Genomic DNA, 57,670 nt, shown 5'->3' on the forward strand with positions numbered 1-57,670 from the left:
CCAAATAAACATAGGATTCGGATCTCTATCCAAACGAGCATGTAAGCCAACATATAAGGCACAAAAACCTCAGTTTACATCATCTAGGAAATTTAGTGTTTGCATCTTAGATATAGAATTAAGAGAGAAAAAAGTTCAGACCTTTTCACCATTAATAGATATAAAGATTATTCCTTTTCATATTGTGTTCATAGCATAGTATGAGAGGCTAATCTCCTTTCTCTTGGGAGGGGAGATGAAGCCTTTTTCGTATGTTTTAGTTTAGTTCTTCTTCTATCATGTTTTAGTTTAAATCCATCATTGAGTTTCTTCTTATTCGTCCATTGATCTAACGCTCCTGTGGAGGTTAGAAGGTCTTAGAGTAATTCAGGATTGTGTAGAGCCAAATACCACAAACCCAAGATTCTTTTCTTCTAGTTTCTAGTGTTCTAGTATGACGATTGGATTCTTTATGGCACCTCAATTAGTTGTATGGTTAATGCCACATGTGGATTTTCCATGGCACCTAGAGTTGTATATTGAATGCCACTTAAAGCACAATTTGGTTAGATAGAAGATATCATTGGAGATTGAAGAAGTATTTGATGGAAAGATAGAAAGCACATTGAAAGCCACATATTATCATCATGGTTATGAGCATAAGGTTTGTAGGTATGGTGAGTTTCTATTGGTGATTTATATTAAGCATGATAGGTAGATCTATTAGACTAATTCTATGATTTTGGTGGATTCATCTCTCCCAAGATATTCTCTCTCTTGATTCATATTCATATATTTAATTTAGTTTAGTTTATGCATAATTTACATCTCAAATCAAATCAATTATATATTCATCATTACTTAGCCACATCTTTTACTTGCATCCATTAGAGTAACTTAGATTAGGAATTTCTATTATCATCACTTAGTTATTTAGAGTAGGATTGATACCTTGCTAGCCACTATACTAATCAATATATATTAGGCTAAGTAAGATTTGCAAAAGATACGTAACACAAACAACGACATATAAATAATTACGTATTGTGAGCTTTTTCACACATCCAGCAAGAACACCTCCATCCGGAATTCGCAGCCAACCGCCCCGGGGCCATGCCCACAAAGGGCTCTTTCAAACATGTAGGATTTGGAGCAAGTCCAAACAGTGTTGGAACTTAACTCCGGTGACAACCTTTGTCAGCATATCAGCAGGATTGTCATGGGTTTCCACTTTCTCAAGTGCTACATCACCATCCTCAATGACATCCCGTATAAAGTGATAATAGGCATCAATATGCTTGGTCCGAGCATGATGAACCTGGTTCTTTGCCAAATGAATAGAACCCTGAATATTACAATACAAAGCAACACTGTTCTGCTCAATACCCATATCATCCAGAAGACGTCGAAGCCATAGTGCCTCTTTCACTGCCATATACTCTGCCTCTGTAATAGATAGAGTAACTGTAGCCTGTAGCATAGACCTCCAACTAACTGGTGCACCATGCATTATAAGCACATAACCAGTAGTCGATTGTCGTCTATCTAGATCACCTGCATAATCTGAATCCACATACCCACTGACATAACAAGTGCCTCCACCATAAACTAATCCCACATCCAAGGTACCCTTCAAGTACCTCAATACCTATTTCACTGCTTCCCAATGCTGCTTCCCAGGATTTGCCATATACATGCTTACAACACTAACTGCCTGTGAAATGTCTGGGCGTGTGCACACCATAACATACATCAAATTGCCCACGACACTTGCATAAGGAACATTTGCCATAAGCTTTTGTTTCTCCACTGAACTAGGAGAGAACTTAGAGCTGAAAGCCTAAAATGCCCAACTAAAGGTGTAGAAACCAACTTTGCATTCTCCATACCAAAACAAGAAATTACTTTCTGAAAGTATTTCTTTTGAGATACAACTATCCGTCGCTTCTTCCTATCTTTGTCAATCTCCATGCCCAATATCTTCTTGGCTCCACCTAAGTCTTTCATCTCAAACTCAGAGCTAAGTTGAGATTTCAACTTGTCTATCTCCACCATGCTTTTGGAAGCAATAAGCATGTCATCCACATAAAGCAGGAGATAGATGAAGTCATTACCACGACGCCTACGAAAGTAAACACAACAGTCATACTTACTTCAGGTGTACTCATATTGTATCATGAATGTGTCAAAGCACTTGTACCATTGCCTTGGAGATTACTTTAAACCATACAGTGACCGATTCAACTTGCACACATGATCTTCTTTCTCAGCAACAATAAAACCCTCAGGTTGTCTCATATAAATCTCTTCCTCTAAGTCCCCATGCAAGAAAGCAGTTTTCACTTCAAGTTGCTCTAACTCCAAGTCGAAGTGAGCAACTAAACTCAATAACACACGAATGGAAGTATGTGATAAGTGCTCAAAAAGTGTTATTTAACCCTCAATTATGCCTCTTATTTAGCTATATTAGTGGACTAATAGTGTTTGTAAGTTATGTTTTATGATTCTACAGGTGAAAGAGAGAGTTTTGTGGAATATTAGAGAAAAAGGGGTAAAACGGAGCAATTCAGAGCATTAAGGATCACATGGGAAGCCCGTGGACAATCATGGAGAAGGCCAAGGAATTGGAGCTATTAAAGATGCGACTTGGACCAAGCCTATTTGGAAGCCCAAGGCCAAAGGATTCATTGCTTGGACCAAAGCCCGCAAAAGAGGATAGAAGGATAGAGCAGAAGAGACAAAATAGGCTTACGCATCTGGGACGCATGGATCGAGCGTCAGACGCATTGATCGCGACTGAAACGCATGAATAGTGCGTCCAGACGTATGGATCGACACTGTAGCCAATTTCTTCTCAGTTTTGGAGATGAAGTTGACTCTGAAAAAAATCTATTTGTATTAGGAAACAAATGACAGTTTGGAATGCTTCTAGAGCTCATTGTAACCTCTATAAATAAAGGACCTAAGTACCTCATGTAATTTGCCAATTCACTTATACTCTTGTCTCCAGAACTTGAGGCAGAGAGAGATTAATAATAAAAGATCGGTTTTAACTAGCTGAGTCTTAATAAATTTGTCTTTTTAGTCTTATGTTCTTCAACTCTTCTTCTTCTCGTTCTTCGTGTTCTTTCTTCTATATGGAAGGCTAATCTTCTCCTTCAAGGGAGGAGATGAAGCCAGTGCTTAAGGTTTAATGATTCTTCTAGTTCATGGCTTCAATCAGGTTAGTTCTTTATGTTTTTAGTTATTAGTTCCATTGCCAACACCAGGGGATGGAAGTATAGAATAGGGTTTATGTTTTGTAATATTAATATCATGCTAGTGTTCTTTACTTTTCTTCTAGTAGTATAGTTCTTTAGAGTTAGGGAAGTATTCTTTGTGTTGCCTTAGAAGGGGTAGCTCAGGGAGTGGCTGCCTAGGGGAAGTATTCTTTGTGTTTACCTTAAGTGGTGATTCATTAAATGGCCGCCCTATTAGGAAGTACCCCTTGATGTTGCTCTCGGTAATACATTGAATGGCTACCCGAGCTTACATAAAAGGAAAGAAGATATTAATAGCATAAACATAGGAACAACCTTAAGCAGAGTTAATTGTTAACGATGTTTCGTCCAAGAGGGCATCGGCACTCGCTTGATTGCCTAATTGTAGTCTACTTGTAAGAATAACCATGAAGCAGAAGGTCATAGATTAAAAGTATTGGTGGATTCTAGTCTCTTGAATTCCCTCTCTTATAAATTTTCAATAGTTTAGTTAATTTAGTTTAGTTTAGCATTATAATCTAAAATCTCTACAATCATAGTTTTTAATCCCTTAAATCCCCTTTCCAGTCCTGTCCTTCATATAACATATACTTAAAAGTGGAACGATATCCTACTCATCCTTTACTTATTAAGGGATAATTAGGTTTTGATACGCTTATGTTTTGTTCAACGACCATACACCGTCTACATACACAAAAAGAAGTTTGTCAAATGGCGCCGCTGCCGGGTTAAGTTGTTTATGTTTAACGTTTTCTTTTAAGATTAAAACTTTGGATATTGAGGTAATTTTAGCCGCATCATCTATCCTTTTGAGAAAGAAAGAAGCTTGAAGGACATCTTGAAGACAAGATCTACCATACAGGTTAGTCGAATCTTCATTCTTTTTATTGCTTTCTTAGTATAGTTGCATCGTAGTTTAGTTTTATTGCTTTCTAGTATAATTGCATTTAAGACCTTTTCAACAATTGAAGTTGTAAGCCAACACAGCGAAACATCAAACTCTAGTGTTTCTTGTCTGAATCTTGACAAACAGACTATCGTCTATGGGCAGTGATACTTAAGCAATCCAAGTGATTCACCAAAACCCTAGAAGAGACAGCTTTAGACAACGGGCGAGATACTAGTTGCAAAGCCCAACCCAGTTGAAGGAAAGTAGTTTACATTTTAGTATAATTTAAAATAGTTGCATATTAGTTTAATTGCATTCAAGCATAGTAGGATAGTTTTTCGTTATTTTCGCATAGCATTTTCTAGTGTATGCCCCGACGTCCATATCATCATCTAGTAAGAACACAACAGTGGACAAGGTTTAACAACCGACTCACAAGAATACTAGACGAGATTGATACAATGGTCGCACGCAATGATGGAGGTGTTTTGGACACCAATAATCCTGAAGCTATCCCACCCATGCAAGCACAACAGAGGAAGAAGCTAAGTGATTTCTATTCACCAATCACTGGAGACCCACCAAGCAGTATTATTTTTCCAAAGACAGACGCTAACCAGTTTGAACTTAGGGCATTAGTAATCTCTATGCTTCCAAAGTTCAATGGTTCGCATAATGTTGACCTTTTTATGTTCACATGAACAAATTTCTATCATCCTCGAACTTTCAAGAACCGAGAATATCAAGGATGAGAGTATCAAGTTAATTCTTTTTCCACTCTCACACCGAAGGTAAAAAATCCGAATGGTTAACCGCCCAACCGATCAATTCAATCAACAACTGGGAGAAGTTGAAAACAAAGTTTATGAACAAGTTCTACCCACCCCGTAAGACAGATTCCATACAAAGAAGCCATCGGCAATTTCAAAGGAAAAGTGGATCAAGAATATCATCAAAGCCGGAGAAATTCAATAATCTGCTAGTCTCATGTCCACATCATGGTTATGATAAGAGCAACCGGCTCATTTTTTTCGAGGACTTTCTACTATGAACAAGCGGATGATCTGATCAATGCATCAAGGTAAGTTTACATTATTGGATGGAGAGGAAGCCTACAACTTTCTCGAGAATTTAGCTGAATACACTCAACAATGGAGTATTAGCAACGAGGACGTAGCTAGAGTGGAGGGGGTGCCGAAGCAATTTGGCAACCAAATTCAAGAAGACCCAAATCAAGCAATGCTATCAATTATGGCAAGCCTATCAACAGGACTTGAAACTCTAAACAAGAAGTTTGATCAGCTCTGCATGAATCCTCCAAAAGCAAACAATTTCCAAGCTAAACCTCAGTCAACCAAGCCTTGTTATGCCATTTGTGAGCTATGCATGTTCTGATGAAGGTCACACCACTAAAGAGTGTTCGTACTATCTGGATACTAATGCAGAGACATGTAGTATCAACTCTTTAGGAAGAAATAACCAGTTCAATCAGGGACAGAATTGTTGGAAGCCACAAAATACAAATTAGAGGAATTTTCCTCCAGGATTCCAAAATCAGTCAAATCAGTACCAGGATAACCAGTATCAGTTCCAAAACCGCCAGCAACCATACAGATATCAACAGTCATACCAGAACCAACAATACCAAGCCAACACAAATAGAGAGTTAGTACCAGATCTTATGAGTGGATATATTGCCCATACGCCTCAGTCGAGCAAAGCAATTATTCCACATCTGGAAGAAGCTATCACCACCATTGTCAATGAGCTGAAACAGACAAATCAAAGAACCCAGAAGTTGGAGAATAACTTTAGTGTCATTCAAGGCCAGATAGGGCAAATCGCTGCCGCCTTGACAGAAAGATCGAAAGGAGCATTACCAAGCCAGCTGGAGCCAAATCCGAAAGGAAGAGGTGTCCTACAGGTGGATAACCTTGAGATTACTCATGAATAAGTTAATGATGTCACCACTCTGAGGTCAGGCAAGAAAGTTGATAACAAGATTATCTATGAACCAGGAAAAGATTCTGCGGAGCCTAAGGTAACTTATGTCCCCACCATCCCACCCAGTTCTAACACTCCAAATATATCTAGTGTTGTGCCACCTGTTGAAGAAACTGTTGCAAAAGAAATTGAAGGAACTACTATAGAAGTAAGTAAGAAGAAGCCATCACGAGTGACTCCACCTGTCACTCCACTATCTGTTACTAAGCCAACCGAAGCCGAAAGAAGAGAACCGATATTGAAGAATCCGCCAGCACCGTTTCCTTCGGAACTAGTGAATACCAGGAAGGATGACCAGTATAAGGAGATTTGCGATGTATTTCAGAATTTGCATATTAATATCCCATTTCTGACTGCCATCAAGGAAGTTCCCTCGTATGTCAAGTTCCTGAAAGATCTAGTAAAGAAGAAGACCAACATTCCGAAAGAAGCTTTTCTCACTCAAAGATGTTCATTGTACCTACAGAATCTATCGGTTGTGGCCCGAAAGATCCTGGAAGTCCAACTATTACATGCAGAATCAGAGATTCTTTGGAGGAGCAAGCTTTATTAGATTTGGGCGCCAGTGTGAATCTTCTACCATATTTTGTCTACGAGAAGTTAGGCTTGAAGGATCTTAAATCGACTGATGTTACTTTATAGTTGGCAGATAGATCAGTAATGATACCTAAAGGAATCATTGAAGACATCATAGTCAAGATCGAAGATTTCTATTATCCAGTTGATTTCATAGTACTTGACACAACACCTACATCTGGTAGGCAGATACCAATCATTCTAGGCAGACCATTCTTGGCCACTGCAAATGCACTCATCAACTGTCGAAACGGTAATATGATGTTATCCTTTGGTAATATGAGAGTCGAAACCAATATTTTCCATACGTTACAGCAACCACAGGAGGTGTGTGTTGTGAACGAGGTATGCATGATTGAAGCGTTAGCATAGGATTATCTGACTCATTCATATCCTGCTGATGAGTTGTTGAAAGCTCAGACAGACTCAGACTATGAGGAAATCAATGCAATTTTGGATTCATCACCTATCATGGATGACAGCAAGTTCAAAGAAAAGTTTGAATCGCCTATGCCTGATGGACAATCTAAAGAGCTTAAAAAGGAAGCGCTTAGGCTAGAATTAAAGCCTTTGCCGTCTACACTCAAGTATGTTTTCTTGGGAGATTTGGGAACCTACCCAGTAGTCATTGCATCAGATTTGACTGAGGAGCAGAAATCCAGGTTAGTAGCACTTTTAAAGGAACACAAGTCAGCTATAGGTTGGACAATTGATGATATCAAGGGGATCAGCCCTATGATAGTTCAACATAGGATTCATTTGGAAGAGGATTCCAAGACTTCTAAGCAAGAGGTCGTCAAACTCCTTGACGCCGACATTATCTACCCTATTTCTGATAGTCAATGGGTTAGTCCAGTTCAAGTTGTGCCGAAGAAGTCCGAAACCACAGTAATCGAGAATGAGAACAATGAGTTGATTCCAACCATGATTCAGACTGGATGGAGAGTTTGCATCGATTACAGGAAGTTGAATAGCGCATCGAGGAAAGATCATTTTCCATTGCCTTTCATCAATCAGATGTTAGAAAGATTAGATGGACAAGCTTACTACTGCTTTCTTGATGATTACTCAGGATACTTTCAGATCCATATTCACCCTGAGGACCAAGAGAAGACCACATTCACATGTCCTTTTGAGGATTGTCTGCATCATCTCTCCTTAGTCCTTAAACGTTGTTACGATACCAACTTAGTTCTAAACTGGGAAAAGTGTCACTTCATGGTAAAGGAAGGGATAGTGCTGGGTCACCAAGTTTCAAAGGAAGGAATTCTAGTAGACCGAGCGAAAATGTCTGTAGGAAGTAAGCATGTTGTCGAAAGATCAGTTTTGAGATGGAAACCTAAGTATTCTCCACCTGTTAGTTTATGGGATTTACTCCCTGTTGATCTTCAAATGGATGATTATTTCTATGGCTCATGTATGGTTCGGTAAAAGTCCATTTGCACATAAGAGGAGAGTGTGTAAGCTAGGTTGCTGTAAGAATTGCCATTCTGAAACTTGTCCTGAGTTACAGCCATTAAGAGAAAATTGTTGGTACAAGGTATACTTTTGTCAATCACATGCTAAGAGAGATCAGAAGAATTCCTACAAAGTGGAACCTAGTAGGTGGGAATACTAGTCTTGAGGATCTGACTATAAAGGACTTAAAAGTCTTGAGAATCTGACTTTAAAAGACTCACATTACGTCTTGGGGATCTGACGTAAAAAGACCTAAAAATTTGTTTCTTGAACTAATTCTGATATTCGGCATCAATGGTAATATCCTACCTTTTTCTCAACCATTTCATTTACTTCTTTATACATTGAGGTCAATGCATGCATAAGTAGGGGGAGGGTGTACTTGAGAAATGAATTTTGAAAATTAGTTTTCAAAAACAAAAATATTTTTGTTTTTATATCAGTAGCATGAGAAAAATGAATTTTAATGATAAGTTTGGGATATATGTTCTATACTGCTTAGTGTTGAGTTTGATAGATAGTTAATATTATTGATTTCAATACCGCTTAGACTATTTATTATGCTCGGACATAGTTCTTGTTGATAGAATTCTTTATTAAGGCACCACCATAATATTTGGTCAGTTTTGTGTACTTTTGCTAGAAGAGATATTTAAACCCCTAGTAAACTGGAAGTAGAATTTTTAAACTTAGCCCATAAGACTTGAGCTTTATACCCATTCTTTGGAGAGTTCTTACGAAAAATCCGAGTCTTAGTGACTCAACATCTTTTAGTTCTATATGTCATTGTAATATAGTCTCATTATTTGTTGATTTGGTTAATCACGAAGTGACATCAACTGGGGAGATAGCCATTAGGTCTTGTAGTTTATTCGAAATAGAGTATCATACTGATAAGTCAAGTAGTGAACCCATTCAGCCCTTATCCCACCTAGTAGGACCATCATGTTAAACCCTTTTGAGCCTTACAATAAGTCATTTTCTTTCATAAAACCCTTTACCCTTTACCCTTTACCCAACTCCAGACAAGGAGTATAGCCAAAATATTTATCAGCCATACCCATATGTTTCTGACAATACGAGGGGCACAAAGAGGAAGAAATAGCACAAAAGGAAGATTACAATGAAATACCAGAGAGATACAATGAAGACCATCATTCTGTTCTAAGTGAAAGAAGCTAGTGGAAAACAAGCATATCCAGTACTAATCAAGGATATACCACTGAGCTAAAAAAAAAAAAAAAAAAAAAAAGTTGAACAGAATGGATGGAAAAGCTAAGACAAAGGAAGAATTTTCTCTCGCAATACGAAATTTGAAGAAATCTTCCAAAGAATGAAGGAAAACCCTTAGTGTTTTCAGAAACAACCTTAGAATCCATTTTACCTTTCCTTCATACACCAATACCCAAGCCAAGTTACAACCCATAACTTATCACTACAGTATGGTACAAAGTCTAGAATAGGTGAGAGGATGCTAAAGTGAAGGACCCGACACTTCATATGTGATTGACATTCTTTCCATGAGACTACTTTTATTCAGAAGTCTGTTTTTCAAGGTAGTATGTGGATGTTCGTATGCATTATTCTTTTCCCCACATACATGAGGTAAAATAGTAGACCATCTTCTGAGAGATTCTTTTCTGAGAGTATGACCGGTGAGGATTGAAAGTCGAGATTATCTACCTATGGTAAACTAGGGATTCCGTTTCTTGGATAGGAGAGTATAGGAGATTGACTAAGTACACACATAAGCCTTAATTGAGAATTTTGTCAATTTTTACTATCTCCCATCATAATTTATGAGTCTTTGCAGCAATATAGTCAGCAATGGAGACCGTCTGTTGGAGTAAGCACTAAGTGGGTAAGGAATTTCTCTCTCTGAAAAATACTATCATTCTTGAACATGCTATTGATTGATTTTGTATGTATATCACCTGAAAACCCTCACGAGACTATAACTCGTCCTTTATGGGGAACTTAAAGGTTTAAAGCCTTGTTGCATATGGTAAATGCAATTGCGATGCCTGTAAAATTGAGTTAGGATTTTATTTTTGTTATTAGGATGTGATTTTGATCACTTATCTATTTTTTTATCTTATTTGCTAAGAGACTAGCAAAAGGCTAGTTGGGAGTTGTGATAAGTGCTAAAAAGTGTTATTTAACCCTCGATTATGCCTCTTGTTTAGCCATCTTAGTGGACTAACAGTGTTTGTAAGTCATGTTTTATGATTCTATAGGTTAAAGAGAGAGTTTTGTGGAATATTAGAGAAAAGGGGGTAAAACAGAGCAATTCGGAGCATTAAGGATCACATGGGAAGCCTGTGGACAATTATGGAGAAGGCCAAGGAATTAGAGCTATTAAAGATGCGACTTGGACCTATTTTAAAGCCTATTTGGAAGCCCAAGGCCAAAGGATTAGTTGCTTGGACCAAAGACCGCAAAAGAGGATAGAATGATAGAGCAGAAGAGACAAAATAGGCTTACGCTTCTGGGACGCATGGATCGAGCGTCCAGATGCATTGATCACGTCTGAAATGCATGAATAGTGCATCTAGACGCATGGATCGACACTGTAGCCAATTTCTTCTCAGTTTTGGAGACGAAGTTGGACTCTGAAAGAAGTCTATTTGTATTAGGAAACAAATGACGGTTTGGAATGCTTCTAGAGCTCATTGTAACCTCTATAAATAGAGGACCTAAGTGCCTCATGTAATTTGCCAATTCACTTATACTCTTGTCTCTAGAACTTGAGGCAGAGAGAGATTAATAATAAAAGATCGGTTTTAACTAGCTGAGTCTTAATAAATTTGTCTTTCTAGTATTATGCTCTTCAACTCTTCTTCTTCTCGTTCTTCGTGTTCTTCCTTCTATATGGAAGGATAATCTTCTCCTTCAAGGGAGGAGATGAAGCCAGTGCTTAAGGTTTAATGATTGTTCTGGTTCATGGTGTTCTGCAATCAGGTTAGTTCTTTATGTTTTTAGTTATTAGTTCCATTGCCCACACCAGGGGATGGAAGTATAGAATAGGGTTTATGTTTTGCAATATTAATATCATGCTAGTGTTCTTTATTTTTCTTCTAGTAGTATAGTTCTTTAGAGTTAGGGAAGTATTCTTTGTGTTGCCTTAGAAGGGGTAGCTCAGGGAGTGGCTGCCTAGGGGAAGTATTCTTTGTGTTTGCCTTAAGTGGTGATTCATTGAATAGCCACCCTATTAGGAAGTACTCCTTGATGTTGCTCTCAGTAATACATTGAATGGCTGCCCGAGCTTACATAAAAGGAAAGAAGATATTAATAGCATAAACATAGGAACAACCTTAAGTAGAGTTAATTGTTAACGATGTTTCGTCCAAGAGGGCATCGACACTCGCTCGATTACCTAATTGTAGTCTACTTGTAAGAACAACCATGAAGCAGAAGGTCATAGATTAAAAGTATTTGTGGATTCTAATCTCTTGAATTCCCTCTCTTATAAATTCTCAATAGTTTAGTTAATTTAGTTTAGTTTAGCATTAGAATCTAAAATCTCTACAATCATAGTTTTTAATCCCTTAAACCCCCTTTCCAGTCCTGTCCTTCACATAACATACACTTAAAAGTGGAACGATATCCTACTCATCCTTTACTTATTGAGGGATAATTAGGTTTTGATACGTTTCTATTTTGTTCAGCTACCATACACCATCTACATACACAAAAAGAAGTTTGTCAGTATGTTCGACCACCGGGGAAAATACCTCATTGTAGTCGACTCCTTCCTTCTCTGAGAAACCCTTTGCTACCACTCTTGCATGCTTGTACCCAGTATTGTCAAACTCAGGAAGGACCTATTTCTTTCTGAACACTCATTTATTGCCGATAGTCCTTTTTCCCTTTGGTAATAAAAGTAGGGCACATATGTGATTTTTATCAAGATATTACATCTATTATTGCATAGCAACCAACTAATCTCTGTAATGAACATCTCTAACAGCTTCCTTGAAGCTATCTGGCTCATCATCTTTGATATTCAGTGTATAGGCCACTAAATCCACCTGACCATAGTTTTTCACCGACTTCTCGTGCCCATACTTGTGCACTTTTTTAACTTGTCTCTTTGGCCTAGGGTCAGCCACTACAAGTTGGGATGCTCATGCTCTTCTTCCTGTTGTTGCGTGGTGCCATGATCTGGTACCTTATCATGAACCAACCAGTCATCTGCTGCATCAGAAAACTCAAGCTCAGTAGCTTGAACTTCTATAGACTCACCATTCTACCTAGCTTTTTCCGGCTTATTGAAAGATAACATGAAAGTTTCATTAAAGGTAACATCTATGTTGACCAGGAACTTGTGGTCTTCTAGACACCACAATCTGTATCCCTTTACCCTATTTGCGAAACCTAAGAATATGGCTTTCTTAGCTCTAGGGTCTAGCTTGCTCTCCCTCACATGGTAGTAAGCAGTCGATCCAAACACTCGCAAAATACTATAATCAACTGGGTTATCTGACCACACCTAGCTCATAAGGTGTCTTGCAATTTATAGTTGGAACTGGTGACCTATTGTACAGGTAACAAGCCATGGACACTAGATATGCCCAATACTCTTTGTCTAGACTGGCATTAGACAACAAACATCTCACTCTTTCAAGCAAGGTTCTATTCATCCTCTCTACCATTCAATTCTGCTGAGGCGTGCCCCTGACTGTCCAGTGTCTAGTAATTCCCTGTTGTGCACAAAACTCTTGGAAAGGCCCATAGGTATACTCAGTACCATTGTCAGACCTTAGTGTCTTGACCTTCCTATTTGTGCGATTCTCAACCCTTGGCTTCCACTTTTTAAATGTCTCAAACACTTTATCCTTCGTTTTCATCATATACACCCACACATAGCGAGTATGATCATCAATGAATGAAATGGTTACCTCCTTTTGAAGCCACTCTGGAGGGTCCCCAAATATCCGTATGCACATAATCAAGGATGCCTGTTATCGTGTGCTTGCTTGAACTGAACTTGACTCTGCACTGCTTCCCATAGACGCAATGCTCATAGAACCCCATACTTGGCTTCTTCAAGCCCTTCAAGAACCCTCGCTTGCACAACTCAGACAAACCCTTTTTCACTCATATGCCCTAGTCGCATATGCCACATCTTAGTGCACTCAGAATCATCACTACATACAACCACTGCTACATCGCCTATCACCATACTACCCATCAAAGTATACAAGGTTTCATGTCTTTGACCCTTCATAACAACTAAAGAGCCATTGACAATCTTTAGGACTCCACCTTCCCTCACAAACTTGTGGCCTTTGGAATCCAAGGTACCAAGAGAAATAAAATTTTTCTTTAGCTCAGGAACATGTCTCACATCGGTTAAAGTCCTCACTACACCATCATGCATCTTGACCCATATAGTTCCAATTCCTACCGTCTTACAAGCAACGTCATTACCCATCAAAACGAAACCACCATCAATGCTCTTATAAGAAATAAACCACTTTCTATTCGAGCACATATGGTAGGAACATCCAGAATCAAGAATCCACCTTTCGGCCATATAGTCTTGTGTGGACACACAGAGACTCAACTAGTCCCCTTCAGAGCCTAAAGCATAACTTGCCTCAATTTTAGCATTTTCTTTCTTCTTACCATCTCTCTTGTTCTCTTTCTTCAAGTGAGGACAATTACTTGCGTAATGTCCCTTTTCATCGTAATTGTAGCACTTCACATGTGTCAAAGACTTCTTTGACTTGGACCTAGAGTTCTCATTGCTTGTAGAAGCCTTTTCATGTGACCTTCCTCTTGCTACTAGCCCCTGACCTGCATCAATGCTATTCTTAACTCTTGTCTTTTTCATCAAATCAGAAGAAAGTAGCACACTTTGAACTTCGTTAAGATCAACATCTTCTCTGTTCATAAATGTGGTAATTAGATGCTCATAGCTTTTAGGAAAAGAGAATATTAAACATGCCGCTAGATCCTCATCATCCATCTGCATACCAACATTCAAATAATCCGCTAGGCGTCGACGGAACTCACTAACGTGCTCTTGCATCATTGAACCATCCACCATCATGTACCGATAAAGACACTTCTTAAGGTACATCTTGTTCGTCATGCTCTTGGTCATATACATAGCTTCTAGCTTGAGCAAAATACCGACAGCGGTATTTTCTCCCATCACACTATACATGACCTCATTAGCAAGACACAACCGGATTGATGAACAAGCCTGTAGATCGAACTCTTCCCAATCATCACCACTCATAGTCGCAGCCTTAGATTTAATCCCCTTTAAAGCCTTGTACAAACCTTGTTGGATGAGGATGTCCCTTACTTGGACTCTCCAAATCCCAAAATTATTCTTCCCATTAAACTTCTCCACTTCAAACTTAGCATTTGACATCTTGGGAGCCATTTTTCAAGTTACACACAATAATCCAAAAAAATAATTCCACTTCGGAATTTTATCGAACACCTTGTCTACACAAATTTCAAGCACTATGGTTTTTTACCAAAACTCAAAATTCTAGGTCGTATACCTCGCTCCGATATCAATTGTTGTGAATAGGACAATGCGGAACAACATTATCCACAACAAATAGATCAATCCTACATAAAGATCGATCCTTCTCACTAGACAAGACTTCAACACCCTCCAAGTAATATCTCAACACTTCTCAATATCAAATAACAAGCATATAAAGTAAAACAACTAATGTAAAGGAAGAACAAACCACAAGACGAGATATATTGTGGTTTGGCAATTTGCCTACATCCACACTGCGAGTTCCAAGCTTTACTAGATGTCCAGAGTAACAGATTACAAGATATATCAATTCACTCACAAAGAATGAACACTCAAACCACAAAGAATTGCTCTTTTACAATCTCTCTCTTTCTTGGTTTTGGTTAGGTTAAGTTTTTACAGATTAAACTTATATTTATACTGTTTCCAAAAACTTCCGAAACAGTCAAATTCATGTTTAAGCGAACGGAAGCGGAGCGCATACTTTGGCCAGCAAAGTCGAAAGCAGCGCACCTAAAACACTGGAAGTCGCCAAAGACATGGCGTGCGTGCCATGCCTTGTTCGTTCACATACATGCGGGCCAAGCGTTATACCAAAAGAGAGAAAAACATTTTTTTTCCACACATGAGGCCACCATGGTTATATAAATTAGGGGTGTAAAAACGGCCCTCAAGCCCTCGGCCCGCCCGACCCGACCGCCCCATAGACAAAAAAGCCCTCAAATTTAAGCCCATGCAATTTGAGGGCGGTAAACCGACCGACCCTCATGTTTTGGGGGAGGGTAATGGCCTAGATATGGAAATATGAGGGCGGCCCTCCCGACCCCCTCTAAAGCCCTCACAAAGCCCGTTAAAGGCCCTCATTGATATTTAGATTTTCTAAACAAAATTACGATAATACCCTTTAGTTATGCATTATAATGTCCTTGATCGAGGTTCTCTCTCTTGTAATGAATATATTGTTAGAATATATGAATATATTCAATAGGATACAGTTGTATTATATGGATATATCTCTATCCTATATAATATATTTATATATTCTATTGTATATGTTAATGAAGTTTGATAGGTTTCCAAGAATTTTTGTAATTAATATGTTAATTAGTTAATGAAATCGATAAAAACCAAATATGTTAATGAAGTCTAAACAAGTTGTATTCAAAGAGTTTTGAATAATTGACAAGTTAATGCGGCCCATAGACCGGCCTCGGCCCCGACTACACGCTTTTTAAAGGGTGAGTGAGGCAAAGGTCAGATAATTCAAGTGTTGGCCCTCACAGGCCCGACCCTCATAAGATAAGGGGCTTTGGGCCAGCCGCCCCTCAAATCATATGGGTTTTATGATTTGAGGGCCGGGCTGGCCCGGCCCGGCCCATTTTACACCCCTAATATAAATGGGAGGCTCTCTACGAAGAATTTTTTAGATTTTGCTAGCTTCTCATTACAGATTCTATATTAGTTTGCACCAAAAATCCATTTCTTAATTTCCTTTTATATAAACACAAACTGCTGATCGAATACCATGTGATATCTGTTAAAATCAATTTGTGTCTGTTTTGGTCTCGAATCGTTTATAATTGCTAAATTACATGCTTGGAACAAATTAGAACCAAACCGTTCTTCAAAAGCAACTTATACAAACATTTCAAAAATATTTTTCTTGTGATCAATAATATCTTGTCAGGCAGAAAATTGCATCAGATGTAATAATACAGTTACGTACTTTTGTAGGTTTTTTGTTTTGAGCTGCTTTTCCAGATGCTACCATCATAAGAATGTTCGACTTCTTATCCAAGGATTGCGTCATCTCTCCGTGAAGAAAAATGTTTGACATTCTTTTTGACTATTTTTTTTTTTAAAAAAATGTTTGACATTCTTTTTGACTATTTTTTTTAAAAAAAAATGTTTGACATTCTTGTATTCATTTCAACTTTCAAGTAAAGGAAGACAAAACCTTTTATTTCGTTTCAACTCTGAACTTCTTAGTTACCAAAAAAAAACTGTGAACTTCTCAACAGAAGCATATGTAATTGTATTTATTTTTTTTTTTAATCAGTAAAAAGTGTTATATCTAAAGTTCTAAACAGAATAAAAAATCTAGGGCGTAAGGAATAGCAGATTATGTTTCTGTCAGGGTGACAATTCTGCAAATAGCATCAATTACGAGGGCAATTTTGGTAGTTTGCAATTTTTTAAATTCTAATTTTCTAGACATTTGTCAAACATTGGTGGCCTTTTGAGAAAGTTGTGTTTAGACACTTGCATAGAGGCACAATCGTAAATCTAAACTACTTTAAAGAACGCACCAGTGAGCCACAGGTCCTGCAACAGTACTTTATTATTATTTTTTTTATGTAACTCTTCATCTCTTCAACCATTTTGTTTAGACGGAATTGCCCATACTCAATTGATTAAATTACACAAACCCAAATCAAAATAATATTCAAATAAATTTGAAATAATAATAAGGACAATTATGTTATTTAGACTCAACACACTTTTTCCACAATATTTAGGCCCCAACGTGTGGCCCACATAACAGCTACTAAATTGTCCCTATATTTTTGTTTATTTACGAATTAATCATGCAAAAATTAAAAAACAAAAACATCATGTGCAGAGCACATGCATCTTGCTAGTAATATCTATTACATGGGTAAAATTGTAAGTCTTATTTATTTTAAAAAAAACAACAAAACAAATTGGTCAACTTCATGGGGTCCGCTTCACTCAACAATCTAAAACGTGGCTTTGCCACGTGCACAAAACTAGTTATATATAAAATATAATAGGGTTGTGTTACAATTTGGTACTGGCTCTCCATGTCAGTGAAAGATATATAGTATGAGTGAAAGCCTCACAGATTATACACCACTACAAAAAGAAGCATATGTAATTGTAGTTACCAAAAAAAAACATATGTAATTGTGGGCTGCTCAAACCTCCGACCCTGTTTACTTGGGCATGTAGTATGTTTACTATACAAGAAATTGGTTCGAGTACCAATTTCGGGCCAAAATCACTCTCAAGGACACCTTTATTTCAAAATCACTCACAAACTCAATTTTAGGATGAAAATAACCCTTAAAGACAAATAGTCCGGATTTGAAATTAATATATTCCGATTTTACCCTTTCTGTCATTTTGGTATGATTGTTCATGTCTCCTCATGTATGAACAATGTATGTTCATACCCCAAATAAGTAAACATGCCTCATACATTATGTTGAGGTATGAACAGAGATTGTGTCATAGCTCATGTTGAGGTATGAACAATTATTGTTCATACTCCAATAGGTGTTCTTATTGATGTTAAAGAATGAACAGTACGTGATTGTTTATAGCTCTTGTTGAGATATGAACCCCAAATATGTATGAACAATGAGTGTTCATATATACTCTAATAGGTGTTCTTACTGATCATACATTATGTTAATGAATGAACAATAATTGTTCATACCCTAAATAGGTAAGAACAATGATTGTTCATACTCCAATAGGTGTTCTTACTGACCATATATTATGTTAAGGTATAAATAGTATGTATGTTATTGTTCATACCAATGATTGTTCGTTCATACTAGCTCTAATAGATATTTTCTTACTGATCATTCATTATGTTGAGGTATGAACAATGATTGTTCATACTCCAATAGATGTTTTCCCTAATCATACATTATGTTGAGGTATCTCATGTTGAGGTAGGTATGAACAACAATTGTTCATACTACATACACCAGGTTGTTTTGGTTGGGTCGGGCCATTTTTTTATTTCGCATCATGGGTAAACTTGACTTTTTACCACTCCACCCATTTTTAATTTCACGTCAAGGGTATACTTGTCCTAAAATCTACCTGGTCTTTGTGAGTGATTATAAAAAAAAAAAGGTGGGTATGAGAATGATTTTTTCTTCCTTTTTGTCCATGAGAATTACTCTATGAGCCTTCCTATATATATGTTTCTATCCATAAAACTTCCCTGATTGTTTCCGAAAAATTTCACAGTTCATAGCAGACTCGTCTCCACTCTCCAAGTCCAGGAGAAATTCCGTGTTGCCATTTTTATACCATTCACTTTTTCTGGCATTTTTTATTGCTTATATTTTGGATTTTTATGATAGTTAACACAAATCTTAATAACGCCCATCATCAACCCACTGGAGGAACAATACACTCTTCCTCCATGTTGTTATGCGCGCATTTGCTCCTAGGCCTCCTTTTCTGTGTGGCATTTTGTCACAGCCCAAATTTCTAAACAATTACAAAGGGAATATTTTAAATATAAATATCTCAAACATCACTATGTTCAATTGTCTAAAACCCAAACTATGACGAGGTGGATACAACACATACAAACACCGAAAACCCATATTCCTAAAAGAATCAACTTAAAATAAATAATTCCAACATTTATCCGCCATCACTTTATTAATAAGCTATCTGATAAAAGTAAAATAAATAGTCTACCTACTGAAATGAACGATGAACTCAAAACGTAAGTAAACTAAAACTATCTTACGTGTCTATATTTATCAAGTTTTCTACTCTCAATTCTATCGAAATAGTGGAGTAACAAATTCGTTCCACTCCTAGTGCTCTAGCATGGAATGTTTTCTAATCTAATTAATCGGTCCTAAGTCTAATGAGAGTTTTACGAGGGGGAATTATACTACGATGCAATATGAAATTGATTATTTGAATTTAAACTACGAATGCTATGGAAATATGATTGTTTTTTAATCTAGATAAAGGGTTAGAGGGGAATTGAATCCACCTCGAATCCAACTTGATAACCTAGCATAGGTTCTTGTATCTCGATTCTTACGTTCTTACGACAAGAATTTCGAGTTCTAATCCCTAGTGTTCATGGCATTTCTACCAAATACTAACTAGCATGTGAGGTCGTCCACCCATTCTCATGGCGAATCACGACCTTCTAGAGTGGAATAGATTCTACAATGCTTCTACACTATACCACTAAGTTTTCATCAAAGCTTCATCAACCCCTCTAATGGAGGTTTTAGCCTCGAATCATCAACCCATCATTTCCCATTGAATTATAACTACACATCATATCAAAATTCTAACTTTACTAATCTAAATTAAACAATAATTAAAATCTAATTAACAACTAAGAAATGGTAATCAACAAGAATTAAAACTAGATCTAATAGATTGAAATAACAAAAATCAAAATGACAAGAATAATAACTATTTTATTTATCTAATGAATGATATTCAATGATTCAAGAAATTAATCTAAAACAAGAAATGAAATTCTAAAACTAAGTTCTAAAACTCATTAATGAAGGCTAACTAATCTAATTCTAATCTAAGTCTAACTATCTACCCTTAACAAAGAGTGAAGCTTTGGTTTTTATACTCTCAGATCCAAAAATCGTGCATGGGCTTGGAGCCATGTTTTGGGCCAGAGAATCAGGCCCAAAACCCAATTCTTCAAATCAAAAGGCCTCTTCAAATGCAGTTTGCTTCAACAGACTTTTCGTCCACTTCTGCTCCTCTGATTGGGTCAAGGCTTGGACCATTGGAAAGCTCTTTTCCGAGCCGGTCGTTTTGACATAAGGTAGGCCCAATTCGAGGTCTGAGTCCAAAGATATGGTCTTCGGAAATTCTGTTGACTTTGTGCACTTTTGTTTACTGCGCGTGGACTTTGACTTTTCAGCTTTGACCGGGCTTTTTAGAAAGGCTTTGTCTTCTTGAATCTTGGCCTTTAATCACGGAACTCCTTAGTAACCGACCTTTGCTCCTTTATCTCGCTAAAGTGGCACATTTACGCATTATAATGGACTTTGAAGCTGAAAATGCATAAAACACGTAATCGTGTTAACTCTTAATTATTACTTTCATAATTGGCCTAAAAGTATGACTGTTACAGGGTTAAAACTACAGTTTTGGGCTCTTATCACTATCTTCCGTCCAAAAATCATCAAACAAAACTCTAAGAATAGTAAGTCCTCAACATCCTTTTCTCATGTCATAAAGAGTATGACAACTACATTATTACATACTTCCAAAAAGAATTGGACCTAATAAAAGAAACTAACGGACTGCTCCAGGAAAGAATCCAAATCACAAGCCGTGGTTCCACTGTCTTCTACCTATGTTCCCAAGAACACACCCACATTGCCAAAACAAAGAAAACATGGGTCAACAAAATGGAATTTGCTAGTATGAGTAGACTAACAACATAATAACATTTCCAGACTTTAATTATCCAAACAAACACTTTATATGTACCCCATAACTTAACCATTCTCAGCTTGGGAGACAGGTGTAGTTTCGTCTTTTCAACCGGCATAGTTTCTTCCCAAGCAAGATTTCCATTCTATTAACTCATTATAATAACTTAGTAATTGAATTAAATCTTACCGATAACCACTTCTGTATAAGGGTAGGACAGTGACCCTACACAAATATTAGTAAGTCCTACCCTCCTGCAACTGAAAAGTTAGAAATTCTTAATATACATAATTCGCTAATCTATATGTATTCAAATACAAAACTAAACACGCACCCGCACAACCAAGTCAATTTCTTTTATTAACTAAACCGATTAATTATTATTCACCCACCCTTTATTACCTACTCCACGATTTGCACTCCACACATTTGCCAAATCACACATTCCTGTGTGCCTCTCTCCCATTGAGTACCACTATATCACAGCTATCTCTGGGCTTCCCATACACATAATTCACAGCCTCTTTAGGCATAAACTCTCAGGTCATTCATGGCACATTCAATAAATACCTTAGGTCATTCCCGCCACATTCAAAGAATACCTATCATATCACTAACAGGTCATTCATGGCACATTCAATGAATACCCGGGTCATTCATGGCACAGTCAATGAATACCCATTTATAACGCTAACGGGCTATTTATGGCACATTCAATAAATGCTCACATACCACATGACACCACTAGTCATAATATCTCATTTCCAAATCTTGAGACGTGGAGAGTTCTAAAGGGTGTGGTCGATGCATTGAAAACATTATTGAATAGTATTGCGTATATTCTTTTAGCGTAAAAAGAAGTATCTTGTTCGTATTTTCATTGTTCACACGTTATTAATTATAATGATGTCTAAGTGTCATATTTTCATAAAAGAATTATAGTAAGAATGTAATTTCACATAGTACTTAATACACGTACACACTTACGTAAAAATATAGTCTTAACCTAAAACCAAGCACACTAAAAACCCTAGACCTATCCTAATAGATCTAATCCTAGCAAATAGTACGTCAAAAGTCAAACTTGGTCAACAAATCAAAGGTCAACGGTCAACGGGTCAAACCCAACAGTCAATAGTCCTAAATTGGTGGTCATCCAAATAGGTCCTAACCCAAACTCATGTCTAAAACAGTTCAACCCATGGTCCTAACCCAACTAACTAAAACAAAACCAAGGGAAAAGCTCAAACCCAAAAGACTAAAACCAACCTATTTATTCAACCTGACCCAATTGGAAACATAAGGACCAGCCCACATTAAAACTTAAAATCGGCCCAAAGAAAACAAAAGACACTATTCCAGCCCAAGCCCAACTAACCAACAGATCTAATAAACTTAACCCCAAACCGGGAGCACTATCACACTCTCGATCATCCTCACTAGCAGCTCTCCTCTACCGAATCAAGCACCATAACGCGACCACAAAACACCATGAAACGGTTCGTTTTTGTTCCCCATAAAAAACTTAACCTTTTAGTATAATCAAAACTCAAATCCCTTACTGCTCCAAAATCACCTCGACACCATTAACAACCTTGGAAGCTTCAACAGCACCCGTACAAACCACCGAAACAGTTGGGTTTTGATCACCAACAAAACCCAACACTATGAAATACTCAAATCTCGATTCCCCTCACTTGCCCAAAATCAAGAAAGTTCGACTCCATTAATAACCTTTACAGAGCTTCAACAGTTCAACCAAAACAAAATTCAACATACCGAGCTCAATCAACAACCAACCGACACAAATTAACAACCAATATGATATCCAAACAATTCAACAGTTCAACAAATAAATTTCTCAACAGTTAACAATTTTTAACAATTCGACAGGATGATATTCGACAGGATAATCTCGACAGTAGATAAACCAAACCATAGTCAAAATCAAATAATATTCGACATGATGATCTACAGTATGTATTCCAATTCGACAGCACGTAGAATAAGCATTGAAGAGAATGAGTAGAAAAAATAATGAACGTATAGAAACCTTATATATTTGATAGTAAAGTTTTTTAAACAGACGTATAAATCTAGGTTCAATGAAAAATTAAAAAAAATATCTACTCACTCGTGATACGCTCCTACTATCAACTATCAGTAGATCTCCAGCAAGAAGCCTCCCTTCTCCTCTGTGTTAAACTTTTTTTTTTCTCTCTGTGCAAAATTTCCTTTGTGTGTGACTCATGTAAAGGAAAAGCCTTTTGTGTCACTTAAAAAGTGACACAAGAAGTCACTTGTGTCACTTTTGAAACTAATTATGAAGTAACATATAAGCCCCCGACACATAAAGTTCTACCAAAAGTGACACAAGAAACCTTACTAAATGTGTCACTTTTTGTTAATAAAAGTGACACTTAAGAATAGCCTCTTGTGTCACTTTTAAAAAAGAGTGTCACAGTGCTTGTCAAAAATGACACTAGTTGTATCAGTTTTGGACCAGAGTGAGACATAATTTCGTCAAAAGTGACACATTAAGTATACTAGTTGTATCACTTTTGGACCAGAGTGAGACATAAGTACGTCAAAAGTGACACATTAAGTATATACTAGTTGTGTCACTTTTGGACCAGAGTGAGACATAAGTACATCAAAAGTGACATAAAAGCCCCTTACTTCTTGTGTCACTTTTGGGAATCAACTCCATGTAACTCGTATAGGGGTGTAATACTGGGCGGGGCGGGTCAAATAGTGATGGGTCGGGACGGGGCGGGTCTAGGGGATACAAATCCAGTGGTCCCCGACGGGATGGAGCGGGGCAGGTTGAAGTGTCATGTCTTAGTACCATCACCCGGCCCGTTGGGTCAACTTACGGGATGGGTTTTGGGCGGGTCATCTGGATCGGGTGGAAATTATCATTTTTACCCAATTTCACTCATAAAAAAACTTTCTAATTCTTCAAGTAATATATTTCCAATTCACAGCATAGAGAAAAAATGGAATCAATCAATAAAAAATAAACAAAAATAAAAAAAACTTGAATTTGAACCCAAAACCATATCTGTAAATTTGAAACTTATTTATTGTGATTTACCATTTGTAAATTGATTATTTTCCATAGCATGATAAAATGAAGATGGGAGCGAGGATTTATGGTACAAAACAATAAAATATAAACTAAACGAATTCGAAATTAATACAAGGGTGAATGATTTATCTTCTCCAAAATTCGAAAATTGAATTTGAACTTTTGATATTTTCCCAATGTTCAAACTTGAATATGTGAAATTGATGTTGAACTCATAAGTTTGTATTCATATTTCTCAAATTCCTACAAAAGTTAAAAGAAACTATAAACAAAATACAAAAATATTAGAGTTAGAGTCTTGAAATTGTGCGGGCCAACGGCTTTTGACACGGTGTGGGTCGGGCGGCTTGACGGATCGGGTTTGAGCATAGAACCTACACCCATAGCCTGACCGCATAAAAACGGTGGCAGGGCGGGATGGGTCTATTTTTGGGTCGGTGCGGATTTGGGTGGCGGGTGAAGACCGGGTACCCTACCAGATAATGGGTCAACGGTTTTTTTTTACAATCCTAAACTCGTATGAAAAAAAAAAGCGACACATAGCGAAACATAAGAATAGTCAATTGTGTCACTTTTAATAGATATTATGTCACTTTTTCCAAAAGCAAGACAAATGAAAATAATTTTTTTTTTAAACTTTTTATCATTTTTGTATTCAATCGTATTCATTTCTCAACTTGCATCCTTTACGTCATAACCAAAATCTCATTAACCTATTTTATGACAGAAACAACATCCACATACATTTATCAAAACATCACAACCAAAACACTTTAACCTGCTTTATGATATGGAAACAACATCCACTCGAGAAGAAAGAACAACATTCAAAACAATTAATTTCTATTGATTTCATCGATCAAACCAAGTATTTATCATCTAGTTTGACTCCCAACAAAACAAGTCATTCCAATAACAAAAGAATCACAATAAAAAAATAAAAAAAAAAAAAAAAACTACATAGCACCAATACTATCCTAGCAATATCTTAGCTTGTTGTGCGCACTTCCAACACCAAAAAATCTAGCTGCCATCTATTCATCTGTTAATCAATCCATACACCTGCATCATATCATGAAGTCGTCATTCCACTATGACTAGTATATAAAATAAAAAAGCAAGTGAATCAACAAGGGTATATTGTACAAGTAAGAAAAAAAAAATCGATAAGAAAATTATATATACATAAAGAAGAAAATATGGAAGCCCACTTACCCAAATTAACTACTCAGATAAGTTATTGGATAAAGTCGATGAATTCAAGACAAAGTTCATCTATTTCAGTGGTATAACTCTTCTTACTAGAGAACTCCAATACCTGTTCGACAAAAAATATATTATAAATATTATGAAAATGAATAATACAAACAATGCATTACCTACCATATTTACACATGCACCAATTTATAAACTAGCTAAGACTATATGAAAAATAAGGTTACTTTACAGTCACCTTCTTTTTGAGTGGAGGACCAAGATCTTCTACTAAATCTCATATAAAGTGCAATACATAATATCCACATACAATCCCCCCTTGTTGTTATGGGCACTATACATAATTAATACTTGTATTAACACATACACAAATTGGAAGATACTTTGTATTGTATTCCAAAGAAACTAAGCTTACTGTCACATAGTTCGAATTTGGATTTGGATTCATCTTTCTCTTCCTTTGGACATATTTAATGTCTTGATCACACTGAAAATGCATTTATTTCATTCTCATTATTTTCAAGATAGAATCAAATATACAATGAAAAATACAATAAATAAAGACTAAACTCACGTGTTTACTAATAATTTAAAAGCTGGATCCGACAGCCCTCGAAAATCTTTTAAAGAGTCCAACCAATACATTTCCATTGACGATATGTCAAGAACCATTAAGACCCAATGCCCCGTACATGACCAGTTATGTGGATACAAATCCAATTAAGTACTTTTAATTATATAACCAATCGAAAAAAAATAAATAAAAATAAAAATAAAATAATTTTAATTATATGAAAATAATGTATATGTACTGCAAATGTATAAGCACAGTTACCCTGTGTTGAAAGGAATTAAAAGCACACGATCACCGTGTTCTTCAGCCAATGCCAATCTATCGTCTTGGTAACAAATAAGCAAAACAAAGACAACATTATCTAGTAACAAATTTGACGCAAACATTTAATCAACCTTTTTAATTAAGAAAATATTTTTTTACCTTCCCATTTTTAGCTTTAAGTTTTTCGGAATCAACAATGCTCTTTCCGTTGTCTATTTTTGACTATACGACGAAGTGTATATCAAGTTAGTATATGTGTGAAGCACTTGGAATAAAGGAATGAAAAAAGCTACATATCATTCCCTGCATTTACTATACCAATGAGTATAACATGGTTGAGGCAACTATAAAATAAACTTACCTTCCCATCTTTAGCTTTAAGTTTTTCGGAATCCACAATGCTCTTTCCATTGTCTATTTTTGACTATACGACGAAGTGTACATCAAGTTAGTATATGTGAAGCACTTGGAATAAAGGAATGAAAAAAACTACGTATCATTCCCTGCATTTACTATACCACAATAAGTATAACATGGTTAAAGCAACTATAGGATGAACTTACTTGTACATTTTTCGACTTAAGTTTTACTGAAGTCACACCTCTTTTTTGTTGACCACCATCTTTTCTCTATACATTTAATATGAGTTTAGTTAAAGAGAACACTTGAAATGTGTAGAAAATCAGAAATACAAATTTAAAAGCCAAAAAACTTACCTGCTTAGACTTGGCAATCACCTGCTGCCTATTATCACTTTTGGCACTATTGGATTCCACATTTTCTAATGGCAGCGAGTTGACGAGTTTTGGTCCTTGCTTGAGCAACTCGCTCAACAGTTCTGTCATCGCTGGTGAATTAGTCTCACCTTGTTCTTTAAGCTCATGTAGCACCAAAATTTTCAACTTCTCATTTTGAGCTTCTTTATCTTTCAACTTCACTTCCAAATCCTCGTGATATTTCTTTGATCTTTTATTAGGAAAATTGAAGTACATAGTGGGAGTGGTATATTGTCCACCTGCCCTGACTCGACCACTAGGCTCTAGAGTTCCCAATGCCATAACAAGTATGTCATTCTTTCCTTCCGTTGCCAAAACCCCCTCCTCTACCTTATTTTTCAGCTCCTCCTGCAAAAATAGATAAGAATCCAATATTTCTGTCAGTACAAAGGAAACTAGGAAACTACAGTAGAGATGGTTTTGAATATGATGGAAGGATCAAAAAGAAATAACAGTTGAATGATAATGATTGAGCATGTCATTAATACTAACTTGTGATGGAGGATTGGAATTATGCTACATCACAAGTTATTTCTCCTCACTTCTAAACATACCAGAGGCCAATAATCCAATCCTTACATTGAGCATGTCGTATATTATTTTCTTCCTATTGATCAAGAGATTAGACAAACAGTTTGTAAAGAGCTGGACTAACCTGAAGAAAGAAAATTGTGAAGTATTGCTATATTGGTCCTCTTCATATCCAACCATGCATGAAAACTGTGCATGCTACACCCCTACACTTCACGATTAGATATTCCCTTAACAAGAGCCCAAACTCAACTGAGGCCCTAAGTCTAATTTACAGACAAGCTGTTAATAATCATAATCATCTGAAAACATGCAAACTAGAGGAGGGGGGGGTGATCTAGGACAGAGAATGGAATCTCCTACTTGTAATAACTTTCATCCATGGACAGGTGTAATATATATTAATTGCGAAAATAACAGTCAAATTGTCCAAGGACATTCTTCTCTCTGTGGGTGGATGCAAAGAATTCAATAAACCCCAAGTGATATCTTATATTGACAACAAACTTGTTAGTCCTACACACTGAGTACTGACAAATTTGGTGGCTATCACAAGAAACTTGCCCAATTTATTTACCAACATTCAGAAGCGCAAAGATAAGTTTCTACACAACTTACGAATTTAAGATCAGGACTGTCAAACTAAGCAATCATTGCATAACAAAATGGAGCAGAAAACAGTATGTAGTTTACTGTTATAATCTAAAAACGGAAAATAATTAAGTTCAAGGAGATTCCATCCAGAATAAGGAAGGAACTTGGAATTTAACTCGAAACTTTCTAGGAAGAAGGGGAAGACAATGAGCAACAAGGATAAAGCATTCTAATACTTCCCTTCTACATAGAGGGACATCTCTCTAACAGACACATAAATTAAGGATGTAAAAGGACATCTCTCGAATACAAAACTGTAGAGTAAATGTACGACAGTCACACCACTAGAGCATTCTAATACAAAACTCTAGAGTAAATCAGACAATTAAATAAAAACGAAAAAAAAAATATTATCTTTATTTTCTTGCTCGCAAGAGAGAGGCAGCTGGAAAGAGAACCGGAGAACGAGGGATGGACGAGAGACGCTGGGTGAGAGAGGACGTGCTATAGAACGCAGGTGAGAATTTGGGAGGAAGAACGGTGAGGTCTCTTCAGCGGTTTTGCGAGACAACTTTTCTTTTCTGTTTTTTCTTTTGGTTTTTTTCTTTTTTAACCCTAAGTGCGAGATGGACTTCAGTTTATTCCCTTTCTATTTCTATTTCTATTTCTATTTCTTTTTCTTTTTCTTTTAAGTTTAGTAAGTTAGTTATTTTGGGGTACCTAAAAATATAGCCGCGCGCCCAAATCACGACTTTGAGTTTCATGGCATACGAAGCAATTACTCGTACCCGTGTCGCTTATTTATTTCTATAATTTGTTAATTTTGTTTTCGATATTTTTATCCCTAAAAGTGACACAACAAGGCAAACCACTAATGTCACGTTAAAATAATGGGACACAAAAAATAAAATTACTTGTGTCACTTTTCCTAGAAGCAACACATTAGCCCTTGTTCCATAAAAAGTAACACATCAAAACTCTGTGTGTCACTTTTTTCTAGTAAGTGACACGAGACAAAAAAAAATAAGTGACACAAAAAGCCCTTCTTTTAGTAGGTAAACTCTTCTATGTGTCTTTTTTTTTTAAAAAAAACCCGAAAAACAGGAATGAAAGTTTATCTCTTTACCTTTCCTATCTCCACTAATTTTTATCTTTTTTTATTTTATCTATTCTTATTATTTTTATTATTATTATTATTTATTGTACTAGGGAAAATAAATAAATAAATAAATAGAGGAGGTGTTATACATTTCTTTCCATTCTGTCAAATTCTCTTTGATTTCATTCATGTGCCACCATATCTATATAGTTGGAAATTGTTTTTATGTGAAGTGGCCAACTTTGATTTCATTCATGTGCCAAATTTTATTTCATTCATGTCTTTATCCAAAGTTCCAGCCAACCCTCTATCACTGCTCTCTCTGTACCTTCCACTATAGCATAACACTCAGCCATGAAGCTTGTTGTCGACTCAATCCCTCGGCTCATAGCAAAAAGTATTTCGCCTTTTTGGTCTCTGTATTCATCTAGAAATGCCACTAGGACCAGGGTGGGTTACCCTTTGAAGAACCATCTGAATTCATCTTAATAAAATGGAGAGGGGGGAAGCCATGTTACATGGGGATAATCATTCATAGGGGATAAACATGCTTAGAATTTAAATTATTAATTCATAAAACAACTAGAATGTGGTTGCAAATGATTAAATATGTGATCAAGAAGCAAAAAGACAGATGACAGAGATATATACATCCAAAAAAAATGTTCAATACGTAGATCTAGATGCGTTAAAAATACTATAATTATGTTCAATCTTAGACAATTGAGATAGTTGCCAATCTATTTCATTAATTCGGTGAAAAGGATAAGTTCGTTAGAGTTTTTATAAGTGACTATATGGAGATCAGAAAGAGACCTTGTGAGCTTGCTCAATAGTCAATAATCTGAGGCAAGTGCTAGTTGACAATGAATCTCACACTGTTTTCCTTATTATTGTTATTATTAATACTATTGCTGGCTAGCTTGCCTGCAATCAGTATGTTTGTTTAATTTGTACTGACCGAAGTTATAAAAAGAGATTTACAAGTAATAGAGGTTACATTTCTTTCCACCTAAATCCGATTTTTAAGCCAGAATATGGGAAAATGGAGGAGGTTGAAATTTTGCCATCAGAAAAAACCAAATAACTTGAGCCCTTAATCAATGGACCTCTTGCTTTGTTTAGATGGAGAGTAATAATCTTTTCCTTATTTCAAAGTACAAGCAAGTGATGCCGAAGGCATAGACAATCTGATTAGCACCCTGGTGGTAATTGGAAAGTACTTGGACTTTAGACCGTGTAAGACAATAATAATCAAATGCTTAATGACTACTTAAAGAATTACGTCGATTAAGACACTGAGAAAGACAAACCACTTGCTAGTCGCTACATTCTTGTGGAAGCATAAAAAACAACAGAGAAACATGAGAACAAAGAAAATAAGACAAAAAAACTCCGATGGAGGGCTGCTAAAAGGAGTTGCGAAAGCGTTACCACATAGGATTTTTAGCATTTTTACCTTGGGCCAGCTAAATATGGCATCTCAAAACCTTAAATTTCATTCCAATGGGCTTTTATGTTTTGAAGTGCAATAGATATGGACGGTACAATTTCTACCGTCCGTCTATTAGTTTGTCAAGTTAATTGAATTGAAATAGATAAGACTGACGACACAATTTTTGCCATCTGTCAAAATTTAACACAAGGACGGCAGAAATTGTGTCGTCCGTCTCCTCAAACTTAATTAGAGCATCTGCTAAACAAGACTACAAATTTGGATGGATTTATCACACAAACCAAATTTAAGACTATTCTAACAGCCCTATTGGAATGGTCATTTGGTGTTTGGGGTGCTATCTAGCCTTTAGCAACCCATATAGCACCCCTAATGTACTTGCTCTCATATCAATTGCAAACCTTGTTAGCAATTCGCCGAATTATCCGCGAATAATTCGTGAATCGAATTTTTGAAGGGCAAAACATATAATTCTTCCGAATGTTTAAAAAATTCGGAATAATTCACAATTTTTTGCCTTGAAATGTATAATATTGATTTTGGCAAATTTTTCAAAAATTCGGGGCTCCAAAATAATAATAATAAAATTAATGAAAATTCAGTTGCGCTTTTGTTATTTTTTATGTACTTTATGTCCTCACTCTTACTTTAAGTCCCCAACTCTTACATTTTTAGTGATAAATTAATCCAAAAGTTTTGTTTCTATACTTTTTGGGCAATATTTAAATTGTCATGTCATGGTGTGTGTATTTTGAAATTTGAACGGTAATTTCAATCCAAGAACAAATAAATGAAGGTGTAGTGGGCAAATATCGTACCTATAAACATGTTCGTTTCGGTATTTTAAAACTCGAGATATTGGCATAAAGGCCAATATCCCAGTAAATCTCGTGGGTGTTTAAATTGTGTTGTAGATAGAAAGCGGGAAACGAGAAAGAAAGGCAGGGGACACGTGTCAAAGATTGACTGGGTCCAAGCCAAATCAGGACACTATATAAAGACTGGAAGAGCATCAGAAAAGACATTCATTCATGATCCAAAAAATCATTGAAAAGAGGAGAGAGAAATAGAGAGGAAGAAAAGAGAGAAATTGTAAACTCTTGTCGCCATTTTAATAAAACAAATATTCACTTCATCTTCTTTGATTATGTTTCCTTCATTCATTTTGTTCTTTGATTCTGTTTCCTTCATTCATTTTGTTTAATAAAACAAATATTCACTTCACATTGGCACCGTCTGTGCATCGAAGACAAGAAAAACTTTGCTTTTCTTTTTCTTCGATCAAGAATCCGAAGTGTTTCTTTGAATTTGAGTGAAAGAGTGTGAAAGAGGAGTGGGAAGTGGATTATAATGGCTCCCAGGAAGAAAGCGAATAGCAAGCGAATGGATAACGATAATCAATCACATAAAAGGAATACAAGAACTTCTGTAAGTAGGAGGTTACAGGAAGAATTATTGAGGGTGAAGTTTCACTTCAAGAAGTATTGAAAAGATTGAAAGAGGCGGAAAGACTGAATGCTGTTTTACTTAAAGAGAACCAAGAGAGGAAAAAGGGAGGTCTAAGTAATGCAGTAAGAGATCTTCATGAGGAAGACGAGGAGGAATGTAGTTCGAAGTCGGGTAGTCATTATACTGGAAAGGAATCAACAAGAAAGGAAAGAGTTGCCGAAGTATCTCCAATATCGGAAATTCCAATACCACAACCTATCACAAAGGAGATGATACAAGAAATGATGATAAAGCAACTGGGAAATCAAGGGCGCGGGAAGACTTCTACATCAATAAGAAAGTTAGCAGATGATGTGAGTAGAAATCCGATACATCAAAGTATTGAGTTGATGCCTGTTCCGCCGAAGTTTAAGTTACCTAAGTTCACACAATATGATGGATCGTCAGATCCGATGGACCATCTTTTTCGCATATCGGCATCAGTTTTCGATATATAAGGGAACTGCATTTTTGGATTCATTGTTATGCAAATCTTTTTCTTCAAGTTTAAAGGGAAAGGTGTTGAAGTGGTTCTATTCTTTACAAGAAGGTTCAATATCAGGTTATAGGGAAATTGAAGAAAATTTTCAGGTTATAGGGAAATTGAAGAAAATTTTCTGACCAACTATGGACATCAGCGAGTGAAACCGAAGCAGGTATCGGCTTTGTTCCAATTAAAGCAGGGAAAGAAGGAATCTCTAAAATGATTCTTATCATGATTCAAGGCAGAGGCGCAGCTGGTAGAACATTTGGATGAGTCTGAAATGACGGCAGTAATGGCCTTTCAGACAGGGCTCATTCCTACGTCCGATATGCACAAGTATATGCTTCGAAAGGAGATTAAGACTCTTAGAGAGCTATATGATAAAGCCAAGAAAGACGAGCAAGTTGAAGAAGGTATTCTATCAGCTTTAGTTCAACCTGTGTTGCAAGTATCTGAGGCAAGCAATTTAGCGAAAGAAGAGACCCATCATAAATCCGAAAAGCGAAAGGCGAATGATTCTTACTCAAAAGATGACGGTCAACCTTCACAAAAGAAGAAGTTCGAAAGATCATTAAGAGAGGAGTTGGATCCATCCAATTATATCGCTATTAATACTACATTAGAGGACATTTTGAGAAGGGTAGGGAAAGAGCCTTATTTCCAACATCCGATTCATAAACCTCGGGAGATAGAAGATAAACATTTCTGTAATTTTCATAAGGTAAAGAATCATGAGACAAACAAATGTCTTCAATTGCTCAGGGAAGTGGATCGATTAATGAGAGATGGAAAGATCAAGGAGTTTAGAGCTGATGCCAGACCAGAGGTGGCGGCGGTGATGAATGATAAACCTTTAGGGGTGATTAACATGATATATATAAGGGAGTTATTCCACAGAAGAAGATCATAAGGGACAAAATTCAGAAGATATCGACAATCAAAGAGGTGTTGGAAGTCAATGTGGAACCAATCCTAGTAGATCCTGCTCTTATATCGGCAAGTATACCTGGAGCTATTATGTTTGTACCCGATGATCTATCGAAGGTAATGTTACCTCATGACAATGCTTTGCTAATCACTTTAAGGATATCAGGGTATGATGTCCAAAAGATATTGGTCGATTGTGGCAGTTCTGTCAATATTTTATTTTGGAAAGCATATACCGGTATCGGATTTGATGAATCCCAATTAAAAGAACCACAGTTCAATTTGTATGGTTGTAATGGAACATCAACAAGACCAGCGGGAGAAATCAAATTGCCAGTAAGGGCAGGCCCACAGACTATTATGACTAAGTTCATAGTCATAAAGCATCATTCAGATCACAATGCTATTTTGGGAAGAAAATGGATACATGCTATCAGAGCAGTTCCGAGCACTTTTTATCAAGTTATCAGATTTCTGACAGCATATGGCCCACACGAGATAAGAGGAGACTAGTTGGAATCCGAGAAGTGCAATTTTGTTACTGTGAAAGGTATGATGAAAGAAAAGAAAGTAGAAACGGGGGGCGTCTCGAAAGTCGCCAGATAGCAATTAATTGAAAATTCATTTCCAAGGTCCGATAGTAAAAGTCGTCAGGAGGATGGTAAGTTTACATCAGAAGTGAAGATAGAGCCTGAGATAATCATAAGTAAGACAATAGAAGAAGTGCAGAAGATCAATATCGGACAGAACAATGAAAGTTGCTTCACTTTTATTGGAACAGAGTTGAGTTCAGAAATCAAGAGTGATTTAATTGAGTTTCTAAAAGAGAATAAAGATGTATTTGCGTGGTCGATGGCTGATCTGCCTGGTATTAACCCTCAGATATGTTCCAATAAATTGAATATGCGAGAAGGAGCAATCCCAGTTCATCAGCGTCATAGAAGGGTTAGGCCGATGTACGCGCAAGCAGTACAAAATGAAATTCATAAAATGCTGGAATATGAAATCATCAAAGAAATCGATAATTCAGAATGGGTTGCAAATATTGTGGTGGTTCCTAAAAAGAATGGCAAGGTTCGTATATGTGTGGATTTCACAGATGTTAATAAGCAATACCCAAAAGATTACTATCCAATGCCTAGAATTGATGAACTGGTGGATAGGGCAGCTGGATTCAAATTATTGAGTTTCTGTGATGGTCATTCCAGGTATTTTCATATTGTTATGTCAATATTAGATCAATTGAAAACAGCATTCGTTGTGGAGGGGGGTCTTTATTGTTTCATTAGAATGCCATTTGGGTTAAAAAATGATGGGGCGACATATCAGCGGTTGGTCGAAAAGATGTTCAAACATCTGATTAAACATATTGTGGAAGTATATATAGATGATATGGTCATCAAATCAAAGAAGGCGTCCAACCATGTTCAAGATTTGAATACGGTGTTCCAGATATTCCGACAGTTTAATATGAAGCTTAACCCTGAGAAATGTACTTTCGGGGTAAGTTTAGGAAAATTCCTCGGATATATTGTCACTAAGCGAGGAATTGATGTTAACCCAGATCAAATTCGAGCTATCCAATAGATGCCTTCACCCAGCACAAGGAAGCAGATTCAAAAGCTTACAGGCAGAATTGCAGCGTTGAATAGGTTTATATCTCGAACATCTGATAGATGTAAACCTTTATTCAAACTATTGAAGAAGAATATAAAATTTGTATGGGATGACAAATGTGAACTCACATTCACCGAGTTAAAAAAGTATCTACAAGAAGTACCAACTTTGATAAAACCAAAAAAAGGAGATACGCTGTTCTTTTACCTTGCAATCTCGGATTTCGCTATAAGTTCAGTACTAGTCAAAGTGGAAGACGAACCTGAGCGGCCTGTGTATTTTCAATCTAAAACAATGTTTGAAGATGAAACTCGATAGTCAATGTTAGAAAAATATGCATTAGCTCTCCTATATTCTACTCAACGGTTAAAACCGTATTTTTAATCCCATTTAGTAGTAGTAATGACAAATCTTCCTTTGAAACAAACTTTAGCTAAGACAGCTAAATCTGGGAGAATGGTGAAGTGGTCAGTTCTTATTGTTGAGTTTGGGATTGAGTATAAGAATAGAGTATCGGAGAAAAGCCAAGTTCTAGCTGATTTTTTAGCAGATTTTCCTACTGAAGATGAAGATTGGAAAGCTGAAGAAGAGAATCTTCTATTGGTACAAGAGACTGATAATGCAATGGATGAGGATGACCCTTGGGTAGATACAAATGGATGGAGGCTCTTTGTAGATGGGTCATCAGGGCAAAAGGGATGCGGTATCGGCGCTGTGCTGATAACCCCAGAAAACCAAAGACTCGAGATAGCAGTTATGTTAGGTTTTCACGCTTCTAATAATGAAGCTGAGTACGAGGCTCTAATAACAGGTTTGGATATGGCTAAATCGTTGAATGTCAAAGACTTATCGGTTTTCAGTGATTCGCAGTTGGTGATAGGCCAGATCAATGGAGGGTATGCAGCAAAATGTGATAACATGATAGATTATCTAAATTTGGTGAGGATGAAGTTCAAGGATTTCAGGAATATTGTTTTTCAGCATCTCGATAGGGTTGAGAATCGACATGCTGATGCATTGGCATATGTGGCTGCAATGCTTGAAAATGAGGAAAGGCGATTGTTGCATATAGGGGTTCAGCAAATTCCGAGTATTAATATAAGGCACACAGAGATAATGGAAATAGATATACTGGGGGCATCATGGATCTGCAATTATGTGATATTTCTATCACAGGGAATATTGCGAGCAAATAAGAATGAGGCTAGAAGGATAAAATGAGGAGCTGAAAGATATCTACTAATAGATGATCAGTTATATCGGAAAAATCCAGGGGGACCACATTTAAAATGTGTATCGGCAGAAGATTCTCAGAAAATTATTGCAGAAATGCATGAAGGAGAATGTGGCAATCATTCGGCAGGAAGATCGTTGGCTTGTAAGATTGCAAGGTAGGGGTATTTTTGGCCACAAATGAGGCGAGATTGTTTGCGATATGCAAAAAAGTGTAGTCAATGTCAGAAACATGGACATGCCATTCATGTGTCAGCAAAGGAATTACACTGTGTTTCGAATCCATGGTCGTTCGTGTTATGGGGGATGGACATTGTAGGGCCTCTCGTACCTAGAAGAGGAAAGAAGAGATTCATCTTAGCAGTAACTGACTACTTCACTAAGTGGGTAGAAGCGATAGCTCTGCAACATGTCAAGGAGCAGGACATTATTGGGTTTTTGTTTGAAAGGGTGGTTTCCCGATATAGGTTGCCGCATGCTATTATGTCGGATAATGGACCTTAATTCATTAGGGGAAAAGTGAAAGATTTTTTAGAATCGTATCAGATCAAGCACTTTACATTGGCACCTTACTATGCTCAAGGAAATGGGCAGGCAAAAGCAACGCATAAGACCATTATGGACAACATCAAAAAGAAGCTGGAAGATAAGAAAAGCTTGTTGGTTGATGAGTTAAATAGTGTGCTGTGGGCAAACAGCACAACCCCTAGAGTAGCAACAGGAGAATCATCATTTACTTTAGCTTATGGGATGGAAGCTGTAACTCCAGCTGAGATGGTAGTGTCGACATCAAGGACAATGCTTGTAGAAAAAGGATTGAATAATCAGGGGATGCAGGCAGAGATCTTAAATTTAGAAGAGAGAAGGCAGCAAGCAATAATGAGGCTTGATTCTTATCATAGGCAGCTCAGAAAAGCATTTAATAAGAAAGTAAAAGAAAAAAGTTTCCAAGAAGGTGACCTAGTGCTGAAAGAGGTTACATAGGTGACAAAAGAAAAAGGAGCTGGGAAGTTATCAGCGAATTGGGAAGGTCCATACATTGTCCACAAAGTGGGAGTAAATGGAGCATATTATCTAAAGAAAGCTGATGATGAATTGTTAGCAAAACCTCAAAATGTCAGTAATCTGAAGGTATTCTATCAATAATGTAAAGGTATTTCTATCAAATTTCATGAGCAATTAAGATGTGTAGCATGAATTTTCAATTCAATATAAAGGGATTCAAGTTTCAAATTTCATTTTTTGTTATATATACAAATATATATGGTGTTAGCATATGGTAAAAATCCGGGTATCGATAGAAATATTGATATCAGGCATATTATCAAAAAGTCCTGATATTGGTAGCAATATTGATATCAGGCATATTATCAAAAAAGTCTTGATATCAGAAACAGAGGTAGATATCAGGCATAAAAAGTCCTGATATTGATAGAAATGTTAATATAAGGCATATTGTTAAAAAGTCCTGATATCAGAAACAAAGGTAGATATCAGGCATAAAAGGTCCTGGTATCGATAGCATATTGATATCAGGCACATCGGCAAAAAATCCTGATGTCAGAAACAATGGCAGATATCAGGCATAAGAAGTCCTGATGTCGATAGAAATGTTGACATTAGGTGTAAGAAGTCCTGATATCAACAGACGTGTTGGTATCAGGCATATTGTCAAAAGTCCTAATATTGACAGAAATGTTGATATTAGGCATAAGAAGTCCTAATATCGGCAGACGTGTTGGTATCGGGCATATTGTCAAAAAGACCTGATATCAAAAACAGTGGCAGATATCAGGCATAAGAAAGTCCTGGGATTGGTAGAAATGTTGATTTCAGGCGTATTGTCAAAAAGACCTGATATAAAAAATAGTGGCAGATATCAGGCATAAGAAAGTCCTCCTGATGTCAAAAACAGGGGCAGATATCAGGCAGAAAAAGATCATAGCTATCAAGCAAGATATCCGTAAAGGACGAGCCATGGAAGATCATTTGATAATAGAGGTATGTGGTAGTCCTTTGATAAAAATAAATTGGCAGACTGATTTAATTCTAAGTATCGCCGATACTATGGTTTTTAGTTGAGGATATCAAAAATTGTATTTTCTTTCTGATTTAATTCTAAGTATCGCCAATACTATGGTTTTTAGTTGAGGATATTGAAAATTGTATTTTCTTTCTGATTTAATTCTAAGTATCGCCGATACTATGGTTTTTAGTTGAGGATATCAAAAATTGTATTTTCTTTCTGATTTAATTCTAAGTATCGCCGATACTATGGTTTTTAGTTGAGGATATTGAAAATTGTATTTTCTTTCTGATTTAATTCTAAGTATCGCCGATACTATTGTTTTTAGTTGAGGATTTCGAAAATTATATTTTCTTTTTTATTTAATTCTAAGTATCGCCGATACTATTTGTTTTTAGTTGAGGATATCGAAAATTGTATTTTCTTTCTGATTTAATTCTAAGTATTGCCGATATAATGCAAGTAGGTGAAAATTACAAATAATGGTGAAGTATCAAAACAAAATATCAATGGAACTAAGAATTTAGAACAGTCAAGAACTATATAGTGTTAGCAAATTACAACTTTGGAGCAAAAAGAGGATAGTTTAAAGAGGATTGTTCAAAAGTGCATCAACATCAGATAAGGTAGCCTCAGTAGGTTGAGTAGCATCAGGTGGAAGCTGCGAGGTGGTATCAACCACAGTAGTTGTATCTCCATCTTCATCATCCGAAAGCATATTGTTCTCCATAAAGATGTTACGGGGAACAAAAGGCTTGCAGATATCCAACTTATCACCAAGGGAATTAACAGCTGCCATGACGTTATTGAATTCAGCATCGGTAGCTTCAGAGGCTTCTGCACTTCTCTGTCTTTCGGCAGTGAAATCATCAATCATTTTCTTCACAAGTTCAGCATGATCAGCCTCTTTATCCGATAACGTTTTCTCGGCTTTCTCAGATTGTTGCTTCATAGAAGCTTTCAGTTGATGAATTTCCTTCTGAAAGCTATTGTTTTCTTGGGATAATCGGTTGAATTCTAATCGCTGAGTAGTCAGAGTTTTTCTAATGCGCCCGATTTCGCATTCTTGCTTATGAAGCAGATCAAATTGAGCCATGGCAAGTGCTTTCGCCTATAAAAATATCCAAAATAGATAAGTACAAAGTAAAAAGATGAGATTGGTATGAAATAAAAGAAGACAAGATATAAGTACCTTCTCCATATGATCGTAAAACTCGGTAAACCGTTCAGAGGAGTCGATGTTGAGAGCAGCAATTTTGTCTTTCGGAAGAATAGAGTTGCTAGCTAAAGCAACACCTAATTCAGTCTTATGAGTATCTTCGAAAAGAGAGGCATTTAAAGGGATATGGCTGCCATCAGCAAGGTAAAATTCAGGTCTGAAAATTTCATTGGCATCGGCTGACGAAAAAGAGTTAAGGTTTTGACCATCGGGAAGACTACTTTCACCCCATGAATGAGTTTTTCTTCTTTTAGAAGAGACATTAGTAGTTGGAGGGGGAAAGGTGGTATTAGGTTGGGATGCAGAGGGAGGGTGATTTTTAGGAGCATTAGGAGGATTGGTAGGGATGGAAGGGGGAGCAAGTTGTTTATCAGCAGCAGAGGGTTTGGAGGAGGGATTCGGTGTTTTCTTTTTCCCTTTCTCAGATAAATAACGACCAGCGTTGGCATTCATCGGCATTTGATGAGCCATGATGTGTACAATAAAAGATGTTGATTAAATATATTTTGCAATATCGGATATTTATAAAAATATTCATAAAAATTATAAACTTCTTTTTTAATATCAGGGAAAAGATTGGGAGTCATGGTACAAGTGTTATCTAGATAATCGTAGAAGCTTTTGGGAAGTTTAGGAGGCAATTCGTGCAAGGCAAAGGAGGATATAATAAAGAGTAGATCGTCTGAGGAATCGTTTAAAGGAGATTGAGGGGGAGTTGGTGACTGACCCATTTTTTGAAGAGCTCGATGTTTGAGAACGTAAAGAGGTGCCCGATAGTGGGAGATATCGGGCAGATGAACAGTAATTTTGGGATTCCCTTCTTTATCGGCACCCATTTTAATATCAACATCGGCTTCAGTTCCTTCTAAAAGCCTTAATACTCTATCAAAATTACCACGAGCTTTGGCAAAATGAGGTAGAAGTACTGAAAAGACGCAAATGAGAGTGAAATTAGATAAGGGGTTGGTTCTAAAGGCTTAAGAAGGAAAACAAAGGAAAAGGGAGGACATACCTGTGGGGTTGAAGACTTGATGTTTCAAAGGGGGATTTGCTGGGCTATCAGAACTTTCCCAGTTACCTAAAACAACAATAGGATACTGGGTCCACTGTTTGTCGCTATTGCGGTTTTTTCTAAGAATACCTTTAATGTTTCAATGGGTATGTTTTTTGGGATAAAAGTATCCGATAATCTTTTCACAGAATCTATAGTGCATAAGAATATCGGATAACCTAATACAGTTAGTAGCATATTTATCGGGAGAAAGGTGGCTGTTATAATAATTACATACAAACATCAGCCACCAGAAGTTACCATTACCCTGACTAGGAGAAATGTCTAAATGGTTCAGTACTTCACGATCAAGGGTAGATAGAGGAAATCTCAAACCAGCAGCGAGTTGGCCGACAGTAATAATGATTTCATTCTTGGTACCGCTCTGGCATTGAGTAAAAGCCCGACTACCATCATAATGTTGTAGATAAAGTGAAGAGGGAATTTGATAGGCGGTTTGAACTAACGATAGATTGGGTTGTTTAATAAAGAAATTGCAAAGACCAGTTCTCCATCGGCTGGACTCTTCTATGGTATCACGTTCAGATTTAGAATCAATGGTTGCAAAAGGATGGCATGGAATACCTTCTACAATATAAGATAGGTCCCATGTAATATGGGGCCGAGAGTTATTGTTCGAAGTCGAAGCGAAGTTTTGACTGAAAGGTCTATCATCAGAAAGAATGTTATCCTATATGGTATCCTCAGAAGGGAGACTAGCATCAGAGATGATATCTTCACTGGCCATTGAAATGGCTATACACAAAGAAGGAAGGACAAAGGTATTTTTAATATCGGCACTTCAATATTTATAATGTTATTAGCTGCATGATATTGTAGTATCGGCAAGGTCGATATAAGTCATTGGAGATACAGATGAATAGAGTTATATTGGAATAAAGTAATATCGGAAATATTGTGATACATGCCGATAGTAAAGCCAGAACAAACAAAAAGATAAAAACAATGGTAGGAATAAAAAGATTCAAACTTTTGTATGTTTAGAAGTTCAAAATAGTAATATATGTCATTACATAAGCATTAGTACACGCAGACATGCAAAATTAAGTGATTCAGATGTAAACAACTAAAGCGAAGATAAAATATCGTATCTATTATTACTAAAGCAAGTATATCAATACATGTGTTAGAAAGGTTAATAAAGTGCAGGATGAAAGAGCATACCTTATGGATTGCAAGAGGGATGAGTTCTGGAAAGTTGAATAAGAAGAAAACCAGAGTTTTTTTTAAAGTGTTTGGAGGCGTACTGAATAAGCTAAAGAGATTATGTGTTTGGGAAGTGTACTGAAGAAGCTAAAGAGGTTTAAATTTATATATTTTTTTAAATATTTGACCGGGTGTTTGTTTGGGCCCGATAGTTTTCATATCCGTTATTTGGTATAATTGCTTCTCGAAAAGTTGAAATTTCAAAAGAAATTTCAAAATTTCGAGAAAGGGCGATGTAGTGGGCAAATATCGTACCTATAAACATGTTCGTTTCAGTATTTTAAAACTCGAGATATTGGCATAAAGGCCAATATCTCGGTAAATCTCGTGGGTGTTTAAATTGTGTTGCAGGTAGAAAGCGGGAAACGAGAAAGAAAGGCAGGGGGCACATGTCAAAGATTGACTGGGTCCAAGCCAAATCAGGACACTATATAAAGACTGGAAGAGCATCAGAAAAGACATTCATTCATGATCCAAAAAATCATTGAAAAGAGGAGAGAGAAATAGAGAGGAAGAAAATAGAGAAATTGTAAACTCTTGTCGCCATTTTAATAAAACAAATATTCACTTCATCTTCTTTGATTCTGTTTCCTTCATTCATTTTGTTGTGTGATCTTAGAGCATAAGTAAGAACGTGTTTTTAGACATCACAGAATATACCTATGTGGACTATTCAATTGGTTTTAATGTTTTTGTAGCTAAATTATTTAGATATGCTTGTTATGTTGTAAACAATGACAACTATTATTAATATTTACTAACATAATATTACGAATTTTTTACTTCCGAATTTTTGCAACCAAACGTTTAAAACGCGTATTAATTAAACACCGCATAATTGACGTATTGTGAATTTTTGACCGTACCGTTTTTTTGAATCACCGAATAATTCTCAAATTATTTCCATACTGAATTTTTGCCATATCCCGAATTGCTAACCAGGATTGCAAAGAGGAACAGATTAAAGAAGCGATCCAAATATTTCCGCTTTCAGAAGAGATTTTATCTACAATTTCATGGTTCATAACGGCAGAGACAAATACCATCATATATCATAATACCAAATTTCCTTAATCAATGATTTGGAACACATGATCCTTCAATTTTCACAACTTTGAAGGGACCGAATGGTTCGATACACATTAGACATGTTATTTTTTTTTTTGGATAAACGGCATCTTAGACATGTTGGCTGCTCCTGAAGGACCCCAAAGCCTTAATTGCTGCCGCTCTTAAGACAAATTGGTGGTAGAAAGCAGCAATAGCAGCGCCAATGAATGGTCCAACCCAGAAGATCCACTGAAAAAAGAGTAAAAGATTTGCATAAGTTTCACCGCATACAAAGCAACTCAAACAACTGATGTACAAATGTACAATCAAATAAACTTGTCTAAATACTTCAGTTCCGGAAATTATTAACAGTGCTGTAAATAAATTGTCCCAGAGGTAAAGAAAAGGGGGAAATGCACCTGATCATCCCATGCCTTATCTGTGTTATAGATCACAGCAGCTCCAAAACTCCTTGCCGGGTTAATACCAGTACCCGTGATTGGAATAGTTGCAAGATGAACCATGAACACGGCGAATCCAATGGGAAGCGGTGCCAAAACCTAAACGACGTAAAACAGTAAAATTCAAGTAAACACTACGTAATAAGCTTAACAGTGACTTTTTTGCTTTAATCTTCGCGGAAGTTTGACAGAATGCTCACAGGGATATGGGAGTCTCTAGCATTTCTCTTGGGATCAGTGGCTGAGAAGACGGTATAAACAAGAACAAAGGTACCAATGATCTCAGCAGCCAATCCAGTCCCTTTACTGTATCCAACTTGCAGCTCATTGGCTCCACCGCCATATCGAACGAAGTAAGACTTCTGAAAAGCCTTCACCAACCCAACACCACATATGGCTCCAAGGCACTGAGCCACCATGTACATCACGGCTCTAATCAGAGACACCTTCCTTGCTAGAAATAGCCCAAATGTCACTGCCGGGTTAATATGTCCTCCTGTACATATTAACACCAAATTCATCACCATGACACCATTTAATTGACGCACTCCATAAAATTTCCACCAATATTCGTAACACATTTATTTTTTAAAAAAAAAGAACGAAAAAAAGTACCCCAAGAACAAAAATATTGCCACTTCGGTTTAGAAAGGACTAGGAGCACCGAGCACAGACGCACAGTTCGCACTTGTCCTCTGCCTTTGTATAATTTGTTTCGGATATTCAATAAAAACATTTTAGAATAAGGAAAAAATATAAAGCATACCTGAAATGCCAGCAGTGCAGTAAACGAGGACGAAAATCATTCCACCAAAGGCCCAAGCAATTCCTAAAACACCAACTCCGCCACACTGATCAGTGTTATTCAAAGTAGGATCGGTTTGGCTCTTGTATCCAATCACAGTTAACACTGTGATGTAAAGGAACAAAAGGGTTGCTATGAATTCAGCTATAAGTGCTCTATAGAAGGACCATTTAGTTAGTTCTTCTATGTCAATTAAAGGTGTTGGAGGTGGATCGTGGTAGTCTTTAGTAGAGAATTCTCCTTTCTCTGCAACCTCAGCATCTTTGCCCATTTCTTGATCACTAGCACTACTGTCAAAAAGACAGAAGGGTGGCTGTGGTTTCTTATGTGTTGTTGGTTGGTGGTGCTTCAGACTGTTGAGGAAAGAAAGGGGGGTTTGAATATTTATGGAGAGATTGAATTAAGAGATTAAGTTAATTAACATAATTTTGCCGCCCATATTACCATGACTAGAATGGTGCACGTGCTATGCACGTTTTTCTATCTCCTCTCATTCTACCATTTCTCTCTCTTCCACGTGTCCATCAAAAGCCCCCAACAACTTTTCTCTCTTTTAGATAGGGGTAAATTAGGTAAATAAATAAAAAATAGAGGGGCAAATAACAAATGACGAAGTAACCAAGAGTTACATAAAAAATTAATAAACTACTGTTGCGGGACTGTAGCTAACAGTCGCGTTCTTTAAAGTATTTTAGATTTGGATTTGCTTCGCTTTCACAGGCCCTACCACATTTGCCACCCCACCCCACCCCACCCCCCTTAATTATTTCTTCTCGCTCTGTCCGTAAGTCACAGTCCCATTTCGTACTTAGAGCAAGGACTTTGGAATATTGAACTTATCTTTAGAATAAGCATGACTAGATCGAATTCATTGCTTAAGTAAGAGAATCCATATGCAGTATGACTTTCCTGTCCAATGACTTTAGATTTATTATTGAAAGGGGAAATAGGAATATATATAACGTACTGCATCACGATTATTTTTTTTTTCTCAAAATATTGCATTATGATGATCATCATCATCTTTGAGAAATTGAGCTCAATAACAACTATATATTTGTGGTCCTATTTATTGTTCCAGTGGTCACGACTCATGACCAGGGATTCTGTGGATGCACTTTCAGAAATCAGAAATTGCTCAATGATAAACCAGTTCATGTTTTTTAGTGGCGACCAGAAATTTCTTCTTTCACATAAGCATGCCAATTTAAAGAGTCATTTCACTCAATTGTAATGGCCAGACTCTCTAACTGGATATATACATATACATTGAAATACTTTAGCAAAAAAAGCTATGGCATTGAAATATACATTTGATCAGTCATTGTTTTCACTATGTACCATCTAGCGAATTTTAGCTTCTAAACAGCTCATGGCATGTCCTGCCACGGCCCCACACCGCCGCCACCTTCTTCCCTAATTAGTCATTCCCAATCATTAATCCGTTTTATATTAGTCAAGATTAGCATGTTAATATTTAACTTTTGTCTTCACCGACCATCATACGCATGTGCAGTATCTTTAGAGATGTGTGGTTATAAGTATTTCCACCTGTCATTTTTTTTGGGGGTTACTTAGACTAAACTCCCTAAATTATATGTACCTGGTTTTTGACTAAATAAACCTCCTATTTCTTAAACAGAATAATTTTGAGGACAAAGCTACTATTTGCAGTACACAAGACAACAAATGCTGATGGGTGAAGTTAGTGCCCCAGAAAACTGTTTATTCCGCTCAAAAAAATGGTTTATGTGCCCGAAAATAGTTTGGACCAATGAAAAATGTTGTTTGTAGACAAGCCTATCCACAAATTCGCTCTAATTCTTAAAACCTTAGACATAAATACCCGTATAAATATCCATAAGTACCTTAGACATCTACAAATGCAACTTCTATATAAAAACTTCTTAAACTTGCACTTATACTTCCACCAAATTTATTCTAGCCCACCCAACACATTCGATTTTACTCAACATTTCAACTCCACCAACTTCTCAATGGTAATTCTAGCTAATATATCAATGGAAAAAAAATTATCTTTTAAATTATTCCTTCAATCGATCTCGTCAGAAAACTATGCACTTATCAATTTGTAGTGGCGACAATATCCTTACAAAATAAAACGAATAAGAATAACAATTTTTTTGAGGTGGTTGGAAGCGATTTCAAATGACTAAGGCTGCAGGTGCCGCCGACTAGTAAAGTCGGTAAAACCTTTGGGTAATTATACCAAAGGTCTGGAGCTCAAACCCCGCTAACATCAGAGTTACTAACTGATCTCATTTAAAACAGGCTTGCTAATAATAAAAAATGACTAAGGCTCATCGGTTTGGTTTTCTTATTATATTATACTATACAAAGATTAATATCTACAAAATGGGAACAATAATGCACATTAGAGATTAATCTTTTTTTCATTGTTGAGCAAATTGTCACAACCCGAATTTCTCAACAATTACAAAGTGAATATTTGAAATATAAATATTTCAAACATCGCTATGTTCAATTATCTAAAAACCCAGGCTATGACGGGGTGGATACAACACATACCAAAACCGAAAACCCACATCATAAAAGAATCAATTTAACAACAATAATCTCCAAAATTTCTCAACCATCACTTTATTAAAAGACTATCTTCCATCCCAATAAAAACATCAAACAAACTCTAAAAAAAAAAGTCTTCAACATCGTATTCTCATGTCATATGAAAATGTAAACTACGTTATTACATCAATCCAATAAGAATCAGACCTAATAAAAGAACTAACGGACTGCTCCAGGCAAGAATCCAAATCACACGCCATGGTTCCACTGTCTTCCACCTATGTTCCCAAGAACACACCCATGTTGCCAGAACAAAGCAAACATGGGTCAGCAAATGGAATTTGCTGGTATGAGTAGACAAACAACATAAATTCATTTCCAGAATTTAATTATCCAACAAACACTTTATATGTACCCATATCTTAATCATTCTCAGCTTGGAAGACAGGTAGTTCCGTCATTTCAACTGACATAGTTTCTTCCCAAGCAAGACTTCCATTCTATTAACTCATTTTAATAACTAAGTAATTGAATGAAATCTTACCGATATCGACTTCTGCATAAGGGTAGGACTGCGTCCCTACACAAAATATTATTAAGTCCTACCCTCCTGCAAACGGAAGTTAGAAATTATAAATAAACATATGTAGACATCCTATCAGTATTCAAATGTAAGTCCAAGCACACCCGTACAATCAAATCAATTTCTCTTATTAATTAATCGGTTACTTTTCTTATACACCCACCTTTTAGCACCTACTCCACGATTTGCACTCCACACATTTGTCAAATCACACATTCCTGTGTGTCTCTATCCCACCGAATACCACAATATCATAGCCATCTCTGGGCTTTCATACACATATTATTTCACAGCCTCTTTGGGCATAAAACTCAAGTCATTCATGGCACATTCAATGAATACCTTAGGTCATTCCCGCCACATTCAAGGAATACCTATCATATCACTAACAGGCCATTCATGGCACATTCAATGAATGCCCTGGGTCATTCCCACCACATTCAAGGAATACCCAACCTTACATTCCCGTACACTCAAGGAATACAACTAACCCGCAAGGCGAATACCTTAGTTCCTCTCTAGGGCAGTCCAAACAATCTGGTCATTCATGACACATTCAATGAATACCCGGGTCATTCATGGCAGTCAATGACTCTTTATAACGCTAACGGGCCATTTATGGCACATTCAATAAATGCCCACCTAGCATATGACATCATCAGTCATAAAATCTCATTTCCAAAACTTGAGGCGTGGAAAGTTCTAAAAGGGTGCGGTAAATTTGTTTACACATTATTGAACTTTATTGCATATATTATTTCAGAGAACGGAGGAGTATCTTGTTTCATGTATTATTGTTTACACGTTATCAATTATATTGATGTCTAAGTGTCATAACGTCGTATATCATAAAAGACTGAAATATCACATAGTAGTTAATACACGTACGCACGTATATATAGAAAGGTCTTAGCCTAAAGTCAAGCACGCTAGTAGCCCTAGACCTATCCTAATAGACCAAATTATAATCCGAGTTAAAAGTCAAACTTGGTCAACTAGTCAACAGTCAACTCTGGTCAACAGTCAACAATCAACCTGCCAAGGGTCAACAGCAGTCAACCAGTCCTAAAGTCAATCTAATCAAAACCCAAAGACTAAGGCCCAAAGTCTAAAACTTAAGCCCATAAGTGAAATCTCAACATAAAACACTCAAGCCCACATATTTATTTCGGCCCAAGCCCAACAACCAAAAAAACCCTCACTGTTCATCTTCCTCTCTCCAGCGCCTCCACCACCACAGCAGCCCAAGTTCCGGCCACCACTCCTCACCTCCTCATCCCCACGATTTCATTCCTAGTCAAAAACCCAAACTACTATACCTATACCATTAACTCTCGATTTCCCCACTTTTCCCAAATCGCATCCGACAGCCATTAATGCTCCTGACAAAGCTTCACCATCACTCAAACACAGGCAACCCATACCAAAACCACTCGGTTTCAAACCCCAACTAAAAACCCAACACTATTATGTAATCAAACTTGATTTCCCCCCACTCCTCACAATCGCATTTGCGTTTTAACGGCCATTAATGCTCCTTCAGAGCTTCAACAGCCCTCACTCCTCACAAATCAATCAACCAACACAACCACAGTATAAAAGTTCAAAGAATATACAATACAAGTTTCAACAATCAATTTCTAACAGTTCAATTTAAATCTTAGAGTTTCAACAGAGTTTAACAATCACTTCAGAGTTTTCAACAGTTCACTTTCAGAGGTTCAACAGAGTTTAACAAATCACTTCACTTTCAGAGTTTCAACATATCAATATGCTAACATTTAACAAGTTTTAACGATACGATGACAGTACCAAGGATAATAACAGAAGAATGAGCAGTAAAAATGTGCGGAAACCGTAGACAGCAAAATTATTTCTTTATACATGTCAAACTCTAGGTTCGGTGAAATAGAAAATAACTACTCACCCGTGATTAGCTCCGACTATCAGCTATCAGAAAAAATCTTCATTTTCCTCTCTCAGTAAAACTTTTTTTTTTCCTCGGTATAAAACTCTCTGTGTTTTTTTTAAAAAAACTCCGTGTGAACTCCTTTTTGTTTTCAAACCCCCCCTAAAACAAGGAAGGAAGGTTTATCTCTTAACCCTACTGGGTTTCCTATTCTTACTAATATCTATCCTATTTTTGTTTTATCTATTATCTATTATCTATTATCCATTATTATTATTATTATTATTATTATTATTATTATGATACTAAGAAAAATAAAAGAAATAGACGGGGTGTTATAATTTACACACCTTAAAAGGATCTCGTCCCGAGATTCACATTAGAGTGTCAGAGAAAAGCTCAGGATGCATCTGTCTTACTTTATCTTCAAGTTCCCAAGTCACATCATTTTCCCTTTCACTCCACTGGACTTTTACTAAGTTTACAATCCTCCTCCTAAGGTGTTTCACATCCCTATCTACTATCGTGATAGGCCTCATTGTAAAAGTTACATCATCGTTCAACTCTAGCTCTGCTGGCTGAACAACCTCGGTAGGATCTTTCACACATTTCCGTAGCATAGACACATGGAAGACATCATGAATCATCGCTAAGTTAGGCGGCAAAGCAAGACGGTACGCCAAACTACTAACAGAGGCTACTATTTCATATGGTCCAATATACCGTGGACTCAACTTTCCTTTAATTTCATGCCAAACCTCATAACTCCTCTCATAGGGGAAACCTTCAAAAACACAAAATCGCCTATAGAAAACTCAACCCGTTTCCTCTTCAAATCTGCATAACTTTTATGCCTACTTTGTGCTGTCTTAATCCTTTCTCTAATTACTTTAATCTGTTCAGATGTCTCTCTCACTATCTCAGGCCCAAGTAATACTCGATCTCCCACGTCTGCCCAACAAGCAGGTGATTGACATGGACGCCCATACAAAGCCTCAAAGGGTGCCATACCGATGCTCGACTGGAAACTGTTATTATATGCAAACTCCACCAAAAGCAAATGCTCCTCCCATCCTCCCCCAAAATCCATTACACAAGACCGTAACATATCTTCTAATATCTTATTCACCCTCTCCGTCTGTCCATCTGTCTGAGGATGATAAGCAGTACTCATCGCCAAACTAGTACTCATAGCACGCTGAAAACTCTTCCAAAACTTGGAAGTGAACAAAGGATCGATCTCGATCTGAAACAATACTCACTGGAATCCCATGTAACTTGACCACTTCCCAAACATACAAGGAAACCAACTTATCTGTATTTCTACGCACGTCAATAGGACTGAAATGAGCAGACTTCGTTAAACGATCAACAATAACCCAAATAGATTCATTATCTCTCCAAGACTTAGGAAAGCCATCAATACAATCCATAGAAATGTGCTCCCATTTCCACATCGATATCTCTAATGGCTGCAATAATCCAGAAGGCCTCTGATGTTGTGCCTTAACCTGCTGACAAGTTAAACACTGAGAAATATATTCGCCGACATCTCTTTTCATCCCTTCCCACCAAAAGGTCCTCTTCAAGTCGTGGTACATCTTCGTTCATCCAGGATGAATTGTAAACCTAGAACGATGAGCTTCATATAATATCTCCTTCTTTAACTCTGCATCATTTGGTATGCACAATCTCCCATGAAATCTCAATCCTCCCTCAAAATCAACTACCCAATCAGACGGACAATCATCTAAAATATCAATGACCAGATCATCTAACCGACTCAAAAGAAATCGGTCTATGTGTTGCATGACAATCACTCTACTGAAAATCACCGGCCTAACCTCCAAACTGCATGTATACCCCTCATCTGTACCTAGTGTAGTCCGAACGTCATAAGCTACTATAGTCTCTAAACTCTTCCACTCTTGCACCATAAGAGTGGTCAAAACACTAGGCAATCGACTAAGTGCATCAGCAACTACATTGCCCTTGCCTGGGTGATACTGAATCTCGAAGTCATAACTACTTATGAATTCCATCCATCTCTGTTGTCTCATATTCAACTCTTTTTGTGAATAAAGATACTTCAAACTCTTGTGATCTGTGTAAAGCTCGAACTTCTCACCATACAAATAATGCATCCACACCTTCAAAGCAAAAACCACTGCCGCTAACTCCAAGTCATGAGTAGGATAACGTCTCTCATGTATGTTCAACTGTCGTGAAACATACGACACCACCTTCTGGTCTTGCATTAACACATAACCCAAACCAGTTCCACTAGCATCTGTAAAAACCACTAGTTTTCCACCTCTAGTCGGGATTACTAGAATTGGAGTTGTAGTCAACCTCTGTTTCAATTCTAAGAAAGCCTTCTCACAATCATTAGTCCACATAAACTTCACATCCTTCCTAGTTAACTTCGTTAGCAGAGCTACAATAAGCGAGAACTTCTCAATAAATCTCCGATAATATCCAGTTAACCCCAAGAAACTCCTAATCTCTGTAACAGTGGTTGGTTGTTTCCATTCTTTCACTACAGCAACCTTCTCAGGGTCCACAACAATTCCCTCACTAGATACCACATGTCCCAAGAAATGAATTTCTTCTTCCCAAAAATAGTCGGCACTTGCTAAACTTAGCATACAACTTCTGTTCTCTAAACGTCTGCATCACTATCTTCAAATGCAACTTATGTTCTTCTGTGTTTTATGAATACACTAAAATGTCATCAATGAAAACAATCACAAATTTATCCAAATAGGGCCTGAAAATACGATTCATCAGGTCTATAAAGAATGCAGGTGCATTCGTCAACCCAAAAGGCATCACAGAAAACTCATACAAACCATACCGAGTTCTAAATGCAGTCAAAGGAATACTCTTCTCTTCAACTCCCATCTGATAATAACCAGTCCTTAAATCAAACTTTGAAAATACCTTAGCCCCTTTCAACTGGTTCAACAAATCATCAATCCTAGGAAGCAAATACTTATTTTTTATAGTCACCTGGTTCAAATCCCTGAAGTCAATACACATCCTCAAAGTATCGTCCTTCTTTGAAACAAAAATAGCAGGCGCACCCCATGGTGAGTTGCTCAGTCGTATGAACTTGGTCATACACACCTTAAAATATTCAAACCCATATACTCAAAAGATATGTTTAAGCCAAAAACAAAATCACTAAAACTTAAACTCTTACCCCTTCTTGAGTAATTCCTAGACTTGCACTTTCATTTCGTCCAATAGCTTAGGTGCCAACTGGCACTACACCAGAAAAGGCATTTACTAACGGTTATATCCATTACTTATATTTTTACTAACGGTTATATCCGTTAGTTCTGGGGCGTCACTCTCACTTAGGCCTAATTTAGTAACGGATATAACCGTTACTAATAATAATTTTAGTAACGGTTATATCCGTTACTAAAATTTTTTGTAACAGATAGGCAATTGTTGGTAGCCCGATTAAATTTGTCATGTCTAACGGATATATCTATTAGTAATGGACGTGTTATTTACTAACTATTATTTGTAACGGAAATATCCGTTACTAATGGTCGATATATTTTTAAAAAAATCAATTTTAATTTTGGGGATACTTGCACCCCCTACAAGAAACAGTTAGTACTCCACATGACTTTGGGTTGGCATCCACTGTACACTACCGAATCTTATAAAACATACAACTTTTATAAAAAATAAATAAAAATCAACCCAAGTAATAACAATATAAAACCACTTATATTCATCCACAAATTACACCAACTCTACCATTCAAATAATTCAACAAATATATACTGCAACCTCAACGATGAACTTCAAACAATACTTCTAGTGTATTTTATTCATCCAAAACTCATATATTTAACCAAAACATTCTATTTATCCACATGCTATACCAAATTGTACCAAAAACAACTAGCAAATGGTAAGTAGTACAATGCTTGAATAAAACTCAGAGATTCCCAAAACCAAAATTTCATGTCAATTGTTGCATGTAATTCCATTTGAAGCCGATTCCACAAGACCTACATACGCACAATAGTATAAGCACTTAACAAGCAGTCTAACTTGTCATTTAATAGAAAGTGGCTCTCACATAATTTGTCATTTATAACAATACATCACATATAGACATGAAGCCAACCTTAAAAGATGATGAATGTTGTACTAGGTTTAAACAGAAATTGGTGCGTAATACTATTAAGAAAATAAAAGTGATAATCTAACTATTACATAAATAAAACAAAAGATAGTGATATATACCTTGAGAAGCATACCATAGTCAATTAGAAGAATTTAGCTCACAAATCTCCATGTCTTCCATAAAATCTGGAAAAAAAAAAGAGCAATGCCATCTCGATTAGCGTACTTTTTCAAGCAACCATGACCTCACTATTATGAGGTGAATATTCCCCTTCAACTAACTTAAGCATTTTGTCATATATTTCCTTAAAATTCTCTCCAATGAACTTAAATTTCGAACACAATTTAACAATTAATAGCATGATGCAAAAGAAAAATTAAGGCATCATAACATAACTAGAAAGTGTTAAGTATTTAACAAATTTGCAACTAACAAAAGTGTTGTTTCTCATTCATTCAAGCGCTTTAACAACTTACAAGATGAACACAAGATAGAATACTGAGATAGAAAAGCACAAATAAATAACTACACCTCGTGTATAACTCATAAGTTCATAAGGACTTATATATCCCCTGTTGGGCCTTAATGCTTGTGTTGACATGAATAAGGAACAAACTAAATTTATAATAAACATGTCCCTTAACAGATGAACAACTTGAAATATTACTAAATAGAAGTGAGAAAAAAAAAAACATAAGTACACATCAACAAATTGCTTCTTCAGCCATATGATTACCTACAACTCAAAAACTTTTATCCCCTTAATGACATCCACTTCCTCTTTGTTTGACATAACCTGGTGAACCACTAATAGAAAATAATAACTTTAATATCATTTTAAAACAACAATGCGTAAAACAAAAGAAAGACCTACTAACATGGTAAATTGGTCGGGAATAAATTGAGCATAACTTTTTCGAAGAGAAAATGTACCTCATAGCTTCCTTGAATCATGAAGCATACCCGTAATAGTTGAGGATAATCTACGCAGTCCCCAACCAACATCATCAGATAAGATTGTACAACTGCCCCGAAACACTTGACTTTCTCCTACATAACAAAATTAAAAGCACTGAAAAAAGACCAACCATCGTCAGCTTCAATCAGTTCCTAATAACAAAGTATGAGAACAAATGCTACAATATTTAGTATACCAATCCCACTCCAAGAAAACTTATCATAGCAAGATTTAAGATCTTATGACAATTAGAACAAGGTCCAAGACTATGACAAGTTTAAGCCCGTCCAAATTGAATCCCACCCTTACATCAACTGCTGGTGGAGAAGTGGGAATTGTCTGCACCTGTGAAACAGTGAGAAGAAGCTGGCAAACATGACATATGGCTCACCAAGATATATAAAAATTTCTAGCACATCTGCAGCCTGTGGACAAACCTGTAAAAAATCTTGGCGATAAGAAACGTTATAGAGCTTGATATATGGAAACTAAGAACTTCAGCAACAAAAAGAAATTTTAATCCTGCCAGTCCCTTCTACTTCTCTAAATTTACCGAGCTCTTCTGTCATTGGAAATTATCTTGGAAACCCAAGTGCATATTTCAAAGTGGCGCTCAGTTAAAATGGGTTCCTGTTTACATCCTTGTAAAGCAGATAGCAGGATCGGTTTTTTCAAGTGCAAAGATACCTGAAAAGTTGACAAGAAAGTCAAGGTTCAAGATTACAAAACTCAATGCCAATTGACTTGAACTACACCTTGTTGTAAACGAACTCCGCCCACCATATGCAAAATGTAGACTGAAATCTATCCAAGCTAATGAAACCACTTACCATTGGGGAACAAATGGTGCCATCCAGATAGCATCACTAGCTTCAACTAGATACCTGTTTCAAGAGAACAGTTTCAACAGTTAAAATATACGATAAAGGAATTACTATGAAATATAATATTCATGGCAGTAACATCGCTCACAGGAAAGTGAGCCAATCCATATAATGTATAGCACCCAATGTAGATGCAAATAGTAGGAATATCATACACAGAAAGTTGCATCAAAAGTCGATCCAACTAAATGCAAGAAACAAAAAGACATGGTTCTTACCAGTTATCTCCCAAACAGTAAATGCCTTGTCCCTCTAAAAGCAACAACCCATGATGATTATAATGAACTTCCTGGGGGGGGACAAAAGGTAAAAAAAAGAAGCAACAGATTGCATTTGCCATCTAGAACAGCATGAAATGCCTTCAGAATGCAACTTGGTTGTAACATTAAAGAAAGAACCCCAGACAATATTCGATGTAGCCAGACAAAGAAAAAGATATCATACCTTTAAATTAAGAAACTCTCTAGGTCATACGAGAAAAAGATATCATACCTTGTAAAACCACTTGTTCTCTGGAAACATGTGTTACCAGAGGCAGTTTGGTGCACAGATGTGGCATGAGCTCAGAAAACTTCATTTGCAAAAAAAATGGAAAATTTTAACCAGAGTCAACTAATTCCTTTTAATCTAGGTTAACAAACTGATCATCCCTCATATTGTTTTCCAGACACATTTTTCTTTACATTACAAAAGAATAGAACAACATTGCAATATATAATTTCATGGATTGAGCTCAAAGCTCAGGCATTCACACAAACAGGGACAGGGACAAATATGTACAATGATTTGTTGAACCCTTTGCTTTTGCAATGTTCTCAGCATAGGAATTCTGAAAAGAAAGCACCACCGAGACATACTTTATAAGAATAATACCGTCATGGCTTTAACATTGTCAATGATAAGATATGATGCCCTCTTGTAATCTTTATCTACGTCATCCATCATTTGCTGGCATGCCTGCGAGTGAACTTGTTGTACAACAACATGATTATAAATAAAATTCACAAGTGTACATCAAAGCTTTATTCCATCAACCATATTCAGAATTCATGTACAAACATAACCTCAAAGAAGTTCAGCACGCTTACATGATAATACAATTTCACTAAAACTCGCTTCACTTCTTATGATTGGTGAATTAATAATAATTTTCAGGTAAAAACTTAACGTGAACAAATCAAACATAAATGTTGTCAAACAGTTCGGTTTATCATTGAAAACTCAACACCAAACCCCAATCAAATTCATATGAGTTACAAGATTCCATAAGAATTCATTTAAATGTAATGAAGGAAAATTAAATCAACGATTCCAACGGCCCCCAAACAGTTCAGATATCTGATCGAAAAACTAATTGACAAAATGAAATATTGAATTGATGCCGAGAAACAGAAATTTCACCTTGAATCGTTTAGAGAGTCAAGAATGAGAAGCTTTGAACTCTTCACAAATCTCAGATTGATAAAGATCAATACTTCGCTTAATTTTTCGCTTTCCCTCTCAACACATGACTGTAATGCAATTTTTAGCGGTGGTGTATCTAAAAGTAAGACAAAGTTGGAGAGAATTGAAAGGGGTTTACGGGTAGAGAGATAGAGAATTAACTGGCTAGGGTTTATGGGAGAGAGAGAGAAAGGAGAAAATGTGAAAAACTGAAAAAAGTGGAGGTCGGGTGCGTGACCATTCCCCGTTTCATATTTTCATTTTTTTTTTGTTTATATATTTTTATTTTGTTTTAGTGGTTTACTAACGGATAAAAACGTTAGATAACCGTGACCAATTCATTATAAATTATGAAAACTATTATTATAGATATTTTCTAATGATTGTCCACATCACTAACGGATATATCTGTGATACAGTTAGTAACAGTTATAACCGTTACTAACTTAAAATTGGCACTGTTAGAAAATAACAGTTTTGGTGTAGTGTGGTAAGCTTACTTTGAAACTGGTGAAGTCCCTGGTAACAAGTCTATACGAAACTCCACCACCTCCCTCTTGGGTGGCAACCCTGGAATCTCCTGAAAAACATCTTCGAAGTCTCTCACTACTTCCACATCGTTGATATCCCTCGTAGGTATCTCTATAGAGCACAAGAAACTAGACATCACAGAGTCCTCTTTACTAACACAGGTGTGAATCAACCTCGACATGTCAGGTGTATTCACTAAAACTTCCCTCCTCGCACAATCCAAGGTAACATGATAACGCGTCAAACAGTCCATACCAAGTATGAAATGGAAACCCTCAAACCCAAAACGATCAAGTCTACCGCAAAGACACGGTCTAAGAAATACAACTTAAAACCTTTGCACTCATCATATAAGGTAACAGAACCTCCTAGCGGTGTCTCGACACACAAAGGTTTAGATAAAGGTGTAGTCTTAAAACGTTCTTTCTTAACATACTGACAAGATATAAAGGAATGTGAAGCACCCGAATCAAACAAAACTCTGAATATAAATTGAGATGAACTAAAGGTACCTTCAACATTCCCATGTCCTGGCATAGCTACATAGGCTCTAGCACGAGTGACTGGTGCTTTGTTCTGCTGATTACCCTGCT

At 36.6% G+C, this 57,670-nt stretch overlaps 3 protein-coding genes and 1 long non-coding RNA gene across 4 annotated transcripts; 2 read left to right on the forward strand and 2 right to left on the reverse strand.

Moving 5' to 3' along the window:
• The first annotated feature begins 35,399 nt into the window (after nt 1–35,399).
• On the forward strand, nt 35,400–36,218 carry LOC147482119 (uncharacterized). Its single transcript, XM_086579201.1, has one exon. It carries the CDS (start codon nt 35,400–35,402, stop codon nt 36,216–36,218), a length of 819 nt encoding a protein of 272 aa, XP_086435327.1.
• A 108-nt stretch (nt 36,219–36,326) lies between these two features.
• Nucleotides 36,327–37,214, forward strand: LOC147482120 (uncharacterized). Its single transcript, XM_086579202.1, has 2 exons — nt 36,327–36,388; nt 36,743–37,214. The coding sequence occupies exons 1-2, from the start codon at nt 36,327–36,329 to the stop codon at nt 37,212–37,214; spliced, it is 534 nt and encodes a 177-aa protein (XP_086435328.1).
• A 5,589-nt stretch (nt 37,215–42,803) lies between these two features.
• LOC147482121 (putative aquaporin PIP2-2) lies at nt 42,804–44,438 on the reverse strand. Its single transcript, XM_086577261.1, has 4 exons — nt 44,031–44,438; nt 43,465–43,760; nt 43,223–43,363; nt 42,804–43,052 (listed from the first exon to the last, which is right to left on the reverse strand). The coding sequence occupies exons 1-4, from the start codon at nt 44,338–44,340 to the stop codon at nt 42,933–42,935; spliced, it is 867 nt and encodes a 288-aa protein (XP_086433387.1). The 5' UTR covers nt 44,341–44,438; the 3' UTR covers nt 42,804–42,932.
• Nucleotides 44,439–52,932: 8,494 nt separating this feature from the next.
• LOC147482122 (uncharacterized) lies at nt 52,933–54,835 on the reverse strand. Its single transcript, XR_015206995.1, has 4 exons — nt 54,195–54,835; nt 53,998–54,068; nt 53,381–53,446; nt 52,933–53,142 (listed from the first exon to the last, which is right to left on the reverse strand). It is a non-coding gene; the product is annotated as an uncharacterized LOC147482122 (long non-coding RNA).
• Nucleotides 54,836–57,670: the final 2,835 nt, after the last annotated feature.

Source organism: Coptis chinensis, chromosome 8 (genome assembly GCF_015680905.1).
Source record: "Coptis chinensis isolate HL-2020 chromosome 8, ASM1568090v1, whole genome shotgun sequence".
NCBI classification, from domain to species: Eukaryota; Viridiplantae; Streptophyta; class Magnoliopsida; order Ranunculales; family Ranunculaceae; genus Coptis; species Coptis chinensis.

What these genes read in the sequence shown, in the direction of transcription:
- LOC147482119 (XM_086579201.1), top strand. Translation starts at nt 35,400, where the DNA reads ATGACAAATCTTCCTTTGAAACAAACTTTAGCTAAGACAGCTAAATCT.
- LOC147482120 (XM_086579202.1), top strand. Translation starts at nt 36,327, where the DNA reads ATGCATGAAGGAGAATGTGGCAATCATTCGGCAGGAAGATCGTTGGCT. An exon ending in TTGGCTTGTAAGATTGCAAG is followed by an intron (nt 36,389 to 36,742) that starts GTAGGGGTATTT and finishes TTAATTCATTAG; the next exon opens with GGGAAAAGTGAAAGATTTTT.
- LOC147482121 (XM_086577261.1), bottom strand. Translation starts at nt 44,340, where the DNA reads ATGGGCAAAGATGCTGAGGTTGCAGAGAAAGGAGAATTCTCTACTAAA. An exon ending in CTGCACTGCTGGCATTTCAG is followed by an intron (nt 43,761 to 44,030) that starts GTATGCTTTATA and finishes TAATATGTACAG; the next exon opens with GAGGACATATTAACCCGGCA. An exon ending in ATAAGGCATGGGATGATCAG is followed by an intron (nt 43,053 to 43,222) that starts GTGCATTTCCCC and finishes CTCTTTTTTCAG; the next exon opens with TGGATCTTCTGGGTTGGACC.